Here is a 72089-nt window from a genome sequence, read left to right as displayed (position 1 = left end):
GCATGCTGCCAACCATCGGACTAAGATCATGGACCCCAATGGAGGTGTTAGGGGAAAGACTGAAGGAGCTGAATGGGTTTGCAACCCTATCAGAACAACAGTATCAACTAATTTGACTCCGCAGAGCTCTCAAAGCTAAACCATCAACCAAAGAATACACATGGAGGGACCCATGGCTGCATCTGCATATGTAGTAGAGGATGGTCTTAGATGGCATCAATGGGAGGGGAGCCCCTTGGTCCTGTAGAGGCTCTATGTCCCAGAATAGGGGAATGCTAGGGTGGTGAGGAAGGAGTGGGTGGGTGGTCATTTTCATAGAAGCAGAGAGAGGGGGAAGGGATTAGGGAGTTTGTGTAGGGGAAACTGGAAAGGAGGATAACATTTTTTTCCATTTTTATTAAATCAGGTATTTAATAACATATCAAATGTTATTCCCTTTCCTGGTTTCCTTCTCCTTAGCCCCCTAACCCTTCCCCCTCCTCTTCTATACAGGTGTTCTCCTCCCCATCCAGCCCCCATTACCACCCCTCCCAACATTTTGAAGTAAAAATAAATAAAATAACGAATAAAAAATGAAAAAATGAGTAAATGCTTCCCACCATATCAGATGTAGCCCTTACAACCATCTTCTAGGAAAACCAACTCACAGTCTCACCTCTCATGGTTTCTTCCTCAGATCAGGTCTGTGCCCCAGTCATGATTCCGTAACAGATATCTGTCTAAAGTTTACTTTATTATCAACAATGTGCAGTTATCCACCAGCAGACAGCAGAACATATAGAATAGTCTGGAAAGAAGGAAAAGATAATGAAATTAAGAATAGTTTACATATGAAAAGCAAAAGTACAAATATTAACCTGACATGGTGGTAGCTGTGTTTCTGTAACTTCTTGATTTCTGTTTAGATTATCGATAATTTTTGACTATTTATCCATGTTCCTTCATTTATAGCAAACATCTCTTCACCTAGGTCATGTGCCCCATACCTTTCTTGATGATTCAGAAACTGTCATACGGAATGCAGTGGAAAGGTGCTTTTTGGATATTTTATGTGAGTTAAACCCAAATACCTCAGGTTAGCAAACACATTCTGAATCAGAGATATGTGGGATCTAGCGGATATTAAAATGAACAGCTGTACAGGAAAGGGTGTGAATCCTTACCTTCATTAATCCATTTTTCATTGATCAAAAATATTTTTATATACAAAATTCCATCAGGAATTATCTTTGTTGTTTTAATGACTTCATTCTCATTCTCAAGGACCAACATGACAACGAGGTTCTGTGTGAAAATATATGGCTTGGGAACAGCCTGGTATTGAATTAGCTCTTATTTGCATTATCCTCTGGGCTGTCAGCATCAGGTGACCCAAAGTGACACCTTAACATTCTTCCTTACATCAGATATACAGAGTAATAAAATTTTTAAGTAAGCTTGAAATGTGTATTGATAGAACTGTTATTCAATTTAAGATTATTTTGTATACTTTATTTATTTTATGTTCAGGTATACACACAGATCTCTCTCTCTCTCTCTCTCTCTCTCTGTGTGTGTGTGTGTGTGTGTGTGTGTGTGTGTGTGTGTGTGTGTGTTCATGCCAGGGCATTCATATTGAGGTCAGAAGACAACCTAATGGTGGCAGTTCTCTCACCATGTTGATAAAATAGTATTTACTTTATATAATATAAATGAAGAGAAATTTATATAATGTAAATGAATTTATGTAATATACATGAAAAGAAACAACTTCTTAGAATGGTCTAGTGCGATGAAATAATACTATAACCGCCTTTGATTTATATTTCACAAACACTTAGAGAGTAGAACGTTAACACTCAACCAGCTAGAATTTTTTTGTCTATTGTCTTTGTGGGGCACTGCTTAAATATCTCTTTAAATTATCCATTTAAATTTAATGATATTCCTGTGATATACTACTTCTATACCTATTTAATACCGATGAGAATACTCATGCAAAATAATTTAATGGAAAGCCATATGGCTTCATTTCCAAATGGCATGATAACAATATAGAAGTACAATTAAAATGTATAGACTTCAGATATGGTTAATTTCGATGTGTGATGTATTGTATTTGCAATTGTGTTTTATAATAAAATTCTTTTTTACAAAAAGAGTATGCTCAACATATTTCAAATGTTAATTTTTACCTAAGAAGTCAAAAACATAGATCAAGTACAATATGGAGAATAAACAATATGGTGTATAAAATAAAAATTCAATAAACATGATGGAACATTGGCTAAACTATAAAAATCAGCATTTTTATTGGTTATTTTTTACTTACACTTCAAATGCCATCCCCTTTTCCAGTTTTACTTCCATATACCCTCTATCTTATCCTCCTCCCCTTTCTATGAGTGTTCGCCCTCCCCAACCACCCACCCCTTTTCTCCTCCCTACCCTAACATTCCCCTACGTTGGGGAGTACAACCTTGGCAGGACCAAGCATTTCCCTTCCCTTTTGTGTCTAAAAGGGCCATCCTCTGCTATATATGCAGCTAGAGCCATGGGTCTGTCCATGTGAACTCTTTTGTGTAGTAGTTTATTCCCTGAAAGCTCTGGTTGTTGGTATTATTGTTCTTATGGGAATGCAAGCTTCTTCAGCTCCATCAATCCTTTCTCTAACTCCTCCAATGGAGACCCTGCTCTCAGTTCAATGGTTTGCTGCTAGCATTCGCCTCTATATTTGTCATGCTCTGGCTGAGTCTCTCAGGAGACTGCTATATCAGGCTCCTGTCAGCATGCACTTATTGGTAGCAGCAATATTATCTCGGTTGGTGACTATATGTATATGGGTTGGATCTCAATGTGGGGCATTCTCTGGATTGCCATTCCTTCAGTCTCTGCTTCAAACTTTGACTCCATATCTCCTCCTAACAAGCATCTGCTCTTTGGTCGTCCTTGTTCTTGAGCTTCATGTAGCCTGTGAACTGGGTAATTCGAGCATTTGGGCTAATATCCACTTATCAATGAGTGTATACCATGTGTGTTTTTCTGTGATTGGGTTACCTCACTCAAGATGATATTTTGTAGTTCAATCCATTTGCCTATGAATTTCATGAAGTCATTGTTTTTGATAGCTGAGTAGTATTGCATTGTGTAGATGTACCACATTTTCTGTATCCATTCCTCTGTTGAAGGATGTCTCGGTTCTTTCCCACTTCTGGCTATTATAAATATGGTTGCTATGAACAAAGTAGAGTACGTATTCTTGTTAAATGTTGGAAATTTTTTTTAGATATATGTCCATGAGCGGTATAACTCAGTCCCCAATCCCCATCAAAATTCCAACTCAATTCTTCCTAGAGTTCAAAAGACAAATTTGCAAATTCATTTGTAATAACAAAAAACCCACAATAGCAAAAACTATTCTCAGCTAAGAGAACTTCTGGGAGAATCACCATCTCTAACCTCAAGCTGTATTGCAGAACAATAGTGATAAAAGCTGTGTGATATTGGTACAGAGACAGGCAGGTAGATAAATGGAATAGAATAGAAACCCAGAAATGAACCCACACACCTATGGTCATTTGATCTTTGACAAAGACTAAAACCATCCTGTGGAAAAAAAGATTGCATTTTCAACAAATTTTGCTGGTTCAACTGTAGGTCAGCATGTAGAAGAATTCAAATTGATCCATTCTTATCTCCCTGTACAAAGCTCAAGTCCAACTGGATCAGGGACCTCCACATAAAACCAGATACACTCAAACTAAGAGTGGGCAAGAATCTTGAACACATGTACACTGGGGAAAATTTCCTGAACAGAACACTGATGTTTATGTTCTAAAATCAAGAATCGACAAATGGGATCTCATAAAATTGCAAAGCTTCTGTAAGGCAAAGGACACTGTCATTGGGACAAAATGGCAACCAACAGATTGGCAGAAGATTTTTATCAATTCTACATCTGACAGAGGGCTAATATCCAATATGTACAACGAATTCAAGAAGTTAGAGTACAGAGCTAAACAAAGAATTCTCAGGCGAGGAACATCAAATGGCTGAGGAGCACCTACAGAAATGTTCAACATCTTTAGTCATCAGGGAAATGCAAATCAAAACAAATCTGAGATTGCACCTCACACCAGTCAGAATGGCTAAGATCAAACCCTCAGGTTACAACACATGCTGGCAAGGATGTGGAGAAAGAGTAACACTGCTCCATTGTTGTTGGTATTGCAAACTGGTACAATCACTCTGGAAATCAGTCTGGATGCTCCTCAGAAAGTTGGAAAATCAGCTTTTTTAGAACTCTGGATTTCTAAAAGGATTTCAGCAAATTATACAATTTATTTTCAAGATAAAAAGTGATAGAATGTTGCCAGGGTAGTATGATTCTTCTTACTTATCTGGTTCATTCTTATAGCTCCATGATTCTGTACCTAAGAGGTACTTATTTTTAGTAATGCTGAATTTAAATCCTAAGGAAAATTCTTCCAACATGAGCAAGAACAAACATAGATAAATAAAGTGCTAAGAAGCAGAGTCAAAGACTGAGTTCTACTCTTGAAGATTCACGAGACACCAATGTCTTTACAAAGCAAATAGAAACAAGGGAGCCTGAAAAGATTCTCCAGATGTTTAGGAGAAATCTTGCAGGATCATGTGTAATATTTTCATTTAGAACTCTCTTACCATAAATCACCCTTGATTTAAAAGCCACTATTATGGTAGGAGGATTTCAGGGAAATTAAAACAAGATCTAATAAACAGGCTTTGAAAGCATGAAGCAAACTGTGATGGTTTGTATATGCTCAGCCCAGGGACAGTGTGGCCCTATTGGAGTAGGTATGGTCTGGTTGGAGTAGGTGTGTCACCATGTGTTTGGGCGTAATACACTAGACCTATCTGAATAGAAGTGAATATTTTGCTAGCAGCCATCAGATGGAGATGTAGAACTCTCAGCTTCTTCTGTACTATCCCTGCCTAGATGCTACCCTGTTCCCTCCTTAATGTTACTAGACTGAACCTCTGAATCTCTAAGCCAGCCCCAATTAAATGTTATCCTTATAAGACCATTTTTGGTCATGGTATCTGTTCACAGCAGTAAAATCCTAACTAAGACACAAACCTACCAAACAAAATTGGCAATCCAATATTTATAAGGCTCTTTATTAAGGTTTTCATTGAAAGCAGAGGTCTAAAAGTACTACAAAGTAACCAGTGCCAAATCAGCTATAAATGGTACCAATGGAACACCAAAAAATCCAAACAACCCAATCAAAAAGTGGGATATCTAATTAAACTGAGAATTCACAATAGAGGGATCTTAAATGGCTGAGAAGCACCTAAAGAAATGTTCAAAGACCTTAGTGATCAGAGAAATGCAAATCAAAATGACTCGGAGAATCCAACTTAGGCTAGTCAGAATGGCTAAGATGAACATCAGGTGACAACACATGTTGGAGAGGATGTGGAGAAAGAGGAACATTCCTCCATTGCTGGTGGGATTGCAAACTGGTACAACCACTCTGGAAATCAATTTGGAGGTTCCTCAGTAAATTAGAAAAAGACCTACCTAAAGACCAAGAAATATCACTCTTGGGAATATACTCCAAAAATGCCCCACCCATCCTCAGGGGCACCTGTTCCACTATGTTCATAGTGGCCTTATTTGTGATAGACAAATGCTGGAAACAACCCAGATGTCCCAGAATAATGGTTACAGAAAATGTGGTTCATTTACACAATGGAATACAACTCAGTTATTAAGAACAAGGACATCCTGAGTTTTGCACGTGAATGGATGGAACTAGAAAATATCATTCTTAGTGAGATACCTCCAACCCAAAAGGATATGCATGGTATGTTCTCACTAATAAATAGATATTAGCCAAAAATATGCAGAAGACCCAAGATACAGTCCACAGAACTCAAAAATGTCAAAAAGCTGAAGGACTGAAGTGAAGACACCTCAGTCCTACTTGGGAGGGAGAAGAAAGCAACCACAAGAGGGGAGAAAGGGAAGGTCAGAAAAGGGAAAGAGGATGGGTGCGGGGAGAGAGAGGAACTTGATCTGGGATTGGGAGGGGGAAAGTACTAAATCCCTGAGTGCCAGCAGAAAGAATAGAAACAGATGACCTCAGGGGAAGAAGGTTGGGAGGACATTCTAGAATGTACCAGACATGGGAGGTGAGAAACTCTCAGGCCTCAGAGAAAGAGGACCCTTGATGGAATACCCTAAAGTGGAGAGAGGAGCTTGTTGAATCTACCTCCAGCAGAAAGACAGGGCATCAAATGAGTGATGGTGTTGCTATCCTATAGTCAAAGTTCTGACCCATAATTCTTCCTGTCTGACATAAATGCAGGGATGGGAATGGAGACAAGACTGAGGAAAAGAAGTTCCAAGGGCAGGCCCAAAGGGTGATCCAGATCAAAGCTCATACTGAGGCTATGGTGCACTCACAAAAATTGACCTATCATGAGTGCCCTTCAAAAGACCCAACAAGCAGCTGAAAGAGTCAGATGCAGATATGTGTACCCAACTTATGAACAGAAGCTACTGACCCCTCTGGTTGCATTAGGGAAAAGCTGGAGGAAGCTGAGGAGTAGAGCAACCCTGTAGGAGGACCAGCAGTCTCAATTAACCTGGATCCCATAGATTTCTCAGACACTGGATCACCAACCAGTCAGCATACACCAGCTGATATGAGGCCCCCAACACATATGCAGCAGAGAACACCAGTTCTCTGTTCAGTTAGAGAAGATGCACCTAACCCTCAAGGCCCCAGGAAGTTTAGAGGTCTAATGGGGTGGGCTGGGTAGAGACATCCTTGTGGAGACTGGGGTGGAGTGTGGAGATGGGGACAGTGAGGAGGTTTGGGATGTGGAACAGTCAGGGGGTGGACCGGGTGGGGAACAAAATCTGGAGTGTAAAAATAATTTAAAAAAGAGTAAAGGTATATTTCATTTGACCATAAAAATAATACTTACATCAAAGTACTGTTCATTCCTAAAAGCCACCACCCAAAACCTAATCTTTTTCTAATTTAAGAAATATTATGTACTAATTTTTACATATTTTAGTCTATAAAATGGTATTCTGTTCTATAATTGTTTCAACTTTATCTTATAAAGAAAAAGTGAAATTCAAGCATTTTATAAGCTCCTAGTATTAATAAAATTAAGAACCCACAGAACTTTACCCATGAGAGAAGTTAATTTGTGTATGTACACATGCTTACAAAAATGTCATTTAGCAAGTATATTATTATTTATTAAACATAATATAGGATTTTAAAAACTGTTTCCTTCTGAATCTCCTAGTACCACTTCTCTGTTGAACTATCTAGGCAATAATTTAAAAACTTGATTGGTTCTCTATTAAGAATGAATATCTAAGTAAAATACAACTAAACTGTGGAAATAAAGTTGTACATGTGTTAAAGTATCAATCTTAAATTTCAGCAAGAAATTTTTGGAACAGTATCAAAACTCCTCCATATTACTGCTACTGAGCTTCATAAATGTCATAAATACATTTCTCTGCAATTAGGTCAAATTCCTGCTGTCATTTCAGTCTTTAATTTAAGAATAGGTAGAAACTTCTGACAGATAAGTATAAAATAAACTAACTTTTGAAAAGATCAAGATGGTTTGTCTTATGAACATCTATTTATATTCTGTTTATATAACTCAGAAGATTATGATTCATATTAGTGCTTTGCAAATATTTCAAAAGCAGAGTGCTGTTTTTATCAGAAATCTTAACACTCAAATGTAGTCACCTTTTTTTTAAGTTGATAGTGAGACTCCCCAGCCATTTTCTAGTCTCCTGTCCTTTCACAACAGTATAACCAAATTATATACCGAAGATAATGAACCCCAGTTTAAGTAATCTACAATGCCAAAATGCAAGATAACATTATAGCTATGAACTTCCTCCCATAAAGAAGTCTAATACTCTGCCTTCTCTTTATTTTTTTTCTCTCTAAATTTGTTTGGCCAGTGTGGTGGGCAAGATCCTCTACACTGAACTCCAAATTCAATTATGTGTAGATTCCCACTCATACAAATATAATAAACCATGTACTCATTAAACTAAAGCTGTTCAACAATTCGTACTATTTTGAATCATTAATTTTAAGAGCTGCCATTTTTAAGGTGGAGTAAAAGGAAACTTGAAGATAGCTTTTCTCTTATGTAGAATTGTGGAGTTCTGTCTCTCTCAGTGTGAGCAAAACTCTCTGTTTCCAGTAAAACTCCTATGTCTACTGGGCCCGAATAGTGAGATTTTCTCATTTTAAAACCAATTATAGCAAAGAGAAATGTCATTTATTCAAATGATTATTCATTCTTTTGGTATTTACCCTTCCAAGATCACTTGGTTTGGGTCTTTTATTTTAAAATGTCATGATTTTATGACTAAAAGAAAGGTGTTTGGAGATTGGAGGACAAAAGAACATTCAATCAAGTACAGAAAATTGTAATGCCAGCCTCGCATTCCAGTCCAGACATAAGTATTGCCTCTCCAAAACAATGGCAAATCATATGGATTAAATTTGCATTAAAAGAAGTAGAAAAATTCTAAAAATGCTAAATTTTGGTAAACCTTACTATTTAATACCATTAACAAATAATTGAAAACTCTTGAAACACATTATTTATTTAACCAAATAAGAAAATTATGTGAGATAAAGAAAATGAGCATTGCATGAAATCAAAAAAAGAAAAAAAAAGAGGGTTTTTGCTTGCTTTTCGATTATTGTCTTTACCAGGAAATTAAAGAGGTTCTCATGTAGTTTTGCTAGTTCCAAATCCTAAGATATATGTATATAACATAGAGTAAATGCAGACACCGGAAAGGTATAAAAAAGCCAAGTTAGGTAGGAGCAGGTTTGACAGGGGATAGCAAAATACAGTTGACATAAAGGGGGAAATGGAAAGTGGTTCGCTACTTGGGGAGGAAGGAATGTGTTCAACATAGAAGGATAAAAAGTATGACAGACAAATAATACCAAAGTTGTTGGTTAAAGCCTCAAGGATCTAATTAGTTTGTCTTTATCTAAAATTATACATAATAAATACATGAATGGTAACCCACACAATCTCTCAATATCCTTCCCCCCACCACCTCTCTTTCCACTCACCAGCTTAAATGGAGTTATTCTACTCGAGTTGACAATGCTCTGCACAAGAATTAAATCTGAGTAATAGGTATGATTAATGTCTCTTCACGTAGTTAGACAGCATAGACTAAATGTAGGTTATAGCTGTTGCCCTTGCGTATACATAGAGGTTAAAGATGAATTCCTATGGATGAAGAAACCAAAAACTTCAGACACAGGACTCAGAACATTCTATCTGGATCTAGACCCCTTACTGAAGTCTAATTCCCACAGTCCTTTCTAGCACTGTAGAAGCTGCCGTGCAAGGGAAGAAATTGTGAATTGTCATATTCAGTTTTGACACCTAAAAACCACAACCATTACTAGCATGTGAAGATAATTCCTAAAGGTACAATAACAGAACTCACATATTGGTGGTAACAAATTGCTAGGAAATTGGTTATAAGTCCTACTCAATAGAAGGAAAATCATTGTTGAAACTGAAACCTAGAAAACAATCCAGAATGGAGTCATTGCTCTAGAAGAGAATCTACTTCTGACACTTTGCAAGACCAGCATAATCCCTAACTACAGTCTAAATCCTATTCATTTCCTAATAAATAAGAGCAGCTTTCATACCTTAACAATGAAGCTTTTATGTAGCAAAAGGAAACAAATACAGAATACCACAACCGAGCAAGATGCAGAGACAAACAGATCATAGAGAATCTCCTTTCTAAAGAAAATCCAGGGACAAAAGGTGGAGCAGAGACTGAAGGAAATACCGTCCTGAGATTGCCCCACCTAGGGAATCCGTCCCATCTGCAGACATCAAACCCAGACACTATTGCTGAGTCCAAGAAGCACTTACTGACAGGATCCTAGTATAGCTGTCCCCTGAGAGGCTCTGTCAGAGCTTAACCAATACACACACTCAAAGCCAACCATCAAACTGAGCCCAATGACACCAATGGAAGAGCTAGGGGAAGGACTGAAGGAGCTGAGGGGGGTTGCAACCTCATAGGAAGAACAATATAAACTAACTGGACCACTCAGAATTCCCAGGAACTAAACCACCTAAAAGAAAGAGTACACATGGTGGGAGCCATGGCTCCAGCTGCACATGTAGCAGAGGTTGGCCTTATCTGGCATTAATGGGATGGGAGGCTCTTAGTCCTGTGGAGGCTCAATGCCCCAGTGTAGGGGAAGATAGGGTAGCGAGGTGAGAGTGGGTGGAGGAGCACCTTCACAGAAGCAGGGGTAGGGGTGTGTGGTAGCAGGTATTCAGGAGGTAACCTGGGAAGGAGACAACATTTGAAATACAAATAAATAAAATAACCAATAACAATACAAAAGAGACTTAGACATATGTAGTGCAATTCTTGCTTCTATGGACCAGAGAACATCATGTAAGTGTCTGGGTGGGGTTTAAGAAACAGAATACCAGGAATACTGCTGGGAAACTGTTTCTTCTAGAAATGTCTGCATTAAGAAGAGAAACTGAACACTGACAATATCAGCATAGACTCTAACGAATATGCAGGAAAATCTTATAGGTACCCAAGCACTAGAAAATTACCAGTAATCAATGAGTGGCAATAGGGAGAATTCTCCTTCCCCAGGACCCCAGCTAGTCATTTAATAAAAAGTGGTTAGACCAGAAATAATATACTCACAAATAACAAAAACATTCATCAATTCACATTTATATTATGTATTTGTACATCTTTATGTTGGTACTTATGTATTAATGTATTTAAAATAATGATATAATGTGGTGAAACAGATTATATTAAATAGAAAGAATTTTGAACTGGTATGTATAGACAATGAAATAAATTCTTATGAAGTAACATGGGGTAGAATCTAATTGACTGATAAGAAAAAAAGTCACATAGATGAAGTTACATTTGGCAGATGATTTTAGAAAGCAGTGATAAATACAGAATAATATATGTTGTTTAGAAAAAAAATCCAACATCAACACTAATGAGGTAGTGTTGAGAGGAACTTTACTGCCACTGTTGCTTTTGGACAATCAAATATAATATGACTGAAGAATGTGAAAGGTTACTTTAATGATGGTAATTGTCCTCTATTCTTTTTTTCATTTTTTAAATAATTCTGTTATTTTTACATTTCAAATGATATCCCCTTTCTCAATTACACCTCCACAAACCCTCATCGCATCACCTTTTCCTTCCTCCACTTTCCCTCTGTGAGAGTGCTCCTCCACCCACCTACCCACTCGTGCCTCACCACTCTAACATCCCCTCACAATGGAGCATCAAGTCTCCACAGGACCAAGGGTTTCCCCTCCCACTGATGTCAGAGAAGGCAGTCCTCTACTACATATGTATCTGGAGACAAGGCTCCCTCTTTGGTTGGTGGTTTAGTCTCTGGGAGCTCTGAATGGCCTAGTAAGTTGATGTTATTCTTCCTGTGCGGTTCTAATTCCCTTCAGTCCTTCCCCTAACTCTTCCATTGGGCTCTTGAGACTCAGTCTTATGGTTGGCTGTGACTACCTCCATCTGTATTGATCACGTGCTGGTAGACCATTTCAGGGAACAGCCATAGCAGGCTGCTGCTAGCAAGTGCTTCTTGGCATCAGCAATAGTGTTTGGCTTTGGTGTCTGTAGGTGGGATGGTTCCCTAGGTGGATCTCTGATGGTCTTTCCTTCGGTCTCTGTTCTATTTTTTTGTCCCTGGGATTCCTTTGGACTGGAACATTTCTGGGTTAAAAATTTTGAGGTAGGTGGCCCATTCCTCAACTCGGGACCATGCCTATCTATTGGAGGTGGTCTCTAAGGGTTCTATCCCCTCTTCGTTGCATATTTTGGCTAAAGAAATCCCCACTGGGTCCTGGAAACCTTCCCTGAGACCTGGGACTTTCTTGTGGCGACCACCAGCTTCCCATCCCCCATTGCTCCATATTTCTATTCAATTTCCTGGCCCTCAGAACTTCTCTTCTGTTCCTTCAATTAGCTGATCCCCACCCCTTCTCTCCCTCCAAGGTCCCACCCTCCCTTACCTACTATGATTATTTTGTTCCTACATTTATGTAGGTTTGAAGCATCCACATTTTAGTCTTCCTTCTTCTTAATCTCCAAATGGTTTGTGGGTTATATTGTGGATATTCTAAAGGGGAACACATCAAAATAATTATTCACCATTATCAAGTAGGCTTCATCGCAGGATGCAGGGATGGTTCAATATTAGGAAATCTATCAGTGTAATTCACTATATAAACCAACTCAAAGAAAAAGAAAAAAAACATGATCATTTCATTAGATGCTGAAAAATTTTGACAAAATATAATACACCTTCATGTATTGGAGAGATTCAAGGTCCATACCTAAACATAATAAAAGCTATAGATACAGCCTACAAATAGCCAAACTAAATGGGTAGAAACTTAAAGCAATCCCACTAAAATCAGGAACAAGACAAAGCTGTCAGCTTTCTCCTTACCTATATAGTATTGCATTTGAAGTTCTAGTCTCTATTCTTAATATAGGAATACTCCATCTGACAAAATGTCACTATTATAAGTACTATTATACAAAATACTACTATACAAAAAGTACTATTATAAAATTATGGTATAGAGAAAACCCTAGTTTAATTAAGTCCTGTATGAATGTGTGTCATTGACATGAGCTGGTAATGTCAAGGACCCCCAAAGATTCAGATTTCTAGAGTAATGGCCAAGTCTGTTCCCTAGAATTGAGGCTGAGAAGAACATAGCAAAGCGTTTTCTTCTGGTCCAAGTATACATGTGGCCAGTATGTGCAGAAAATATCCACCAAAGCTTTCTAAACTTGGCTGTTTAAAGACTAAAGACTGCTACAATCCAGAGATTGCAACTACCAATATTAACTATACATGTCCTATTAATCTAGTTGTATACCATAAGCAGTCTCTTCTTTATCTGCCCCACCTCTCTATTCAGTTTTATATAATAAACATGCTGATCCAATCCCTATTTTCTGTGTTTCTGTTTTTGGGTTTTTTTTTGTTTTTTTTTTTTTTTTTTTTTTTTTTTTTGTCGGAGCTGGGGACCGAACCCAGGGCTTTGCACTTGCTAGGCAAGCACTCTACCACTGACCTAAATCCCCAACCCCTCTACCTGTGTTTCTGTTTATTTCATTTTATCGGCACCCAAGACAGGCTTGAGCTATGCTGGATGCAGCTGAGAAGAAAGGCCACCACACACCCAATATCTGGACTTTCATAAGTTAAGGAGTGCATTAATTGAAGTATCAAGCTCCTTTAAAATCAGTAGTGGTTAAAGATACATTTTGCAGTTCACCACTAGAGTTACTCAGTAGATGTAAAATATCTTTATTCCTTTTACAATAAATGAAAATTCTCATCTATAAAAAAGAAGGAAACATTTTTAAGTGAAGGGAAGAGAATAATTGGTAGTTAAACAGATTTAGAAGTTACCTTAGTTAAATATCAAATAACTTGAGGAGATATTATTATTCCAAGTGAATGAAGAAATAAGCTCGTCTAGATTAAGACTACAAATGAGATTGTAGAGATTTTTCTCTGGTCATGTTCAGTTGACTCGTGTTAAACATACACCTTCTTTTCTTCATCTACAGAAACTCCTGCCATTATTCCCAAATGTCATATAGGTAAAACAAAAATTTGTAATCATTACTTGCAAATTCATCTTCGCTTTGAATCAGCTTCCCTTCTATATAACTGGGATCATGTTCTTTTGCACACATTGTTAAGATCATGGGACATTAGGACTCTGATCAGAACTGTGTCTGAACCTCAATGCATTTGTTTCTTAACCTTCTACTTGAAGTTCCAACTAGAGTGTGGTCCAATAGATTCCTTTGCCTTGTGTCTTAACATGACTGGAAGCTGTCTCTAGAAATCTATGAAAGCTATTCTGATTCCCAGTTAGATACTTGATGAGCCAAGTATTCTTATTTCTATGAATTTCTAAGACCTTGACTAGTATATATCTTAATCTGTTCATTTATACACATCTTTTAAGTCTCATTTTCTTTTACTAGTCCTTTGGGAACGCCTTCTGTATTGTTTGTCCTTTGTGCATTTGCTATTCCCTGTGGTGTGGATCTGTTCAGAGATAGCTGCTTCCATAAAATATTTCCCCCCTTTGGCAGTTGCTGTATTGTCTGTTGATTTCTACATCTAATTCCATTTCCATAATACCATTAAATATAAAACCAACTAATACAAGTGTTTCTGCCTTCTTGTTCTCTTTCTGCCGTTCACCACAAAAAATATATATATAAACCAAACTCATAAAGGACAGTTATATTTCTTTCTCCCTTTATACTTTCTTCGAATATCTTCATGCTCTTCCTTTTTTTTTGGTTCTTTTTTTCGGAGCTGGCATGCTCTTCCTTTAATTGCTCTACCTGAAGCACAAAAATCTTATAAATTTGTTTTCAAATATCTGGGGGAAAACTTGTTTTAAAATAATATGTCTCCGTAATTGATTCATAATTTTTAGAAATACCAATGTTTGGCTGTGAGGAATGAGTGGAAGCTGTGAATGGACTAGAGTTCTACAGGAAGACAAACAAACTACTCTGGAATCTTAGGGCTCAGAAAGACTGAGAAACCAACAAAAGACTGTACAGAGGCTGGAACAAGGCCCAGGCACATATGTAACAGATGTACAGCTTAGTCTCCATACAGCTCAGTCTCCATGTGCGTCCTAAAACACCTGGGACGGTCCCTAAAGCTGTTGCCTGTCTGTGGAATCTGATTCTCAACAGAGATTCTTTGTCTAAACTCAGTAAAAAAGGATGGGGAGGGGATCACAAAGATAGGAGGGGAGGGGGAAGGGTTAGGGGGCAGATGGATAGGAAACTGGGAAAGGGAATAACATTTGAAATGTAAATAAGACATACCCAATTTGGTAAAAATGGAAGAAAGAAAAAAAGGATGAACCTACCCTTGCACAAACTGGATATGCCAGGTTGGAGGATGCCATGCAGGGAGCACCCTCTCAAGGAGAGAGAGTGGGCAAAAAAAAAAGTTATGGGAAGGACAGAGATGGGATATAAATAAATATGTACCAAATTTAATTCATTATAGAGAAATTTATTCCTCTAGAAAAATTTTAAGAATTTTTTAATTATTAATTCAGAGGTTTCATCATCTAATCATCATTGAAACTCATAGAACTCAGTTGATATACATACAGCATCAAAGATTTTTACATAAATCTTATTAGGATATGAGGGAAGATAATGTCTTTTGGTAGGAAAAAAAGCAGTTTAACAGTGATCAGTATAACACCATCAATAATAGCATAAGTCAAGAGCGTATGCCCATGCGTTGAACACAGAGAAGGACTTTCCCTCAAGGCCCCTGTCAAAGGTACATAATGGGGTTGTAATCTTGAAACATCAGTACCATAATTGGAATTTAAAAGCCATAAGAAAACTCTATTATTCAAATATAAATTCTTAACAGTTACTGAAAACTATTCCAGAATGAGGAGAATATGACATTGATTTGAGGATAAATTATTTACTATATGTAATATCAGAATTTAAATATCAACTATAAAATTAAGTAAGTACTACAAATAACTCTTTTGAACAGCTTCAAATTTGTAAGTATCCTTTGAACGTGAATTTCTTCCTTCTATTCTCTTAATCAAAGTAATGAAATATTTTGTGTGATTGACACTATAAAGATTAAAATTCATGATTATTAACCTTGAACAGTCTCTGATAGATTTCCAATGTTCTGTATTTTGGAAGAAGTAATAAGTATTCAGATATATTTGCACTAATGAGGGATGTGGGAAATGCCTCAGAGGGTAGACTTTCCAGCTGAACTTTCTAAAGGACGCAGGTAAAAGCCCACCACAAGAGCCCAAATATAAGTTGTTGTTACTGAATGACACAGGGCAGAGACGGGAATCAACAGAAAGTGAACAAATTGTCCCTAAATTGGGATAATCTGTCAGAAAGAAGCTGTCTTTACCAACATAGAAAGGCAAGCATGACATCAACTGACACCTACATATTGTTCTCTGCCCTCCAAATAAAGTGTGTTCATGCACACTCTAAAATATAACATAAAACATACACATCACATATTTTGCATATACACACACATGCACACACACACACTGAGAGACAGAGAGAGAATACATTACTCATTAAATTTATAGTTTAAATAATTTAACATAATTTAATTAAAATTATAATGGTTAAATATTTAACAGCGATTAATAAAAAGCTTTATTTATATCACCCAAGTTTCAAGAAATCTCATCAGGTTAATGTAAATGTATTTTGAAAAATGATATAGAACATGAAATATTTTTAAACATTCTAATTTCATTTTATGTATTTTAGTGTTTTATCTATAGGTATGTTCATGCATGTTAATGCATGATGGATGTTTAGTGAGGCCAGAGGAGAGAGATGTAACCCTGGCCCTGGAGTTACATGTCTTTGTGAGCATCCACATAGATTCTAAAAATTTAACTTGGGTCCTCTGAAAGAGCAACCAGTGTTCTTCCCATCTGAGTCATCTTTACATTTTAGAAACATTTTACAGAATGTAATTTTATTCTACCAGTCAAGTAATTATAAGAAAAGTGTCTTAGAAAGACTAAAGCTTACAGTAGTGGGTTGGCCAGATCCTTGACAACATCTGTTGTCACCTGAGTTTTTGATCTTAGCCATTTTGATTGGTGTTAGGTTGAATCTCAGGGTTGTTTTGATTTGCATTCCTCTGATGTCTAAGGATTTTGAATATTTTTAGGTGCTTCTTGGCCATTTAATAGTCTGTAACCCATTTTTAATAGGGTTATTTGATTCTCTGGAGTCTAACTTCTTGATTTCTTTGCATATATCGGATATTAGCCCTCTATTGGACATAGATTGGTAAAGATCTTTTACCAATTTCTTGGATGTCATTTTGTCCTAATGACAATGTCCTTTGCCTTACAGAAGCTTTGCAATTTTAAGGCATCCCATTTGTCTATTGTTGATCTTAGCGCATAAGCCATCTGTATGGTATTCTGTTCAGGAAATTTATACCTGTGCCCAGGTGTTTGAGGATATTTCCCCACTTTCTCTTCTATTAGTTTTAGTGTATCTGGTTTTATGTGAGTATCCTTGATCCACTTGAACTTGAGCTTTGTACATGGTGATAAGAATGGATTGATAGATTTCTATGACAAGAACTTCGAGTCTCTGAAAGAAGAAATTGAAGATATTAGAAGATGGAAAGATCTCCCATGCTCATGGATTGGCAGGATTAATATAGTAAAAATGGTCATCTTGTAGAAAGCAATCTACAGATTCAGTGTGAACACAATCAATTTTATAACTCAATTTTCACAGAGTTTGAAAGAGCAATTTGAAAATTCATATGGAATAACAACAACAACAACAAAAAGCCAGACTATATCAGATAGCAAAAACTATTCTCAACCTTAAAAGAATTTCTGGGGGAATCACCATCCCTGACCTCAAGCAGTATTACAGAGCAATAGTGATAAAAACTGTATGGTGTTGGTACAGAGACAGGCAGGTAGATCAGTGGAAGAGAATTGAAGACCAAGAAATGAACCCACACACCTATGGTCATTTGATCTTTGACAAAGTAGCTAAAACTATTCAATGGAAAAAAGATAGCATTTTCAACAAATGGTGCTAGTTCAACTGGAGGTCAGTATGTAAAAGTTGCTTGCAATTTTTAAGTTTTATGTTTGTTTTGTATTCATTATACAAACCATTTTCAGCTAATAGTGGAAAAAGCCAGTTTAAGGTTTTGTGATATTTACGTTTCCACAAGCATGCATTTAACATCTAGAAACCACTTTGAATTGCAAATTTTGTTTAAATTTATTTTTTATTTAATTTAAATTATAATTATGTATAGTCTCCTTCTGATCCCTTCTTCCCTCTCATAATTCCTCACTCCCAAGTTCAAATGTTCCTTTTCTCCAACCATGTATGTTGCATGTAGAGATAGAAAAATAACTATAATATACATCTAGTCTATCTGTTCAATTATTTCCTGCCTGTATTTGCTTCTAGGGCTGAATGATTAATATATATTGAATAACCCATCTAAATGCTCATCCCTGTGGAATACTAATTCTCCCCTTTGAAGCGTTTGTTAATTGCTTTAGCTCTTCTACTACAGGTGGAGTCCTGTGCAATTTCTTTTTTTACATCGCTATGTCAACTGGTGAAAGAATGGTTCAGTTCTTGTTTAGGCAGTCACGATATTGAGATTTCAAGACTGTAGCTTCCCTACCCTAGCTGGTATGTAAAATATAACAGCAGACTTACTGGTCATTTTGCTCTTACAATATTTCTGCCTCCTTTACCATGTAGCAACCTGAGACTTGAATGTAGGAATTGTGTTGCTTATGTATCAACTAGACCTAAGTACCCAAGGTCAGTTCTTGGAACTTTGACCTGTTCTGTCTTCCATTATTTGTTCTAGCTTTTCTTAAAGTAGAAAGGTTCATTGAGGAGGAGAGAGTGTAAGGGTGAAGTTGTGACAGCTTCCAAGTAACCAGCCTGTCAACAAGAGTCATGGGAGTTGGTAAGTAAGGTACTTTAAAAAGTAATCTTCAAAGTTCTCTGGTGCCAGTAGATTTTCCATGTAATGTTTTGCATTTTTGCAGACCATCTGCCTAGATTATACCTAACTTTATCTATACAGGAAGCACTTAACACTTTCTTATGAAATTAAAATTATTTTAGACACAACTATATGCTAGTGTATGTTTCTAGGGCATGCTTAATGTAGGTTATGTCTAGATAGTCTGTCCAGCTTTCTAGGCATATTTATTTTTGATGTTTGTTTTTACTACTGATTGACTTACCAGGACATTGCCACAACAGAAATTGTATCAGGGTATATCTATATAAAAATTTGTATATATTTTTGGAGTACAATATAGATGGAATACACTCACATGGTGGAATTACTAAATCAAATTACATAAGAATACAAAGTCCTTGTGCGCACAGAGAAGCACTAGGGAAACCAAGAATGTTAAACATGACAGGTTGTCTCTTCAAAGTAAGAAATGTATAACCTGTTTTCTGCCCAGAAATCTAGGAATGTAAGTAATTATTAGTGTGGGGACCTTTGCGCTATTGGTATGACCAGTGGTTCCCCAGAATCTTAAAAACAGTACTGGAGGTGGATATCAACCTAGATGATCTATGTGCTAATTCTATGACTGACGTTACACCTCAACGAAACCCTTAGGCACATGTATTTTATTTATAGAACTCATATTTAGAACCCATCTTTATGGAGTATGTGACATATTTTTTTTTAAATCTTGAATGTAATTCTGTCTTATTGTGCACAGAAGGTTATTTTAATCAGGATTTTTTCCCCTAATTGTAGTATACTTAAATAAGTCTTCAATAAACTACCCAGGGTCAGACTCTAAACTTTTGGACCAACATAAGCTACTAAGTAATACTTCATTCTTGCCTCCCACAGATCAACATTCTGCTGTCCAAAGAGTTTGCAGAGACCCAAGAAAGTGATGTTTTCAGCACCATATATATTTACACTTACAGCAATTACTCCTTAACAGCATTTGTGTTCTACGACATCTTTATTCATTCTACAAAGCTGAATTAGCACGCCATTTGATTGGTAAATACACATATACTCCACCCTCACACACTGGAAATTGTCATTCTAATTTTTTAAAATATTTTATTGGATTTTTTATTTACATTTCAAATGTTATCTACTTTCCCCCACCCAACCACCCACCCCTTGCCTCATCCCACTACACTGAGGGGTCCAGTCTTGGCAGAAGCAAGGGCTTCTCCTTCTTTTGGTGCACAACAAGGCCATCCTCTGCTACATATGCAGCTGGAGCCATGTTTATACTTTGAGTGTAGTTTACTCCCTGGTAACTATGGTTGGTTGGTATTGTTGATGTTATATGGTTCCAAGATTTGCCAGCTCCTTCAATCCTTTAACTCCACCAATGGGACCCTTTTCTTGATTCAGTGGTTGGCTGGAAGCATTCACCAATCACTTTCTGTTTTTATCACCATTGCTCTGTAATATAGCTGGAGGTTAAGGGTGGTGATTCCCCCAGAATTTCTTTTATAGTTCAGGATAGTTTTCCCTATGCTGTTTTTTTTTCTTTCTTAATTCCAAATGAATGTGGAAATTGTTCTTTCTAACTCGATGAAGAATTGTGTTGGAATTTTAATGGGTGTTTTATAGGCATGATTTTATTTCAATCTTCTTATATTTCTTGTGACCAATTGTATGGTCAATTTTGCAGAAAGTATCATGATATGCTGAGAATAAGGTACATTCTTTTGTTATAGGATGAAATATTTTATATAAAATGTTTATGAAACATTTTATAAATCCATTTGGTTTATAACTTCTGTTAGTTTCTCTGTGTCTCTGTTTAGTTTCTTTTTCCATGATCTGTGCATTGATAAGAGTGGGGTATTTAAGTCTCACACTATTATTGTGTGCGGTGCAATGTGTGCTTTGAGCTTTAGTAAGTTTTCTTTTATGAATGTAGGTGCCCCTGCAGTTGCAACATAGATATTCAGGATTGAGAATTAATATTGGTGGATTTTACTTTGATAAATATGAAGTGTCCTTCCTTATCTGTTTTAATAATTTTTGGTTGAAGGTGATTTTATTTGATATTAGAATGGCTAGTCCAGTTTTTTTTTTTTATTAACTTGAGTATTTCTTATATACATTTCGAGTGTTATTCCCTTTCCCGGTTTCCGGGCAAACATCCCCTCCCCCCACCCCTTCCTTATAGGTGTTCCCCTCCCAACCCTCCCCCCATTGCCGCCCTCTCCCCCATAGTCTAGTTCACTGGGGGTTCAGTCTTAGCAGGACCCAGGGCTTCCCCTTCCACTGGTGTTCTTACTAGGATATTCATTGCTACCTATGGGGTCAGAGTCCAGGGTCAGTCCATGTATAGTCTTTAGGTAGTGGCTTAGTCCCTGGAAGCTCTGGTTGCTTGACATTGTTGTACATATGGGGTCTCGAGCCCCTTCAAGTTCTTCCAGTTCTTTCTCTGATTCCTTCAACGGGGGACCTATTCTCAGTTCAGTGGTTTGCTGCTGGCATTCGCCTCTGTATTTGCTGTATTCTGGCTGTATCTCTCAGGAGCGATCTACATCCGGCTCCTGTCGGTCTGCACTTTTTGCTTCATCCATCTTGTCTAATTGGGTGGCTGTATATGTATGGGCCACATGTGGGGCAGGCTCTGAATGGGTGTTCCTTCAGTCTCTGTTTTAATCTTTCCCTCTCCCTTCCCTGCCAAGGGTATTCTTTTTCCTCATTTAAAGAAGGAGTGAAGCATTCACATTTTGATCATCCGTCTTGAGTTTCGTTTGTTCTAGGGATCTAGGGTAATTCAAGCATTTGGGCTAATAGCCACTTATCAATGAGTGCATACCATGTATGTCTTTCTGTGATTGGGTTAGCTCACTCAGGATGATATTTTCCAGTTCCAACCATTTGCCTACGAATTTCATAAACTCGTTGTTTTTGATAGCTGAGTAATATTCCATTGTGTAGATGTACCACATTTTCTGGATCCATTCCTCTGTTGAAGGGCATCTGGGTTCTTTCCAGCTTCTGGCTATTATAAATAAGGCTGTGATGAACATAGTGGAGCACGTGTCTCTTTTATATGTTGAGGCATCTTTTGGGTATATGCCCAAGAGAGGTATAGCTGGATCCTCAGGCAGTTCAATGTCCAATTTTCTGAGGAACCTCCAGACTGATTTCCAGAATGGTTTTACCAGTCTGCAATCCCACCAACAATGGAGGAGTGTTCCTCTTTCTCCACATCCTCGCCAGCATCTGCTGTCACCTGAGTTTTTGATCTTAGCCATTCTCACTGGTGTGAGGTGAAATCTCAGGGTTGTTTTGATTTGCATTTCCCTTATGACTAAAGATGTTGAACATTTCTTTAGGTGTTTCTCAGCCATTCGGCATTCCTCAGCTGTGAATTCTTTGTTTAGCTCTGAACCCCATTTTTTAATAGGGTTATTTGTTTCCCTGCGGTCTAACTTCTTGAGTTCTTTGTATATTTTGGATATAAGGCCTCTATCTGTTGTAGGATTGGTAAAGATCTTTTCCCAATCTGTTGGTTGCCGTTTTGTCCTAACCACAGTGTCCTTTGCCTTACAGAAGCTTTGCAGTTTTATGAGATCCCATTTGTCGATTCTTGATCTTAGAGCATAAGCCATTGGTGTTTTGTTCAGGAATTTTTTTTCCAGTGCCCATGTGTTCCAGATGCTTCCCTAGTTTTTCTTCTATTAGTTTGAGTGTGTCTGGTTTGATGTGGAGGTCCTTGATCAACTTGGACTTAAGCATTGTACAGGGTGATAAGCATGGATCGATCTGCATTCTTCTACATGTTGCCCTCCAGTTGAACCAGCACCATTTGCTGAAAATGCTATCTTTTTTCCATTGGATGGTTTTGGCTCCTTTGTCAAAAATCAAGTGACCATAGGTGTGTGGGTTCATTTCTGGGTCTTCAATTCTATTCCATTGTTCTATCTGTCTGTCTCTGTACCAATACCATGCAGTTTTTATCACTATTGCTCTGTAATACTGCTTGAGTTCAGGGATAGTGATTCCCCCTGAAGTCCTTTTATTGTTGAGGATAGCTTTAGCTATCCTGGGTTTTTTGTTATTCCAGATGAATTTGCAAATTGTTCTGTCTAACTCTTTGAAGAATTGGATTGGTATTTTGATGGGGATTGCATTGAATCTGTAGATTGCTTTTGGTAAAATGGCCATTTTTACTATATTAATCCTGCCAATCCATGAGCATGGGAGATCTTTCCATCTTCTGAGGTCTTCTTCAATTTCTTTCCTCAGTGTCTTGAAGTTCTTATTGTACAGATCTTTTACTTGCTTGGTTAAAGTCACACCGAGGTACTTTATATTATTTGGGTCTATTATGGAGGATGTCGTTTCCCTAATTTCTTTCTCGGCTTGTTTCTCTTTTGTATAGAGGAAGGCAACAGATTTATTTGAGTTAATTTTATACCCAGCCACTTTCCTGCAGTTGTTTATCAGCTTTAGTAGTTCTCTGGTGGAACTTTTGGGATCACTTAAATATACTATCATGTCATCTGCAAATAGTGATATTTTGACCTCTTCTTTTCCGAACTCTATCCCCTTGATCTCCTTTTGTTGTCTGATTGCTCTGGCTAGAACTTCAAGAATTATATTGAATAAGTAGGGAGAGAGTGGGCAGCCTTGTCTAGTCCCTGATTTTAGTGGGATTGCTTCAAGTTTCTCTCCATTTAGTTCAATGTTAGCAACTGGTTTGCTGTATATGGCTTTTACTATGTGTAGGTATGGGCCTTGAATTCCTATTCTTTCCAGGACTTTTATCATGAAGGGGTGTTGACTTTTGTCAAATGCTTTCTCAGCATCTAATGAAATGATCATGTGGTTCTGTTCTTTCAGTTTGTTTATATAATGGATCACGTTGATGGTTTTCCGTATATTAAACCATCCCTGCATGCCTGGGATGAAGCCTACTTGATCATGGTGGATGATTGTTTTGATGTGCTCTTGAATTCGGTTTGCCAGAATTATATTGAGTATTTTTGCGTCGATATTCATAAGGGAAATTGGTCTGAAGTTCTCTTTCTTTGTTGTGTCTTTGTGTGGTTTAGGTATAAGAGTAATTGTGGCTTCGTAGAAGGAATTCGGTAGGGCTCCATCTGTTTCAATTTTGTGGAATAGTTTGGATAATATTGGTATGAGGTCTTCTATGAAGGTTTGATAGAATTCTGCACTAAACCCGTCTGGACCTGGGTTCTTTTTGGTTGGGAGACCTTTAATGACTGCTTCTATTTCCTTAGGAGTTATGGGGTTGTTTAACTGGTTTATCTGTTCCTGATTTAACTTCGATACCTGGTATCTGTCTAGGAAATTGTCCATTTCCTGAAGATTTTCAAGTTTTGTTGAATATAGGTTTTTATAGTAAGATCTGATGATTTTTTGAATTTCCTCTGAATCTGTAGTTATGTCTCCCTTTTCATTTCTGATTTTGTTAATTTGGACGCACTCTCTGTGTCCTCTCGTTAGTCTGGCTAAGGGTTTATCTATCTTGTTGATTTTCTCAAAGAACCAACTTTTGGTTCTGTTGATTCTTTCTATGGTCCTTTTTGTTTCTACTTGGTTGATTTCAGCTCTGAGTTTGATTATTTCCTGCCTTCTACTCCTCCTGTGTGTATTTGCTTCTTTTTGTTCTAGAGCTTTTAGGTGTGCTGTCAAGCTGCTGGCATATGCTCTTTCCTGTTTCTTTCTGCAGGCACTCAGCGCTATGAGATTTCCTCTTAGCACAGCTTTCATTGTGTCCCATAAGTTTGAGTATGTTGTATCTTCATTTTCATTAAATTCTAAAAAGTTTTTAATTTCTTTCTTTATTTCTTCCTTGACCAGGTTATCATTGAGTAGAGCATTGTTCAATTTCCACGTATATGTGGTCATTCTTCCCTTATTGTTATTGAAGACCAGTTTTAGGCCGTGGTGGTCCGATAGCACGCATGGGATTATTTCTATCTTTCTGTACCTGTTGAGGCCCTTTTTTGACCAATTATATGGTCAATTTTGGAGAAAGTACCATGAGGAGCTGAGAAGAAGGTATATCCTTTTGCTTTAGGATAGAATGTTCTATAAATATCAGTTAGGTCCATTTGGCTCATGACTTCTCTTAGTCTGTCGACATCACTGTTTAATTTCTGTTTCCATGATCTGTCCATTGATGAGAGTGGGGTGTTGAAATCTCCCACTATTATTGTGTGAGGTGCAATGTGTGTTTTGAGCTTTAGTAAGGTTTTTTTTACGTATGTAGGTGCCCTTGTATTTGGGGCATAGATAATTAGGATTGAGAGTTCATCTTGGTGGATTTTTCCTTTGATGAATATGCAGTGTCCTTCCTTATCTTTTTTGATGACTTTTAGTTGGAAATTGATTTTATTTGATATTAGAATGGCTACTCCAGCTTGCTTCTTCTGACCATTTGCTTGGAAAGTTTTTTTCCAGCCTTTCACTCTGAGGTAGTGTCTGTCTTTGTCTCTGAGGTGTGTTTCCTGTAGGCAGCAGAATGCAGGGTCCTCGTTGCATATCCAGTTTGTTAATCTATGTCTTTTTATTGGAGAGTTGAGGCCATTGATGTTGAGAGATATTAAGGAATAGTGATTATTGCTTCCCGTTATATTCATATTTGGATGTGAGGTTATGTTTGTGTGCTTTCATTCTCTTTGTTTCGTTGCCAAGACGATTAGTTTCTTGCTTCTTCTAGGGTATAGCTTGCCTCCTTATGTTGGGCTTTACCATTTATTATCCTTTGTAGTGCTGGATTTGTAGAAAGATATTGTGTAAATTTGGTTTTGTCATGGAATATCTTGGTTTCTCCATCAATGTTAATTGAGAGTTTTGCTGGATACAGTAACCTGGGCTGGCATTTGTGTTCTCTTCGGGTCTGTATGACATCAGTCCAGGATCTTCTGGCCTTCATAGTTTCTGGCGAGAAGTCTGGTGTGATTCTGATAGGTCTGCCTTTATATGTTACTTGAACTTTTCCCTTACTGCTTTTAATATACTTTCTTTATTTTGTGTGTTTGGTGTTTTGACAATTATGTGACGGGAGGTGTTTTTTCTGGTCCAATCTATTTGGAGTTCTGTAGGCTTCTTGTATGTCTATGGGTATCTCTTTTTTTAGGTTAGGGAAGTTTTCTTCTATGATTTTGTTGAAGATATTTACTGGTCCTTTGAGCTGGGAGTCTTCACTCTCTTCTATACCTATTATCCTTAGGTTTGATCTTCTCATTGAGTCCTGGATTTCCTGTATGTTTTGGACCAGTAGCTTTTTCCTCTTTACATTATCTTTGACAGTTGAGTCAATGATTTCTATGGAATCTTCTGCTCCTGAGATTCTCTCTTCCATCTCTTGTATTCTGTTCGTGAAGCTTGTATCTACAGCTCCTTGTCTCTTCTTTTGGTTTTCTATATCCAGGGTTGTTTCCATGTGTTCTTTCTTGATTGCTTCTATTTCCATTTTTAATTCCTTCAACTGTTTGATTGTGTTTTCCTGGAATTCTTTCAGGGATTTTTGTGTCTCCTCTCTATGGGCTTCTACTTGTTTATTTATGTTTTCCTGGAATTCTTTCAGGGATTTTTGTGTCTCCTCTCTATGGGCTTCTACTTGTATATTTATGTTTTCCTGGAATTCTTTCAGGCATTTTTGCGATTCCTCTCTGTAGGCTTCTACTTGTTCTCTAAGGGAGTTCTTCACGTCTTTCTTGAAGTCCTCCAGCATCATGATCAAAAATTATTTTGAAACTAGATCTTGCTTTTCTGGTGTGTTTGGATATTCCATGTTTGTTTTGATGGGAGAATTGGGCTCCGATGGTGCCATGTAGTCTTGGTTTCTGTTGCTTGGGTTCCTGCGCTTGCCTCTCACCATCAGATTATCTCTAGTGTTACTTTGTTCTGCTATTTCTGACAGTGGCCAGACTGTCCTATAAGCCTGTGTGCCAGGAGTGCTGTAGACCTGTTTTCCTCTCTTTCAGTCAGTTATGGGGACAGAGTGTTCTGCTTTCGGGCGTGTAGTTTTTCCTCTCTACAGGTCTTCAGCTGTTCCTGTGGGCCTGTGTCTTGATTTCACCAGGCAGCTTTCTTGCAGCAGAAAAGTTGTTCTTACCTGTGGTCCCGAGGCTCAAGTTCGCTCGTGGGGTGCTGCCCACGGGCTCTCTGCAGTGGCAGCAACCAGGAAGACCTGTGCCACCCCTTCCGGGAGCTTCAGTGCACCAGGGTTCCAGATGGTCTTTGGCTTTTTCCTCTGGTGTCCGAGATGTGTGTGTAGAGAGCCGTCTCTTCTGGTTTCCCAGGCTTGTCTGCCTCTATGAAGGTTTAGCTCTCCCTCCCACGGGATTTGGGTGCAGAGAACTGTTTATCTGGTCTGTTTCCTTCAGGTTCCGGCGGTGTCTTAGGCAGGGGTCCTGCCGCTCCTGGGCCCTCCCCCACGGGAGCCCAGAGGCCTTATACAGTTTCCTCTTGGGCCAGGGATGTGGGCAGGGGTGAACAGTGTTGGTGGTCTCTTCTGCTCTGCAGCCTCAGGAGTGCCCACCTGACCAGGCGGTTGAGTCTCTCTCTCACGGGGTCTGGGCCAGTTTTTTTTTCAGACCATTTGCTTGGAAAATTTTTCCAGGCTTTTTCTCTGAGGTAGTTTCTGTCTTTTTCTCTGAGATGTGTTTCCTGTATGGAGCAAAACACTGGGTCTTCTTTATGTATCCAATCTGTTAGTCATTGTCTTTTTATTGGGGAATTGAGTCCATTGTTGTTATGCGATATTAAGGAATAGTGCTTTATTTTCTGTTATTTTTGTTGTTAGAGGTCAAATTGTGTTTGTGCGTCTCTCTTCTTTTGGTTTGTTGCAAGAAAATTACTTTCTTGCTTTTTCTATGGTGTAGTTTCACTTCCTGTGTTATAGTTTCCCATCTATTATCCTTTGTAAGGCTGAATTTGTGGCAAGTTATTGTGTAAATTTGTTTTTGTCATCGCATATCTTGCTTTCTCTTGCTTTCTCCATCTATGTTAACTGTGAGTTTTAGTGGATATAGTAGCCTGGGCTGGCATTTGTGTTCTCTTAGCATCTGTATGATATCTTCCCAGGATCTTCTGGCTTTCACAGTCTCATTCTAAATTATACACCCCCCTTATAGCCCATCTATATTCCCCTGTACTGGGGGTCCAACCTTGTTAGGACCAAGGGCTTCCCATTCCACTGGTGCCCCAACAAGGCTATTCTCAGCTACATGTGCAATTGGAACCCTGAGTGAGTCCATGTATAGTTTTTGGTAGTGATTTAGTCCTTGGAAGCTCTGGTTGGTTGGCATTGTTTTCTTTATGGGGTTTCAAGCTCCTTCAACTCTTTCAATACTTCCTCTCATTCCCACCAGCGGTACCTATTCTCAGTTCGGTGGTTTGCTACTAGCATTGACCTCTCTATTGGACATGCTCTGGATGTGTATCTCAGGAAAGATTTATACCCAGTCCCTTTCAGCATATGTATGTCTAAACCTTGCTTCCATATCCCCTCCTATGGATATTTTTCCCCATTTTAAGAAGGAGTGGGAGCATGCACATTTTGGTTATCCTTCTTCTTGAGCTTCTTGTGTCTATGGATTGCATCATGAGTAATTCGAGTTTTTTGGCTAATATCCACTTATCAATGAATGCATACCCAGTGTGTTTTTCTGTGATTGAGTAACCTCACTCAGAATGATATTTTCTAGTTCATTCCATTTGCCTATGAATTTCATGAAGTCATTGTTTTTGATAGCTGAATAGTACTCCATTGTGTAGATGTGCCACATTTTTTGAATCCATTCCTCTGTTGAAAGACATCTCGGTTCTTTCCAGCTTCTGGCTATTATAAATAAGGCTGCTATGAACATAGTGGAGCATGTGTCTTTGTTGTTTGTTGGAGCATCTTTTGGATAGATTCCCAAGAGAGATATAGCTGGGTCCTCAGGTAGTGGAATGTCCAATTTTCTGAGGAACCTCCAGACTGATTTTCAGAGTGGCTGTACCAGTTTACAATCCCACCAACAATGAAGGATTGTTCCTCTTTCTCCCCATCCTAGCCAGCATCTGCTGTCATCTGAGTTTTTTATCTTAGCCTTTCTGAAGGGTGTGAGGTGGAATCAAGGGTTGTTTTGATTTACATTTCCCTGATGACTAAGGATGTTGAACATTTCTTTAGGTGATTTTGACCATTCAATTGTCCTCAGCTGAGAATGTTTTGTTTAGCTCCGTATCCCATTTTTTAATAGGGTTATTTGGTTCTCTGGAGTCTAACTTCTTGAGTTCTTTGTATATTTTCGATATTAGCGCTCTGTCAGATGTAGGATTGGTAAAGATCTTTTCCGAATCTGTTGGTTGCTGTTTTGCCCTAATGACAGTGTCTTTTGCTTTACAAAAGCTTTGTAGTTTTATGAGGTCCCATTTGTTGATTCTTGATCTTAGAGCATGAGCCATTGGTGTTTTGTTCTGGAAATTTTCTCCAGTGCCCATGTGTTCGAGATGCTTCCCCACTTTTTCTTCTATTAGTTTGAGTATATCTGGTTTGATGTGGAGGTCCTTGATCCACTTCAGCTTAAGCTTTGTACATGGTAACAAGAATGGATTGATTTGCATTCTTCTACATGCTGACCTCCAGTTGAACCAGAACCACTTGTTGAAAATGCTATCTTTCTTCCATTGGATGGTTTTAGCTCCTTTGTCCAAGATCAAGTGACTATAGGTGTGTGGCTTCATTTCTGGGTCTTCAATTCTGTTCCACTGATCTATCTGCCTGACTCTGTTCAAATACCATACAGTTTTTATAACTATTGCTCTGTAATACTGCTTGAAGTCAGGGATGAGTATAATTTTCGCTGTCCTGGGTTTTTTGTTATTCCATATGAACTTGCAAATTGCTCTTTCTATCTCTATAAATAATTGAGTAGGAATTTTGATGGGTATTGCATTGAATCTGTATATTGCTTTTGGCAAAATGGCCATCTTTACTATATTAATCCTGCCAATCCATGAGCATGGAAGATCTTTCCATCTTCTAAGATCTTCCTCAATTTCTTTCTTCAGAGATTTGAAGTTCTTGTCATAGAGATCTTTTACTTGCTTGGTTAAAGTCACACCGAGATATTTTATATTATTTGGAACTATTGTGAAGGGTTTCATTTCCTTAATTTCTATCTCAGCCTGTTTATACTTTGAATAGAGGAAGGCTACTGATCTGTTTGAGTTAATTTTGTACCCTGACACTTTGCTGAATTTGTTTATGAGGTTAAGTAGTTCTCTGGTTGAACTTTTGAAGTCACTTAAGTATACTATCATGTCATCTGCAAATAGTGGTATTTTGATTTCTTCCCTTCCAATTTGTATCCTTTTGACCTCTGTTAGCTGTCTGATTGGTCTGGCTAGGACTTTGAGTACTATATTGAATAAGTAGGGAGAGAGTGTATAGCCTTGTGTAGTCCCTGATTTTAGTGGGATTGCTTCAAGTTTCTCTCCATTTAGTTTGATGTTAGTTATTTTGCTCCTTTTTCTCTAATCCTTTTCAACACACTTGGCTCTCTTAGAGAATCCCAATAGGAGTAAATTCAAAGTAATATCTTGTGTTTGATTTGCCAGTAACTGATAGATTCTAATTTTTGAATACTTCAAGTGACTTTTGGCATTGCTATTTGTATGAGTTATTTCTATTTTGTTTTTTAATTTGAGAGAAATTTCCCTTCAAGTTATTTGTCCATTGTTCAGTCTTAATGTCTTTTTCCTTAATACAGTTTGAGTTGTTTTATTAAATTGTATGAGTTACTTACTTCTAAATACATATGCTATGGTAGTGTTTTTTCTCATACCGTAAGATATTTGTATGATAACTCTTTCTTTTGCTGTCAAGTGGTATTACAATATTCTAAAATTATTACATTTATTTAGTGTGTGCGCATTTCTGTGTGTGTGCACATGAGTTCTGCTGACAGAAATCAGACAGTCACTATTGATATTTCCAACTAAGAATCTATGTTATAATAATCTTACTATCATAATTTCTAATGTTTTAGTTTATTGTTTTTGCTTTGGTGTGCATAGCTTATGAAACTATGAATATTTAGAGGAGAAACCTGAACAGAATTGTTTTGGAATATGTCTTCTCTGTTTTTCAGTATTTTTAGAGCATCAAATGATAACCTTAATCCTTTTTAAATCAAGGATTGTTTGTATTCTCTTTTGATAGTGTTTGTATTTCTTCTGTATGTACTTGATATAAATTAGTAATTTGCTAATTGTCTAAAAGGCAGAGCATCTGTGGGCTGCCTGCTGTACTTGATACTAGTATACAGCGGCATGAAACACCTGGTGAACATTTACTATTCAATCTAAATTGAGGCAGCTTTTCCTCATTTTAGAAATATTTTTTAATTAAGAATAAAAGACTGCTCTTAATATGTGGACTTAAACTAGAATTTTAAATTTAAATTTATGGCAGATTTCTTTATTTTCAAACTAAATTTAGATTGAGTTCATCTTATCATATGAGAAAGAATTTGTTTTATCATATATAATTTTCAAGTTATTTAAGTGATGTTTGGATTTAAAACTACTTGAATACTAAAGTATGGGTTCCACAAAGTAAACATTCTTTTCTGACATGTTACAATGATGGCTATAACTTTTATAAGTGAAACAATAACTGTCTTTTTAAAATGTGTTTGAGGCTTGAAGAATGATTGAACCATTCAGATTTGTTTCTTTTCAGAGGCCTAGTAAACAGCTCCAAGAACCCACATCTAAGTTCCCAACCTCTTGGAATAATACTCTAGTGGATCTAATGCCCTCCTTTGTGCTCCACAGTCACTTCATGCTCATGGTACACATACGTACACCTAGACATACATATATACATGTAGAGAAGTTAAAAATATCTTCAAAAATACATAAACATAAATAATCTTGCTTCTTTTGAATATCACTATAAGAGCTAGTTATATTTATTGGAATTATTTATTGCTATGATTCAAATATGCTATTTCTCATCTACTCTAGATAAGTATTAACTATGATTTATTCCATTTTTTGTTGTTCTGTGCTTGTGAAGTAACTGAAGGACAGTAACGACTCTATTATACACCATTTATTCAGTTATAAAGTATGCTTTCTGGTATTTTTCAATCAATAATTTCCATGGAGTTCCTATACTCTTCAATAACACTCTGGCTGGTCATTATCAGGTAATGGTTTAGAATGTTGTCTTTACATGTCTTCCTCTAGCATTTTAATTGATGTTTGCTTTACTTCTGCATATATTTTATATACAAAGCTCAAGATATCTTTGTTGCCTTTAGTCAGAAATTAATTTCCTTAAGTTACTAAGTATTACAATCTTGTTTAAATTGTATATTTAAATTCAATTACATTAAATCTAGTGATGTCCAATACTAATAGGGCAGTATATGTCAATACTTTGTGTTTAAAACTAACAATTTATTGCCAGAACTTTAATTTTTAATTTCTTGGAATGTCAGCAGTCCTCCAAACCTTATTTTTCTGAAAATATTCAATATATTCTCATATGTGTGTGTATATGTGTGTGTGTGTGTGTGTGTGTGTTTGTGTAGGTTTGTGTGTCATCTTTGAGTGTGTGTGTTTGAATTGATATTTTCCTTTACATACACATTTTCTGTATATCTTTCTCTGTATATGAATGTGTGTTTGGGTGTGAAGGTGTTCATGTATGTGGTTTGTGTGGTGTGGGTGTTTGTGCTTATGTATGTTGTTTGGTGTGTGAGTGCATGCATGTGTATGTGTCTTTGTGTGTGGTGTGGGTATGCGTGTGAGTGCATGTATGTGTCTTTGTGAGTCTTTGTGTATATGTGTGTGTGTGTTGTGTGTTTTGGGTGTGTGTTGTGTGTGTGTGTGTATGCATGTTACCTCAAGGACTGTGGTATCTAAACTTAGTGGTTCATACTTGAAATATTAGGTCTCTGAGAGAGGACAGTCAATTATAAGTTTGAAGCCAATATTAGCAACATAGTGAGAGAGTTATTTTCTAAGTGAATAATCATTACATGATAATTTTCAATTTTAATTTCTATTTTTAACATTTTATCCCTAAATAAAATATTCAGATTTTCATAGAGTTTCATAAGTTGAAACTTTAGTTGCAATATCTGTTTAAAAGTATTTACTTGAGTGATATTAGTCACCATGTTATTTTTTTCTCCCCTTAGTCAAGAGTTGTATTGTTTTCTACTTCTTTAACTTTCTATAGCAAAGCAATAGGCAGTAAATTTATTTTTTGAGTCATGGACTTTTGGTGAGTAAGTACAGAGTTGAGGTTCTTTAATAGAACTTTAAATTATATAGGAATATTTCATTTTTTATATTATTTTTTGTGCTTCCTTTTTAAATATGTTAAAATTATAGCTCAGTATAGCATTCAACAAAAAACAACAACATATATAGTTCCAAGTATCCAATGAGCTATACAGCTTAAAATATGGGTGGAGGCAATAAAAAAATATTCCTGACATTGCATGCTCAGTTTTATGATAGTTCTGATGACTTGTTTTAGCCTACTTTTTTGAAGTTTACTTACATGTTATTCCGCGAATATTCTTTACATAACTCCGTAGCTTTTTCTATAGTACCATGCACCTGCTTGGACTCAGCATACCTGCATCACCGAAGTCATTCCTCAATCTGGGGAGATTATGGGCTCTCTGAAATTTAAGACACAAGCATAACAATGACTTTTACATAGGTCAAGAAGGACATGAGTAGGTAATTGAAACTATTTTGGTCTCATGATATGAGAATGAAAGAGCCTGAGAAGGTTACTTGCCATTCTCCTTACTGTAATTTCAGTGACAACTATATTTTTTTAGTTTCTTTTAGCATAAATATTTAAGGATGAAAATTAGTCATCTGTGTAACTAAAAAATTAAGTGAAAACATATGTTCAGGAAAACTACAGCCTTTTTTATTATTTTAGCTTTAATGCTAACAATATTTTTAGACATTAAACTTTTTCCTGAGGTGGCTAAAAACAAAGAAATCTTATTTATTGCACATGCACAGCTCCCAGATTTATGCTGTGCTACAGCACTATAATAAGGCTTCTCATGGACCACAGAGATTTCTTTGTAGAGTTACCTATGGTGCACCAGGAATAAAGAACTCCATGATACCATTAAAATAAAAAAATAGTTCTGTGTTTTGCCTCATTAACAGTATTAGCACTCTGGCTTATTAATAAATTTGGTGTTGAGAGTTTATTGATAATATCTACATTCACATTTCACAGATTTATTAATGATAATTTTATATTCCTTGAAAAAATCTATGTTAACAGCCATATATTAATATTTATATTGTGTCTAAATAGGAAAAGGAAAGCATCCTATGAGGTAATAAAAAATTACAATTAAGTAGTAATTAGTAGGAATCCTTGTGCTTGTTTCATGCTTTGTTGTTAATTTTTTAACCAATTAGCAAAACAAAACTTCCATGTTTCTTCATTGCTAATGAATACAGTGGAAGATTTAATTTTTTCTTCAAGGTAACAGAATGAGTATAGCTTTGTGTGTAACTTAAATGTACATCCTTAGTACATTATGATAATGTTTGAAATGTTTTCCTTCTTCTGTTTACTTGTCGCACGCCCAACGTCTCACCAGCAAGAACGACGCGCGGACACCAGGATCCTTCTGCAGCAAAGCGTTTATTGCATCTTTAAGAGGAGAGAGCTGGGGCCCAGAAAGGCGCTGCTTATATACACCATAGTGCGGCTCGTCCACACCTGATTGGTCGCTTACCCATGATCTCATTGGCACTCCCCGGGGTGGGCAAAGACTTGGCGCTAACACACTCTTGCACATGTGCACACAGCTAGCTTCCTGAAAAGAAGTCGGGCTGGCACAGCGGAAGTCAGCGCCATCTTCTAATGGCGAATGCTATCCCGGCTTTCCACGTGGGGCGCAGTGGAAGCCAGCGCCATCTTGTGATAGTGAATGTTATTGCGGCTTTCCACATCTCCCCCTTTTTGTTTTACTAGAATGAGTTTGGTCTAGGCCTCTGCAGTTAAGTCCATCTGCTGTGGCTCCTGTCTTAGGTCATTCCTCTAATGTCACAGTCTTATCCGTCGTAGGGTAACCCTATCACCACTGGGCCCCATGATTGGTCTGTGCATGAAGAAAGTTGCCCGTCTCTGGATACCGCAGTGCTGTGTGACAGTAACTGCTAAATGATCTAGGGCGAACTCTACAAAAGAGGCCAGCCAGAAAATGAGTTAGTGGGGAAATCATGATCACCCTATCACGTGCAATGAGGAAACCTCAGCGATGTAGAAGGGCTGATCAAAGAATCATTGAGTCTCTCTCATCCCAGTGCAATGGATCCACAAATCCATGGGGTGCAAGAGCAGAGAACTCAGATGTTGACTAATTCCTGAGCATAGATAACCAATTTCCAGGGGAGGCCCCTTGTTCAATGGCCACAAGTGCTTGAGTGACAACGACTTTGTCACGTTTCTGTTGAGATCTGAGTTTGCAAACCAACCATAGCATGAACACTAATCCACAGCATAGGGCTGTACCAAACAGAGCCACTCCCGATAAGTAGTGGGCACCTCATCTGGTTCTCCTCAGCTGCTACCACCAAGGGCCATAGTCAAGCCACTCCTATAATACAATTTAGAATTCCCAATTCTTAGTAACTACTCCAGAAAGTTCACCCACTCTGTTTGCCTAACAATAGATTGGGGGAGGGTAACTCTAGACACTGCAGACACAATGGCTGCAGCAATAATCGCTGCTACAATAGCAGCGAAAGTAACAAGGTCTTTCCCAGGACAGTTTAGGATCAGTCATTCTTCTCTGGAACAACCAGCAGGCAATGGAACCATGTCTGAGATCTTTACAACCAGGGCAGAGTTCCCCAATCCACAGCAGCTTCACGCAGATGGCATTCCTGTGAAGCTACAGACTGCAAGATGACAACACCAGTTAAGACTGCAAGAGTCACCAGGGGAATGAGGGTGGCAGGGGTAACAGCTGGAGTCCAGCTTCTCCAGCAAGCAGCAGTGCACAGAGGGTCTGAGCGTAGGTCACAGTGGGACGGGACACAGGCAGTGGTAATACTGACTGTAGCAACGCCAAAATCTCTGTGATGACAAAAGATGAGGGGGAATCTTCCATCTTCCTCTCAGGGCAGAGGAATGACTTCAGGGACCCAAACCACAAAAGCTGAATCTTCATGCAACCAGGATCAGCAAGTCTTACCAACCACTCAGGCAGCTGGCATACTCTTGTAGCATCCTGTAGAAAAAACACAAAGATTCCCTCTTCCCCATATAAAATATCTGAACAGGATCATGTCAATATGTGAATCTTTCTATTTTACCTAGGTAGAAGTATGCCTAGTTGTAGGGTGCCATAAACACTCAAGGGTTCCTTGGCATCCAAATTTTAAAATTGAAATAAAAGGAGCATTATTTAGCATACAGGGATAACTCCCCCTTTTATTTATTAAGATATAAACTGTCTAGTATCATTGTCCTCCCTCGTTAAGGGGTCTAGGCAATCCAGTTTGAGTTCTTAAATGGCCTCTAAAGGAACAGTATTTAGTGTTCTTAACCACTAAGCCATCTCTCTAGCACCTCACAAACTTTACTTCCAATGAGGATAGCAACGACCTAAGTCCTCTGGTAAGGTGAGGTACTTAGCCAACTAACATATCCTTAGAAGTTAAAAATTAGTTTCAAATATTCTTTTCTGGAGTAGTGTAACAGCTATTCCCCAAATATTAAAGCTCATTTTGAGAGCAAAGGTTTGTAGTAAAATTTTCCATATACACTGAAAGATTGAAAGTTCTAACTTCTTACATTGAAGAAGCAACAAAATTACATAATACAAGGCTGTTTCCCTAAGATACATTTAGCAATCCTCTAAATGTATCTTGAAATGGCAGTTGAAGTAAGCAAACAAGCTGTAATGCTCTCACAAGTTCTAAAACCTCATCAATCCTTCATAAATCGTATAACAATCTCTACCTGTTTGATTTTTTCTCAATAATAAATAAGTTTGAGTTAGTCAATGAAACACTGGCAATCCTTAATCACAATCCTTAAATTCTCCTTGTAACACCAGAGCACAACCACAAGATCACCTGAGTTCTGAGTACTGTCCTTGGGGCAGTAGAATTAGCATTAAAATACAGATAACTTCAGGGCAAACCACAACTTTGGAAAGCAAAACTCAACCTCTAACAACCTAGTCTCTAAAATCCAGTCTGTCCTTCATGGTACAAAGTTTGACTGTCAATTCCTACATATGAACGCACGATGGTGCGGTCTCCGATACCTCAAAGAGACATTGCCCTAAATTCTTTTAGAAGCCTGGTTTCTAGAGTAAGAATTCCATAAAAATATTATCTCAATTTAGACCTGTTTCCCTAGGTTGGCTCATGTCACATTTGTCTAGATGACTTCATCCAAATTACCAGCTTTATGTCAACTTTCTGTTACCAATATTATACCTTTTTAACCTTATCCAATAACTTAAAAGCCAATAGTCCATAACCAAGGCATGTAGAGCATATTTATATATTTAAAACCAATCAGAAACAAAATTGAAGTGGCTACACATGCCTTTAATATTTACACCAAGCATCATTTTTAGTTTTCTAGCTGTGATTTTAAGAGAAGCACCTTGTTACCTGTTGAGTCTAATAATAAGTCAGGGATTTTTTTCTAAGAGAAACAGCCATCAGCTCTTGTACCAAAGAAGCTGAGGAGCTGCTGGTGCCTTTAAGATCAGCTCGTGCAGATGCTCAGCCTCCCCGGGCAGCTTCTCCAGCTGACCTAGACTCCTGGCTACAGGTACAGGGCTCCAAGGACTGCTTGAAACTGCTTTTTATTCATTTGTTCCTTTTTTGAAACAAGTTAAAACCAAATCAAGGTGTGAACGACTGGCAGATAAAGTTTTTACCATTTTTTCTTTTGAACATGAAACATAAAACATTTAAGCAACAAGAAACAAAAACCACAGACATAAACTGACAGACATGGACAGCTTGGTGCACCAAGGACAGACAATAGACAGAGGGGAAAAAACTAGATGGTGTCCCACCAAAGGGACCCACATTCCAATAGGAGTCAGGAGAGAGGTAGGATTTCCCCTTTTCCACCACTTCCACGGTGACCATCCACTCGAGTGGAGTTGATATGGACTATGGATTGTCTCAGTTCCTGGACTAGTCCATCAACGTGTTGAAACCAAATTCCTATAAGATACTGAGATATATTACGGGATATCTGAGCAGCACGACTGGCATTCACAAATGGTATGGAAGTGAAACACAGTCCTGAATATCCAAGTGGGCACACTCTGTAAAATACAACTCGGAAGACAAAAGTTCAGAATTGAGATATCCTTTTGTTTGATTCTCCTGAATAAATTTTTCAGGCAGTCTACCTCTATCAAATCTGATCAGATTGACTCTGTGAAGTTTCCAGAGCCTATTCACAACTTTTACAAGCACAAAGACAAAATTTTTCTCCCAAAATACTGTGTTCCTTTTATCTCCTTTTCTTTTCTTTTTTTCTTTAGAGACCTTTTCTCCCTCCGACATACTTTCATGTTGCTCTGTAAGGATCCTCTGACCTGTCCTAATGGCTGTAACGGCTTCCCACACAAAGAAAAAAAATAAACAAAATTACCGGCCTTGCCCACAAAGGATCCATAACTTTCGGTTTCTTCACAGTGGCTCTCCACCTAGGCCCATATCTTTCTTCTTCATAGCAAGCTGCCTCATCTTCTAAATCCTCTTCCTCAGAGGGGCTAAGCTCGTCTGTTTCTGAACTATCAAGCCCCAAAGCCTCTAACTCCTCTACCAGATAAAGGCTTTTTTTCGGGGTTTTCTTCTCCTTCCTCTGTTTCTCTCCCAGGGCGTCCTTTCCCTTATCTCTTACTTCCTCGGATCCAAGGTCTTTGGAAGGGTCTTTTTTCTTAGGTGCACCTTTCCTTCTTAAAGCTTTCACCTCGCTCTGTTTCTGACATGCTGTATCAAGACCAAACATGCCTCTCAGAGCTTACCTGCAGTTCTGGACCCTCTCCGCGAACGGAGGCTCTCCTCGGTGCCGGCAATGGTGAGGCGTTTTTTCCCTGGATTTCGGCACCAAATGTGGCACGCCCAACGTCTCGCCAGCAAGAACGACGCGCGGACACCAGGATCCTTCTGCAGCAAAGTGTTTATTGCATCTTGAAGAGGAGAGAGCTGGGCCCAGAAAGGTGCTGCTTATATACACCCTAGCGCGGCACATCCACACCTGATTGGTCGCTTACCCATGATCTCATTGGCACGCCCTGGGGTGGGCAAAGACTTGGCGCGAACACACTCTTGCACATGCGTACACAGCTAGCTTCCTGAAAGGAAGTCGGGCTGGTGCAGCAGAAGCCAGTGCCATCTTGTAATGGCAAATGTTATTGCGGCTTTCCACATTTACTCTTCCTTCTGCCACAATGGAATCAATTTTAAAAGCTTCCTCTTAAGACATGAGACCCAATGGTCGCTTACCCATCTCAGTGCTGGGAACCCATCATCTTTGAAACTGTGCAGGCTTTAAACATGATGCTAACCTTCATGAATTCATATGCATAATAGTCTTGCTATATCTATGAGACAATCTTTTCTTCCAATCATTGGTCACCTCTTTTCTTTAAAATGTTTCTGCTTCCTTCTCTACACTATTCCTGATACTTGAGGAAAGGAACTTCATAAATAAATCCTTTTTAAGACAGCATATTCTAAAGTCTCTGAATCTAGGTATATTATTCAATTGTAGGGAGTTGTATTAAGTCCCACCTACTGCAAGAAGAGGTTCTCTTATGAGAGCTGAGTGAGGCCTTGATATGGGTATAACTTTATGTCATTGGGAATCATTCATTTTATTGCTATGTTCTCCTAGCAGAACATGATATTAGGTTGCCCCCTCCCGCAGAAACATGTCCTATATAATCTCAGGTTGAAGGCTTCATTAGCAGTGTCAGGTATGGAATCCATCTCAAAGAGTAAGCCTAAAAGTCATGAAAAATTGGATGATCAAGTTACTTTTATAACATCTGTGCCATTATTCCTCGGAACAAATTTCTGTTGCAGATCATATGAATTGCAGCTGGGTTATCGTGTTGATAATCTTCCTCTTTAAGGCCATGCATAGTATTTTCGAGCAGTGTGAATCATAGTCAGTGGGGGGACATCTTCTCTTTGGTCACTAATTAATGTGTCCTTGTCTCATGACCTGAGTAATTATTGTTCTTAGCAATAGGGCATTAAATACCGTTGGCAACAGGCAGCGGTGTTTGGGGAACATCCTTTGGACTTCCTATTTAATGACTAAAAAAAAAAAAAAAAGAAAAAAAAGCAAGTCATTCTTTATACTGAAGGCTACACTTGGTGACATAAAATATCTAGTTGGGCACTTTCTCCATTAGTGACTCCATTTGGGTTTTAGTATGTATTTTGTGAAGTTTTACACTAGTAAGTTTCTGTATGATTTGCTAGTTTGTTCTACCTTTGTTTCCCTTTTATCCTTTTTCTCCCATTTGCCTCTCTAACAAATGATAGCATCTGATGACAAGGACATGGTGCAAAGAGGAACATTTGTACAGTCACTGTGAAAATCCATGTGAAAGTTCCTCTGGGAGATGGACATTGATAAACTTCAAGATCTGGCTATACCACTCTTAGGCATATATTCAAAAGATGCTTCATCCTTTAAAGAAAAGCTTATTCAACCATGTGATCATTGCTCTCGTACTCATAATAGGCAAAAAATGAAATAAAAAACAGAATGTATATCCCTCAAAGATGAATGAATGAAAGAATATGTAGTACATTGGTACAATGGATTTTTACTCAGCTGTTAGAAAAAATAAGGTATTATTAAACTTTTAGGTAAGTGGATGGAACTAGAAAACAGTCATCATGAGTGAAATAGCCCAGTCTAAGTAAAACAAATATGTTATGTATTTTCTTACACGTGGTTGTTTCTTTTGAAGTCAGTGTTAATCAAGGTACAATCTGTAAAGAGGTTTGGTAGAGAGTAATTGACTAGGGAGGGACATATAGATCTCCCTATGAAGGGGAGACATAATATTCAGTTATAGGAGGAGCAGGAGGAGGGCTATATAGGTAGGTTCAAGAGGAAGGAATAAAGATGGGGATGAGGGAGGAAAAATGTAAAGAAACAGCTAAAATCAAAGCCCTCATTTCACATAGTATTGATAGAAACTCTTTTTTTAAAAAATGAATATTTTCTTTATTTACATTTCAAATGATATCCCCTTTTCCGGTTTCACCCCTGAAATCCCCTAACTCATCCTCTCTCTCCTGCTTCTAAGAGGTTGCTCCCCTTCCTCACCTACTCCTTCTTCCCTCCCCATCCTGGCATTCCTCCCATTAATGCTAGACAAGGCCATCCCCTGCTACTTACATGGTAGGAGCCATGGCTTGTTTCATGTATATACTCTTTGGTTGGTAGTTTAGTCCCCGGGCACTCTGGAGGATACCCGATTGGTTGATAGTGTTGTACTTCCTATGTTCTTCCTCTTCACATATTTCATTCTTTTCTCTTACTCCTCCATTAGGGATCCCATTCTCAGTTCAATGGTTGGCTACAACCATCTGCCTCTGTATTTGTCATGATCTGGGAGAGTCTCTCAGGAGACAGTTATATCAGGCTCCTGTCAGCATGCACTTCTTGGCTTCTGCAACAGTGTCTGGGTTTGGTGACTCTGCAATGGCTAAGATTTATACATATGCAAGAGCAACATAAATGAAACCATAAATAATGAGGAGAAAAGTCCACAAATGGACACTCTTTTCACCAAATTAACCTTCTAATACTGGGAAAGGATAACATATAATTGAGTTGTTGGCCAAGTGAGTCCCGTGGGCACACTGAAACAATTCATATTGTTTCTAAGACTACAGTTTACTCTCCACACACTGAAAGTAAGGCCCTATTGCTGAAGACAGTTTCTACACAACTCATCTAAGATCAACAATCCAATGCCCACATAAAGCCACCACCACTATGTGCTAGGGACTGTACAGCAAGATATTCTGTATTCTACCACAGGAGAAACATAAACACCAACCCAGCCACAAACCATTTGGTCTACAAGAGTGATGGTTTTTGTTTTGCCTTTTTATAATTTTTTAATTACAATTTTATTATTATACATTTGAAGCTGGCTTTTTTTATAACTAGATAAAGAAAGGGGGCAGATTCCTATGGAAAGTGATGTAGAGAGGAACTTGGGGAAAAAAGAGAACCGAGAATGTAGCATGCATATATTATGTGAGAAACAAATTTATTTTCAATAAAAGCACAAAGTAAGAATTGTAAATAGAGACTGAAAGGATGGCTCAAAAATTATACATGTTAACTACTCTTGTAGAAGTTCAAGTTTCAATTTGCAGAATGAGCAAGACAGCTCACAATCATTTATATCTCCAATCCCAGGGGATGTGATGCCTTCTCCTGTGGTCCCTAGCCCCAGCATGCATGCCATCTAAATATAAATTCATGTGAAATACCGAAATACACAGACAATAAATATAAATTTAATTGCAAAGAATTCAAAGATCTTTCACTCTTTTTTATATTTTTATTATATACTTCTTTACTTACATTTCAAAGGTCTTTTAGAATATACTAATGCACGTTCCTAAAGTTAAGTTAAACAAAACTGTGTGAAAGGTCCAAATATATGGAGTGAAATATATTTGTATATCCTATTAAGGATAAAGTGAAAATATATAGGTTTATTGTTTTGAGACATTATAGGTTAATGGACAAAGGCAAAGCAAATAAAGTGACCTACTTAGGCTCGATAAAAGAATATACATGCACAGAAACCTTCTTTAAAGATTTATATATTTTTCTGCAAATAGTGTAAAAGTATAATTAGATTAATGACTTCATCTAACTTGCATAAATGAAGCCAAGTGGGACATCATTTTGAAGTAGAATCATTTGCGGGACAATACAGAATGATCACTTTGTTGTTAACTATATATTTTAGCTTTTTCCAAAGCAGAGCTGTATTTTGAGTCACCTCCCAGGGATCTCAGCTGTAAGCAGCATCTCTTCTGATAGGTTTCCCAAGATAGAGTAAGATAATATAGAGGATGAATGTAAAGTAATGCAAAAGAGTTTGGCACATCTATTATGAAACATAAAATTGAAATGATATTTCTCATTTAAATTACAAACCTTCAGAGTTTGCATGATTTATCAGTGCATAATGGTGCTGCTCAAAAACACTTAGGAAATGTCTCTGCAGAAACTGCACTTGAGAATATACGAAGATCGTTATCAGGAGATGTTTTTGAAAAGTGCCAACTATTTAAAATATGGTTTTGTTGTTCTTTTAATTTATATATTATTTAAATTAAAGAAACTAACATTTACTTAATATGTTGGCTTTTTAAGTTGTGTGGTGTTATAATATTTATATCACTAAAATAAATGTCATAATGGCAAAAAAGCAATAAAACAAGCAAACAAAATGGAAAGATACAGACAGTAACCTGAAGATAATTACAAAAGGGAAGCACATTTTTAAAAAAAAAATTCACAGTATATTTTTAAAAGAAGCTTTTTCATCATATATCTTTTGAAAGATTGCATTCTAAAGTCTTTTGTCTCCACAAAGAGTTCCTTGTCATACCCTCATCATTTCTCAATCCCAACAAACTTCATAACAAACACATTTTTTGTTTAAATTTTCATAGGTTATAACTAAAATGGAATTATATCATTTCCCCTTTTTATTTTTTCTAGTTCTTTTAAGTATCCTTTATCTGATGACCTCTATAACTTCTCCCTATTTAATTGATAGTTTTTATTACTTTAGTTGGTATCATTATATTAAACATACAGAGAGAGAGAGAAAGAGAGAGAGAGAGAGAGAGAGAGAGAGAGAGAGAGAGAGAGAGACTGCTGACTTCTCTCTTATCGCTTATATCTACATGGTTTCAGAGGTGACCATTTCCTATTGAGTGACTAATAGAAGGGATCATGCTATGCAAAGGAAGACCTCCCTCTCCCAGAAGTCAAAAGATGCCTGGAATTCTTCGTAAACACTTGGGAAACTGTGACATTCTAGCACTTCTACATGTTCATGTTATTATTTAGAACTCTTTTTATTTAATATTTTATTTACATTTCATATATTATACCTCTTTCTGGATTCCCACCCACAAACCCCCTATCCCACCCCCAACCCCCTTGCTTCTATGAGGGTGTCTCCAGACCCACCCATCCATCCCTTCCCATCCCCCTCCCCTGACATTCCCCTACACTGGGGCATCGAGCCTTGGCAGGACAAAGGGATCCTACTCCCACTGGTCCCCAATAAGGCAATCATCTGCTACATATGCAGCTGGAGCTATGGTCTGTCTATGTGTACACTTTGGAGGGTGGTTTAGTCCTTGGGAGCTCTGGTTGGTTGATATTGTTCTTATGGGGTTGCAAGCCCCATCAGCTTCTTCAGTCCTTTTTCCAACTCCTCTAATGGAGACCTTGTTCTCAGTCCAATGACTGGCTGCCTGCATCTACCTCTATATTTGTCATGCTCTGGCAGAGCCTCTCAGGCTATATCAGGCTCCTGTCTGCATGCACTTCTTGACATCAGCAATATTGTCTGGGTTTGGTGGCTGTATGTATATGGGCTGGATGTCCAGGTGGGGCAGGCTCTGGATGACCCTTTCTTCTGCCTCTGCTGCAAAATTTGTCTCTGTATGTAATTCTATTAATATATTCTTCCTTCTTAGAAGGAGTGAGGCATCTACACTTTGGTCTTCCTTCTTCTTGAGCTTCATGTGGTTTGTGGATGGTGTCTTTGGTAATCTGAGCTTTTGGGCTTATATCCACTTATCAGTGAGTGCGTACCATGTGTGCTTTTTGTGTGATTGGGCTACCTCACTCATGATATTTTCTAGTTGCATCCATTTGCCTAAGACTTTCATGAAGTCGTAGTTTTTAATAGCTGAATAGTACTCCATTGCTCTGTATAGAACTCCAAATGTTCTGTATCCATTCCTCTGTTGAAGGGCATCTGGATCTTTACCAGCTTCTGGCTATTATAAATAAGGCAGGTATGAACATAGTGGAGCATGTGTCCTTGTTATATATTGGAGCATCATCTGGACATATGCCCAAAGTGGTTTAGCTGGATTCTTAGGTAGTACTATGTCCAATTTTCTGAGGAATCTCCAGACTGTTTTCCAGAGTGCTTGAACCAGATTGTCATCCCACCAACAATGGAGGAGTGTTCCTCTTTCTCCACATCATCACCAGCATCTGTTGTCACCTGAGTTTTTGATCTTAGCCATTCTGACTGGTGTGAAGTGGAATCTCAGGGTTGTTTTGATTTGCATTTCCTTGATGACTAAGGATGTTGAACATTTCTTTGGATACTTCTTAGCCATCTAATATTCTTCAGCTGAGAATTGTTTAGCTCTGTACCACATTTTTAAAATATTGTTATTTGTTTCTCTGTAGTCTAACTTCGTGAGTTCTTGTACATATTGGCTATTAGCCCTTTATCTGATGTAGGATTGGTAAAGATCATTTCCCAATCTGTTGGTTGTCATTTGGTCCTTTTGACAGTGTCCTTTGCTTTATGAATGCTTTGCAATTTAATGAGCTCCCCTTTGTCGATTCTTGATCTTACATCATAAGCCATTGGTTTAGAACTTCTTTATCTAATTGGATTTAAGGCCCACTCAAGATAGGCATTGTGTGTCCTAGAAACTGTGTTACGGGTACTATGAACCTAGCCAACATCCTGTGAATAAGGAGGTGATAGATCTAATTAGAGAATCTTCAATTGCTACTTTCCTGGAACAGCTTAATTCTTTATCATATCCTTATTTCATAGGTTAGTGTAGTTACCAGTATTATCAAAGAAACACTTATTAAATCCATCAATAAGAATATTCTTTAAGGTAGTTTATTATTCCACATCACTATAACCTTCTCATGCCCAGCAAAATTTCATTATCCTCTAGATAGGGTGCTCCCTAAAAGTATATGGACAAGTTTTGCTAACAGGCATCAGTGCATTACGATGTAGTGGAGTTAATTCAAGTTGTTTGTTTTTAGAGTTCTCTTTTTGGCAAAAATGCCTCCCCATATATAACTAACCCCTAACTAAGTCAAGGCCTTAAATATAATACTAGTTTATCATGGTGCAATCATACTTAATGTTTTTCAGTGTTGAGCACAATGTACTAATTAATATATCTGGAATCATTACGTATCATACTCTTCTTATAAAATTTGGATAAAAATAAAAAGTACAGAATAACATTCTATAAATGAACCTAATTACTTTTGGTTGAATAATATCTGGGTTGCTTACAGTTTCTGGCTAAGAGAAATAAGACTGCTATGAACTTAGTGGAACAAGTGTCCTTGTGATATGGTGGGGCATATTTTGGTTATATGCCCAGGAGCAGTATAGGTGGGTCTATAGGTTAAACTCTTTCCCAATTTTCTGGAGAAACTCCAGATTAATTTCCAGAGTTGATGTATCAGTTTGCAAGGCTTCCACCTCTGGAGGAGTATTCCCCCTTTTCCACATCCTCACCAGCATGTGCTGCCACTTGAGTTTTTGATCTTAGCCATTTTGGTTGGTTTAAGGGTGAATTTCAGGCTCATTTTGATTTGAATTTCCCTGATGACTATGGATATCGAACAGTTCTTAAATGTATCTTGGTCATTTCAGATTCCTTTGTAGTGAATTTGCTGTGTATCTCCAAATTTTTAATTGGGTTATTTGGTTCTTTGAAGTCTAACTTTTGAGTTCTTCATATATTTGGGATATTAGTCCTCCAGTGGATCTAAGCTTTAGGTTGCCGTTTTGCAGGCAAATGGATGGAACTAGAAAAGTATCATCCTGAGTGAGGTAATCCAGACTCAAAAAGACAAGCATAGTATACCATAGTCACTGGTAAGTGGATAATAGTTAACAAGTATAGAGCACCTATGAAACAACCCACAGACCCTAAGAATTTAAACAAGAAGGAGGGGTCAAGTGAGAATGTTTAGATTCCACTTATAAGTGATCTTATGCAAAGTAGTCATTGGGGGTAGAAGGAGGGAGGCACATTAGGAGAAGATGGGGGAAGATCGGAGCAGGATCAGGTATAGGTTGAGACAGGAGAGAAGTCTACAGGGCCAGAGGAATGGAATGGAAATTTGTAGCTGCCAGGGGTGAGGTTAGGGGAACCTCTAGAAAGTTCCAGAGACTCGGGTATAGAGAGTCTTCCAGGACTGAATGTGGGTAACTTTAGGAGAAATGCCTAACAACAGGGATATAAAACCTGAAGATACTACATTCAAGAGATAGACAGGGACCCTCAGTAGAGCGATGGGGACATTACACATCTTCAACATCTTTGGCCCCAAACTATTCTAGCCTAAAAGTAATGAAGGGACAAAAATGGAGCAAAGAAAGGTCATCCAGAGACTGGCTGAACTTGGGATCTATCCTATTGGTAGGTACCAAACTCTTATACTATCTCTGATGCTGTGTTGTGCTTGTAGACAGGAGCCTAGCATGGTGGTTCTCTGAGAAGCTCTACCAGCAACTGACTGAGACATTTACAGATAGTTACAGCCAAGTACTGGTTGAAGGATCCCTGTGTAAGCCTGAGGGGAAGGGGTGAAGGAACTGAAGGAGATGATAACCCCAGAGGAAGACCAACTAACCTGGATGCCTGGAGGCTGCCAGAGACTAAGCCATAAACCAAAGAAAGTACAAGGGCTGATCTGAGGCCCCATGCCCATTTGTAACATATAACAGCCTTGTCTGCCTTGTCATTAGGAAAGGATGTACCCAACCTGTAGAGACTTGATTCTCCAGGTAAGCAGGATGCTGGAGAGGGCTGGGAGCTGTGGACATTCCCAGAGGAGAAGGGGAGGGGATATGGGGGAAGAAATCTTGGAGGTGGGACCAAGAGAGAGGCAATATTTGGCATGTAAATAAATAAAATAATAAATAAAAATAAATAATAAAGATACACACACATGTTTAGATTAGAAATGGAACACATGATTTAAAAACTGTCATTAAAAATTAATTTCTTCTAAAACAAGTAAGATAAAAAATATCGTACAATGTAGATAATTATGCATGATGGTATCAGATATTAAATATTCCATACTAATAGCATCATTGACAGAATGATGTAAACATTACTAATGGTGAAATATCAAATAAAATAAAGAATTCTAATAAAATTTCCCATTTTCTACTAGAAAAAAAACTAAAACTGTGTCAGTGAATTTTTGTTAAAAATTATGTCGAATTAAAATTAATTAGAATATACTTTTTCACTCTCTCTCTCTCTCTCTTTTTTTTTTTTTTTTGATAGGGAACTGCCATTGGAAGTGAATATGGGAGTAAAAAAAAGTGCTCTTTTTATAAATTAGGTAACTTTCCTGTCACATAAACATGTATCAAGGAAACAGGCCATTTTAACAGAACAATTTTTGAGACTACTAGCCAGCACATATAAGGTTCAGTCCCAGGCACTAAGTAAGTGGGTTGTCATGCACACCTATAATCCTAGAACTTTTGTGACAGAAGGATAAGGATAAGAAGTTCAAAGACATTCTGCCACAGATGTTTACAAAGTGCTATATAAAGTCTTCTTTCCCGATAATAACATTTTTTAAAAATAATATGAAATTTTGGGTTCACATTTTCACAAATTTGTGTTGAGCAAACGAAGGGTATGTTTAACATCAATAAAAATCCCCCAGGCACACAGAGGAATATCAGTGAGGTAGAAATACCTATTTTTCTAGGTTTTGATTTAGAATATAAATATTGATGTTCTCTTTTTCATGCAAAGGGAAAGCCTCCTTTCAGTCACATATTTCTACCAGTGCCAGCTGGCCACTGCTAGGCATGTTGCTTCTTTACTCTGTCTACTGTGTCAATATAAACATATCCACAAATATTCTGAATCTTTCTATGAGAAGCTAAATATCATACTCCTCTTAGTCTCTTTCTTTCTTTAATGGCAGTTTTTCAGAGAAGACAGGAGACTTTGAAGTGACAACCACTCTGTGGAATTTTCCTGGATGATACTGGGTCCTAATCTTGCTTATTTTTCTATTTAAAGTCCAAATTTGTTTATGACTAATTTTGTCAAAAAGAATGAAGGCCTCATTCACTTTTAAACACACCTTGCTGTTAGCCCTGTGAATCCTAAATGGCTCATTAGGATAATATTTTTCTAAAATACATTTAATTTTTCAAAAACATAAATGTTTTCATCCAAATGAAGGAATAGGACAGATGATAATAGAAGATTTTCTTTGTTTAACTTAAGAACATGTTATTACTAAGTATAATTGTTTTCTATTTCAATTTTATTTATTTACTTACTTTCACATTTATCTAATTTTACATGTGTGCACAAATACTTGAACATGTGTTTTTATATGTATGTGCGAGTGTGTGTGTGTGTGTGTGTGTATGTGTGTGTGTGTGTGTGTGTGTGCTTGGTAAAGGTAGACACTGTGTGTCATGCTTGGTTGACACCCAAACTTTTTTTATGAGGTAGTCTCTTTTATTGAACCTTGAGTTTACTTAGCTATCTACACATGCTGTCTAAAGATTTTTAGCAATCATTTATTTCTGTATACTATATATAAATATATATAAGGCTCTCACTCTGTTAGTTACATTTTTACTGATGTGAAATATAAATATATCATGACCAAGGAAAATAACATATTTAATTGGGTCTTGCTTATGATTACAGAGAGTAAGATTATGATCATTATGGTAGAATGTGGTGGCACACAAGCAGGCATGGCATTTGATCATTTAGTTGAAAGTTTATTTCCAATCTAAAATGATCCAGAGCGACAAAGCTAGAAGGAGGTGGGAGGGAAGGGAAAGGGAGAGAGAGAGACAGACTGGGAGACTGGAAGATTGGCAGATGACTGGGAGACCTAGAGACTGAACCTCATGTGGCCTTTTGAAACATTAAAATCCACTACTGGTGACATATTTCCTATAACAAGACAATGCCTCTTGATCCTTCCTAACCAATCACTAACTGGGAACCATTTATTCAAATAGATGAACGTTTGGGGCCATTCTCCCTCAACTACCAAACATGGTCTCTCACTGAGCCTGGAGTATGTTGATTTGTCTACATGGGTAGAAAATGAGCTTTAGCAATCATTTATCTTGGCGTTCTTATCTCTGGCAATACAGTCAGTTATCAGAATGTCTGGATTTTAATAGGAGTACTAGGAATACAAACTCAATTTCTTATGCACATGTAACAGAAACTTTACCAATGTCATCTTACAACATCATATGCTTCATATCTTCCATTTCATTTCATTTATTTATTTTTCTTGCTTGTGCTGGACTCAAACTAATATGTCCACTATAGCCTGGGTGAATATCTCTGTTAGCTCCTGACACTCATTTTAACATTTGGCGATCTCCTAGTTAATTATTCCTAATTAGTTATTTAGACATATGCTATTATTAAGTCTTTTTACCTCAACATCACACACAGGCAAAGGCTATAAAAACCAAATGATTTTATATTCATTCTCTTCAAACTGACCTTTAGATTAACATAAGCAAAAATAATTAAACCATTATAAACCATATTTTTTCTAATTTGTCTCCCCAAGGTTTACATTTATGTCCTTTACAATGAAAAACTAGTTGATTTTTTTCTGTAAGATTCCTAGTCTCAATTTGAACAACTAACATTAAAAAGTACATATCTAAAATCTCTTCTGAACCATAAAATATATTTTAAAGTAATATATGATCTCATGATCTCTCTCTCTCTCTCTCTTTCTCTCTCTCTCTCTCTCTCTCTCTCTCTCTCTGTGTGTGTGTGTGTGTGTGTGTGTGTGTGTGTGTGTGTGTGTGTAAGAGATAAAGAAACCAAAAGAAATAGGGAGATACAGAAAAAGATAAAGCTGCTAGTATAGAATATGCCTAGACATATGTGTGGGTATGGGTATGAAAGAGAATAAAACTTACATGTGATGTGTGTACACTTGTGTCTGTGTTTCTGCATGCCTTTTTGTGCAAAAGACTGAAAAGAAGCTAGCTTTCCTGGTTTATCACTATTTGTCTCCTTCCCTTGAATCTCATCTCTTTTGAACAATGAGTTCTTTTGGCAACTGCAATCCACTGAAATCTACCTATTTCTGTTCCCTAAACAGCTGGATTCCATGTGTGTAGTCATGCCCAACCATGTTTTACATGAACTCTAGAGTCCAAAGTCAAGTCTTTATATTCAGTAAATGAGTGATTTTATGCACTCAGTATTCTCTCCATCCTAAATTACTTATTTATATGATATAGTAACAAGAAAGGCTTGGAATAAATATGTTTATTCTAAAAGGTACACATATTGAAGCCTCTTTCTAGCCTTATTGTATGCCTTCCTCTGCTCCACTGTCAATACATCCATTTCTTTACCCCAGAACATATTCCTGTCTTCTATTTGACAAAGGGAGAATGATTTGATTCCTTTTTCTAGTTTTCAAGCCAAATGACCTATCTCTACTGAAAAAATCTAGAAAAACAAAGAAGACAGGGGGATGACTTCTCACCCAGCTTTCCTCCAAACAGATTTGCCTCCAATCCAGAAGACATAGTAGCTCTTTATTTTCCATGGTAGATAGAATATGGAGAAGAGTTTTAGAAGGTCTGCATGAGAGGGCAGTACCTTAGTACCTTGTGGACTACTGATGATTTAGCAATAATTGATCCTAAAACAAATGTAACACTACAGGTTATACAATACATCTTTAATATTGATGCCCAAGAAACCCTTGAAAACTGTGCTGAGGTTTGCACTTCTATAGTCTTGGGAAGCATTGTTTCTATAGATTTGCATAGTTATTATATCAGGATGGTTTTTTAACACTCCTTGTAGCTTTGAAAAACTACTGTTTGTTTAACATTTCTTAGGTCTCGGTTGGAAATCCTCTTCTACAGCTCTATCAGGAAACTTGCTAATAGAGATTTCCTCAATGAAAACATACTTTCCCTGACTCTAAAGCTATTGCATTCTAAATGTGTGCAGAACCAGAAACCTATGGTTACCAGAAAGGTTTCCTGCTAGAACAAGCAGGTTCCTGAGCAAAGTTGAGCCCTAGCTGGAGTAGACACAAAGAATGGAGAAGAATCTCCAAGTGAGAATGAGCAAAACCAAAGTCGATAGACACATACTCTTAGGGTACCCACTCTAAGAAGATGAATGACCTATGTGCCTGTTATTGGATCCTTCATGACCATCAGTAATTATCATTCATAATTTATATTATGTGCATTTTCTCTTCCATTTCCAACAAAATCTTCAAATCTTGTTTTGTTACCTAATTGCAAAACCTCTTGATATTTGTAGGTACAAAAGAACTCTGCCACTCTTCATTTAGTCATAGAAGATATCTGTGACTTCAACAAATCAATTCATAAGAGCTTATGGTCTTTCAACATATTATATATAAACTTGAAGTTTAGTTGTCAACTCATAGTCTATGTTATGTGCTATGCTAAATAAAACTATGATCATGAGTCCCAAGGCAAACAGGCTTAAGAACATGCATTTCACACTCTCGAAGATAGATAATTTGTGAATTATATTGTGTATAATGTACCAACAATTCAGTATTAAGCATTGAGATGACAAATAGATGTACACGATACAAAGAATTTAATGAAATGATAACTCAAGTTTTTCTTTATTAAGTCTTAGAAAAGCAAAAGATGCAGAAAACATTATGAGATTATTTGCATTTGCACTTTTCCATATGTATGTTTGACAAACAGGCATGTAAGTAATATATTACCAACTGCCTTGGAGTTAATTTCAGAAGACAGCCTCCAGAAGATTGGGCAGGAGCACTGAGCTCCATCTTTCAAAAAGACCTATAAAGGATAACACACATTTGATTGACTTCTTAGCTATGCCCTTGCCAGTCTTTACCAAGATGCCATTGCAGTGGTTTGTACATGGATTATTTCTATATTTCTAATCGTCAAAAAATCTTAATGCACATAATTGTTTTCCTAATATTAAAATTATGGGATTAAAATAATTTTAAAAAATCCTTGAGTTATAAACAAGCTAAACATTCACCTACCAAGGGCAAACTGGTACATTTATACAGCTCTTATCCTTCAGGGATGAAAGACCACAAGAGTAAATGTGGTCCTCATAATGAATTTACCACTAATGTGAATACTAATCTTTTTCTCCCAGGAGAATATTTCTATTGCAGGTATTATCATTGAAAAAAGAACTTTAATTCAGACATGCCTAATTACACGATAGGTTAATTCTATTAACTACAAAATCTCTAAGGGATTTTAACATTTTTGACTATTAAATAAGTTTAAGTGGTCTAACTAAATTGCTAATGATTGCCTTTCATTTCAAAGCAAAAACTATTTGATAAATCTGCTCTTCCTTCTGGAACACTGGGACAAAGTCTTTATTTGAGGACAATCATAATTTATTACAATTACATTTAATGCATGGTGGTGATGCTAATGCTATGTATAGTCTGAGCTTCTCACAATGATTACTTCCTTGCCTATTACAATTCTTGAGAGGAGGCACAAAGAGTCTACTATTAGTAATAAAACAAATAATGGTAGAAAATAAATGGGATTCCTTATTCATAACTGCAAGTAAAGCTTATTCGCAGCACTGATGGTGTCAGAAGAGTTTTCTTTTTTTCAAAGGGTGTTTTAATAATAGACAAACACTAGATTCTCTATACTTAATGTATGATTATTTGAATGTGCTTATTTTTCTTTGTTACTCTGTGTCCATTGGTCTAGACACAGTGAGGCAATTTGAATGGTTGGAGTCATTGAAGCTGCTAATTTTAAGCATACCTGAACACCTAATAACCCTTATTTATAAACAGGAAAGTATTATGTGCAATTATTACCCCTCTCCTCATATTACAGAAATTTCCAATTCATTTTTACTTTAATGTATATCAATTACTACTAATTAGAGAATAAAGCATAGGGAAAATCCTAATGTAAAATATGAATAATAGAGTATTTTATCAATACAATTACATTTTCAAGGTAAGAATTAAGCATGATGGCACGTACCTATAATAGTTTTAGCATGCAGGAGACTAAGGTAGGAAGCAAATACCTTTAAGGCCAAGGGTAAGTTTAATTTTCTAGAAAGACTTTGCAAAGAAAGAGAGAAAGCAAGAAAGCCTCACGTATATAGCTGTGATGTACATACACAGATGTTTGACTATGAGGTTTCATTTCTCCTGGAGTTTAAACTTTCATGAACAGCTCTAGTTCATTAAAGTAAATCTGTCTAATGGAAAAAGTTGTTACTATTACTCACGGTAAAAAGTTAACTGATAATGTTACTAGCAAAACTGATTGGGCACAGAAGGGGGATTTTCATTTAAAAAAATAATGCCTTTGGGCTTTATTCATGACAAAATGATAAAAACTTAAGAAATTGCAAGTAGACCATGGCCAAGTGGAATATCTAAATGTTATGGATTCAATTGGATAGCAGAAGCAAGAAAGAGAATTAAATATCCTGCTAAGTGGACACTTGCAGAGGAAGCAGAAAAGATTCAATATCAGTAATTCACAGTAGGCTAACTTCATTTAAAACAGAAATTCACGGTGATAAATAACAGAGTAATAATGGAACAGAGAAATAAAATACATTCATTATCATAAAAGGAGTTGATATAAGCATTAAATAAATATATTTAGAACTGTAGCCTATGAACTAAACAAATCCCTTCTCTAAAAAGCAGTAATAAGCACAAGGTGGAGAATATGGTAGATGTGAAAATTCAAGATTGTGATCTTATTTTTTGTGTCTCCTGTCTTTTATTTTCTTTTTCTCAGTGTTAGTAAGGACGTGAGTGTCATTCTGTTTCAGCAAAGGTAGCAAAATATCCATGACGGATGAAAGAATGTATGTTGATTTTGAAGTGATGCCCAGCTGTGAGAAGAAAGTGGAAGTCTTTCCCTTAGGATTGCCTCATTTTCCAACAAGAGCTTAAGGTGGTCAGTGAACAACGAAGTGTTAGAGAGAACCAAAATGCAAATATCTTGTTAGCATATAAAGATAATGAGTTTTATAATGAGAAGAAGGGAAAAACAAGAGGTATACATGATAAAATATGCAAGATTTATACTTTAAATATGATTCCTATCATCACATGAGGAGAAATAGTTATGTAATTCACTTACAGCAATCAGCAGCCATCAAATATGAAATCTCTTTCTTCATGAGGTATCATGTCTTGCATATACCTATGCCTGACATCCTCTTAAGAAACCATTACTTCAGTATCTATCTATCTATTCTAAGTATTTTCTAATAGCTTACAATTTGGTTGCTTGTCTCCTTTATGCTACTATTTATGCAAAAATAACAGTGAGTAATTAAAATTTCAAATTTTTACATTTTTTAAATTCAAAGTTTGGAGGTAAAACCAGATAGATACATGCATCTAGACAAAGTTGCTATAGATTTTCATTCTTTTAAGTGACTAACTTTCAGTTATAAACATTCCACTATATGGGGGTTCATGAAAATATCTCCTATATGCTTCCATATTGGGGCACTTGTTCTCCAAATGGTGGCACTATTTGGGGAGGGTCTGGACCATGGAGGAGCTGGAGCCTTGAAAGAGAAAATCCACCACTAGAGATAGGCTTAGAAAATTTATCTCATTCTACTTCTCTATCTCCTTTTCTCTCTTTCTCTGCCTCTTCATCTCTGTCTCTTTTCTTTCAGTCTTCTTGTCACTCTGTCCCTCTTATTCGGTCTGTTTCTATTTCTATGCCTCTCTGTATATCTGTCTCTGTCTATATCTCTTGTTCTCCCTCAGCTTCCTATGTATGTATGAAAGGTAATAATCTGGATTCTTGCTCTAGCCAAATACTATCATGTCTTTTGTGTAATTATAGATTCTACAGCCCTGTCTGGAACCATGAATCAAAATAAATACTTTGGTTTACTTTCACCTGAGGATTTTAACACAATGGAAATAACAAATAAGGAGAATGATTTTTGCTATTGTTACTGTTACGAAAAATTTGACACTGTTGTATTGAAATATGTGGAAGACTCTGGTACTTTGAACTAGAAAACAATCCTTTTATTTCTGTAAGCAAAATTTAATGATCTGCCATACTAGTATGTAGGGTTATAGAGTAAAACAGATTGTTTAGGTCAACTCATGAGATTTCTGAACAGAACAATTATCTTGCTAGGAAGAGGACTAGAGGCTCTTTATGTCATATTCCATTAAAAATCTTGATGTATTTTACTTTCAAAGGATGAATTAAAAAATAATGGACTAAATAATTTGGCAGAGGAAAATATTAAATAGCATAATAAGGAGTGTATGTGATGTTGTTATCAGTTACTCTCAGCAAATGTACACTAAAAGAAGAGAAGCAAGAAAGGGGAAAAAAGGAAAATTTGCAGTTTTCCAGAGGAAAAGAACACAAAAAAGCTTAAAGTGGTTTTCAAGTCATGAGCTAAAACACAGAATAATTGTTAATGAAACTGATGAAGAAAAGTCTAAAGCCTGCACCTAAACAACAGGTAGTGTTCCTTGAAGGCAAGATGCCACGTAGGGAAGCTTCTTCTTCTTCTTCTTCTTCTTCTTCTTCTTCTTCTTCTTCTTCTTCTTCTTCTTCTTCTTCTTCTTCTTCTTCTTCTTCTTCTTCTTCTTCTTCTTCTTTTCACAACTGTTTTATATACTCTGTACCATGCACACAGTAGGTGTGCAGTATATACTGGATGCTTTGATCACAAAAATGAAGTATTCTTTTACTCTGATGTTTTGTATTAACAAGGCTAAAATTGATGTTATTGTTATTTCAATCAATGTTCATAAAATATGACTTGTGCTGAGTCTGTTTTGTTTTGTGTTTACACTAGAGTAGGAAGGGCTATGAAAGTCAAGTCTCTAAATCCCTCAAATGATTTAATTAAAGCATGACCTAAGCCAGCAGTGTCCTAAATAGGCAGTCAGGTATTCTGTTGTTGCTTTCATTCTTTTTTAAAAAGTTGAGTATTTTTATTTACATTTCAAATATTATCCCCTTTCCTGGTTTCCTGTCCAAAAACCACCTACCTCCTACCCCCTCCGCTTTTTCTATGAGCATGTTCTCCCACCCAACCACTCACCCCTTCCTGCCTCCCCACTCTGATCTTCATCTACACTGAGGGGTCCAGCTTGGCAGTATACAAAGGGCTTCTCCTCCCTTTGGTGCCTAACCTCTGGCCATCCTCTGCTACATATGCAGCTGGAGCCATGGGTCTGTCTATGTGTACTCTTTGGATGGTGGTTTAGTCCCTGTGAGCTCTGCTTGGTTGGTATTGGTGTTCTTATGTGGTTGCAAACCCCTTCAGCTCCTTCAATCCTTTAACTCCTCCATTGGGGACCCCATTATCAGTTCAATGGTTGGTTGCTAGCACCCACCTCTGTATTTGTCATGTTCTGGCACAGCCTCTCAGGAGACAGGTATATCAGGCTCCTGGCAGCATGCACTTCTTGGCTTCATCAATATAGTCTAGTTTTAGTGGTTGTATGTATATGGGTTAGATCCCCAGTGGTTTAGGCTCTGAATGGCCATTCCTTCAGTCTTTGCTCCAAAGTTTGTCTCTATATCTCATTCTATGAATATTTTTGCTCCCCCTTTTAAAAAGGACCAAAACATCTTCACTTTGGTCATCCTTCTTCTTGAGCTTCATGTGGTCAATGGATTGTATCTTGGGTAATCTGAGCTTTTGGTCTAATATGCACTTATCAGTGAGTACATACCATGTGTGTATTTTATGATTGAGTTACCTCACTCAGGATGATATTTTCTAGTTCAATACATTTCCCTATGAATTTCATGAAGTCATTGTTTTTAATAGATGAGTAGTAAACCATTGGGTAAATGTCTCACATTTTCTGTATCCATTCCTCTTTGTGGGATATCTGGGTTCTTTACAGCTTCTGGATAGTATAAATAAGTCTATGAACATAGTGGATCATGTGTCCTTGTTATATGTTGGAGCATCTTTTGGGTATGTGCCCAGGAGTTGTATAGCTGGGTCCTCAGGTAGTACTATGTCAAAAATTTTCTGAGGAACCTCCAGACAGATTTTCAGAGTGGTTGTACCAGCTTGGAATCCCATCAACAATGGAGGAGTGTTCCTCTTTCTCCACATCCTCTCCCCCATCTGTTGTCACCTGAGTTTTTATCTTAGGCATTTTGACAGGTTTGAAGTAGATTCTCAGTGTTGTTTTTATTTGCATAATTTGAAAGGGTTGATTGACTCTATAGAAAGCAATTATTTCAACCCATATGACTTGTTCCATTTTTGTCTTTGGACATTGGGCTGATCCTTTCCAACCTGAGAGCTGAACTTGGCACTGTCATTAATGTGGTACAAGTTTTGGAGACAAGGAATGTAAAATATTGACAGGGTGGTAGATACCTCTTCCATGGCTTTAGAAAGCTACATAAGGCAGAGGGAGTACAGTAGGATTGAAGTCACTGCAAGAAGTCTCTGAGAGGTCATTGCAAAAGCTGTGAAAGTGGAGCCTTGGTTGTAGTGTTGAGTATTACAGAGCTATGAGATATCAACCAAGGCAAACTGAATAAAAGAGTGGAACCAGCCAGAGAGATGTATGCCATAGGCAGCAAAGTCAAAGGCATCATTTAAGATTTGTAAACTAAAACCCTCTCAGGACTCAAAGGGTGGGGGCGGGCTAGATGAAATTTTTGAGCCCACCTCTAGCAGAAAGACAAGGCATCAAGTGAGGGATGGGGCTGCTATCCCACCACCAAAACTCTGACCCATAATTGCTTCTGTCTGAAAGAAATGCAGGGATGGAAATGGAGAAGAGCCTGAGGAAAAGAAGGTCCAGCGACAGGCCCAATGGGAATCCAGTTCAAGGGAAGGAGCCAAGAACTGACACCATTACTCAGGCTATGGGCCACTCATAGAAAGGGATCTATTCTGACTGCCCTCCAGAAGATCCAACAAGCAGCTGAAATAGTCAGATGCAGATATAAGTGCACCCAGCCAATTAACAGAAGCCACCACCTGTCTAATTGAATTAGGGAAAAACTGGAGGAAGCTGAGAAGCAGAGCAACCCTGTAGGGGAACCATCAGTCTTAATTAACCTGGACTCCCCAGATCTCTCAGACAATGGTTCACCAACCAGGCAACATACACCAGCTGAGATGAGGCCCACAACATTTATACAGCAGAGTACTTTTGGGTCTATGTTCAGAGAAGGTGCACCTAATCCTGAAGAGACTGGAGTCCCCGGCAAGATTTGAGGACAAGTAAGGTGGGTGGGATGGGTGGGCTGGAAAGATCCTCGTGCAGACTGAGGTGGGAGGTAGGGTGGGGCGAGGTATGGGATTTGGAACATTCGGAGGGTGGACCAGGAGGGGATTGGAGTGAGAAAATAAATGAAAAGAAGGAAAGGAAGAAAGAAAGAAAGAAAGAAAGAAGGAAGGAAGGAAGGAAGGAAGGAAGGAAAGAAAGAAAGAAAGAAAGAAAGAAAGAAAGAAAGAAAGAAAGAAAGAAAAAGGAAAACATCCTAAAACCATATACAGCAGACTTGGCCTTTCAAGGTTTTATAATTGCCCTGCTTCCTGGGGCCTTCCTTGTCCAATATTTTCTACGAGCCTATTTTACCCTACTAGAAAATGTGCCTATTACCCTTCCCTAATGTAAATTCCAAGACATTTTATTTAGTAAACGTATAATATATTAATTTACAGAGGCATTGTTAAGAGTTTGAATTGAAATTCCATCCAGGGACACAGGTAAGTTAGTTGTACAACTTCACCTCTCTTCTCTCTCATATCCAATTCCCTACTCTCATCCCCAGATGTGCAGTGGATAACTTGCTAAAGCAAAGCATCTTCTCAAACCTTATTTCCTGTGGTCACATAAATCTTCCCCCTTTAAAATCTGCCACCCTACTCTCTGGTTTAACCCAGCCCCTGATTCAAATAAACCATCCTCTGAGAACCAGAAGAGCTGCTGGGCTCTAGTAGAAGCATGTTTTCCTGGCTGTTACTAATTTGCTTTTACATGTGGATCTAGGCATCTGGGTTTGGGAAGATTGTAATTGTACATGCAGGTATCTGATCTTGTCCTTGTTCTGTGAGTTTTCTCTCTTGTTTCTGTTTCCCTTTGTGATTCTTAGGAGAGTCTGATGGCTGTGTTTTGCCTGATAAGATCATCTTATATAGAGAAAATGCCTTTGACAAAAATCCAACAGTTCTTCATAATAAAAATCATGGAGGTATTAGGAATACAGGGGCAAATCTAAACACAATTAAAGCAGTTTATAGCAAGCCTAACCAACATCAACTTAAATGGAAAGAAATTTAACTAAAATCAGAAAGACAAAGTTTTCCACTCTTTCCATAGTCTTTGCTAGAGAAAGAAGACTACTGGAGAACAAAAGGAAGAGATTGGAGGGGAAGAAGTCAAAGCATCTTTATTTGCAAATGATATAGTATGCATAAGTGGCACTACAATCCTCACAGGAAACTCCTATAACTGATAAAAACTTTCTGCTGGGTTCAAAATTAAGCAAAAAATCATTATTATGCCTATATACAATTAATGAACTGAATATGAGTTTAGAAGAATAATACATTACACAATAGCATGAAATAATATAATCTCTATTGAGGTAAACAACGAAAGACTTTTGTTATAAAAATTAAGAAACTGAAGAAATCAATTGAAGAAGATACCAAAAGAGGGGATGATCTCTCATCTACATGGATTGGTAGCATTAATATAGTAATAATGATCATTCTACAAAAAGCATCCCCCAGAGTCAATGTAATCCACATCAATAGTACAACACAATTCTTTACAAATATTGAAAAAACAGTTTTCAGCTTCATATGGAAAAACACACATACATATGTAAACTAAAACTATCTACAACAACAACAAAATAAATAAACAATAACAATTACAGTATATCTAAAACAATCCTGAATAATAAAAGAACTGCTAGAGAAGTATCTCTGTCTCTGATTTTGAGTTGAACGCAATTAAAAAAACTGCATTGTATTGTCACAAAACCAGATACGTTTATCAATAGAATTGAGTTGAGGATCCAAACATAAATTCATATACCAATGGATACCTGATTTTTGATAAAATATCTAGAAATTCACACTTTAAAAAAATGCCACATCTTCAACAACGTGCTAGTTAAACTGGATGTCTGTATGCAGAAGAATGAAAAGAGACCCACACTTATCAAGTTGCACAAAACTCAGCTGCAAAGGGATCAGGGTCCTCATCATAAAGTTAAATACACTGGACATCATAGAAGAGGAAGTTGGGAATATCTTAAAAGCATTGGTACTGGAAAAGACTTTCAGAAAAGAGTAGCATCAGCACAGGTACTAAGATTAACAATTTATAAGTGAAACTTCAGGAAACTGAAAAGATAATGTGCTGCATTATAAAGTACTTGTGGCACAGATTGTGATAGGAAAGGGAAAAGTGTGTGTGTGTGTGTGTGTGTGTGTGTGTGTGTGTGTCTGTGTCTGTGTGTGTGTGTGTGTGTGTGTGTGTGTGTGTGTGTGTGTGTCTGGGGTCTAAATTAAATTGTCAAGAGAGACAAGGCTGGACTGAACATGTTTTAGCCAGCCAAGTAAGTAAGTCTGTCTCCAAAACCAGTTGGACCACATCTAAGGAACAACATCCACGGTTCATCTCTGGCATTCACATATGAAAGCTGGTGTGCCTTGTGCATAGACACAGTGAATCCTTGGTTGTCCACAGGACTGCATAAGGGAAAGGTGTTAGCTAAGTGCTTAGCAGAGCGGGCTTCCTAACTGAAGAGCAGTGGCTCTCTTTCTCTATACCTGCTTATTGTTTCTTCTCCTGGGCTCTTTTTCTTTCCCTCTTTTATTACAAACTACTCCAACGTGTTAGGCTTTGGTTTATCTTGTGTTATTTTTAATTATTATCCCTTAGATATTTATTTTCAAGTGAGAGTCAGAAAGGAATTAATCCAAAAATGAGGAGAGGTGAGTGGTTACTAGGAGTAGAGGGAGGAAAAACTTTAATCAGGACATATTATGTAAGGAAAAAACATATTTTTGATAAAATAGAAAGATAGTAAAATAAACAAAGTGAAGGGTTCACTTGAATCTGAAAAAAAACAGTAGTTTTCAGATTTGTTTTTTAAAGTGTTGAGCCTATAAATGTGATGGAGACCTATGAAGTCAGACCAAATGCAATTTTCATTAATATACATATACATATGCACATGAACATGCACACATTACATGCATATGCGCATATATATATACATATATATTCATGAAAGTCATAGTTTGAATGAGAAATGCCATTTATGTGTTTGCCCACTTGTTCCTCATTTTGTAGTGATGTTGATGGAGGTTATGGGGCTTTTAGAATGTGGCAGAATTTCTGGAGGACATCATGAGTGCTATCCTTCCAGAGATTACAGCTTCACACCACTTGTTCCTTTTTGCTCCTTCATATGTGTGAATAACAAGGTTATCAACTACCTTCCTGTCCTGACACTTACAGCCACCACTTCCTCACCTTTATAGAGTCTATCTCTGTTGACTTTGAAGTCAAAATGAGCCCTGTTACCATTTATTTGTTTCTCGGAATATTTTTATCACACTGACAGTGCGATAAATGCTCATAGAGACCCATGTGTATCCTTATTGGTAGGTTGCCGGGAGGGAGAACTCACTAATTTTTAATTCCTTATTCACAATTGAAATATAGATAGCTACTCCAAATGCTTCTACCAGTAATAGAAGAATTACAAATTTTACGTTATCATTGTTCTTAATACTACTACTTAGACTGTAGTTGTGCATAGGACTATTACTAGAACTGTGCTGAAGTCAGTATTTGGCTAAGTATGAGCCTTCAGATAGGAAGAAAACACCAAGGATTACCTGTTTCTTTTGTAGCATTACTGGCATCAATTAGAGGATGGAGGGTAAATGAGAAAAGAAGATGTGTCACTCAAAGTGCTTATGGAACCTAGGATTCGGCATATGTGCATGCAGAGAGGTGTGTGAAGTTATGCTGATGTCAAGGTATGCCTTCTAGACTGCTATACTTACAAGACAGAAGTATAATAAAAGAATATTAAGCATACATTTTTTAATCAAGACTCTTCACCTCTGATCACAAGGAATTCTGATCTAAGTTCATCTTCACAGGTACCAATAATTTTCTGCAACTTTTATTTTATACAGACTGTATAAAACATAGTGAACACAGTATCAAAAATGTCATCATCATTATATTATCTATCATTTATTGTGTATATTTATCCACATACTTATCTGCAATAATATAATATCAATATTTCTACCATGGACTTTTCTCTTTTTAGCAAAGAAATTTAAGGTACAAAGATTATTAGACAGAGATGTAGAGTTAAGTGGAATAATTCTGTATCTTATTTTGTACTGACATTAATTTTGATATGGAGAAATAAAAATTCCTCAAAGACATTGTATTGTAATTATAATCAGGAAGAAATACTATTGAATTTTTGAGATTCGGAAAAATGAAAGAAACAACTATTTTCATACATGTGCTATTATTAGTGAGAAACAGAAGAATGCAGGTCAGATCCTGTATAGCCATCAAGCATCTTAAGAAGAAGCAGAATACAGGCTTCGCAAAATGTACATCTTGTCTGTATACCAAGAAATTTTAGGTTATCAAAATTCCCATCACTTCCTCAGCTTTTGTCTTTCTAGTTCAATTTTATGACATCATCTTGATTTGCATAAACTACACAAGAACTCATCTTTTCTAGCTTCCTATCCATTTCATTCCAAGGCCAACATTTAAAGAATTGTCTTCCATGGCTCTCAGCAAAGGCATTGCAAACATGCAGCCAGGTGCCAAAGTAACAGGAAAGCATTGAAAAGGTCCTGTCTTTAATGCTCACATCTAGATTTTTGGATAGATACCATGTCACAGAGGCAGTATTTATTAAGGGCATTAGAATTTTGAGACATATCATGATGGTTGATCTAAGTGAGTCCCTATCTTATCCAGAATAATACATCTAAGAAACTTTACTTCAAACTATAATCAGAATTCTCAGGTATTACTCTCTGTGTTAAATTCTTTGCAGTATCATGTAGGGCCCAGGCTTCAATTTTCATCTAGTTCTTAGTATCAATTTTCTTTTTTATTAGTATGTTATTTATTTACATGGCAAATGATATCCCATTTGCTGGTTTCCCCTCTGGAAACTGCCTCTCCCATCCCCCCAGCTTCTGTGTTACTCCCTCCACCCATCCACCTCACCTCCTTGGCATTCCCATACATTGGAACATTGAGTCACCTTTTCTGAAGTATAGTACACAGTTCCGGTGTTCACTCCCAACCCGTGTGCCTCAGTGGCTACTTAATAACATAACTGGGTATCTCCAAAATATTCAAACATTTTCATTTCAGAATCAAAGCCTTTTATCTCTCTTCAAACTCATTATCTTCTTAAATTAGCAAATGAGTTATATAAAAATAAAACTCAGTTATTTTTTTAAATAAATCTTCTACCATTACATATGTGATATATAATTTCCTTTAATTTAGTCCTTTAATTTGTTACAGTAGTAACAAATTTACTTGATTTACTTACACTTAATAAATTATTTTTGGTCACTAGAAAGGAGTGCTATTATTTTGTTTATAAGGTTGCACACAGAGAAAAAAAGATTTATTAATTTTCCCAAATTCTCAGATATTAAGGATGATACTTGAACTCCTGAGGTCTGGTTCCAGGCTCTCTTTGTTCAGTACATCCCACGGGCTAACTGCAAAGAGTAGTAGCTAGAATCAACTATCTCTCTCTTCATGATATTCTCTGAACTGTGTGCCAGAAATATATAATTTACTGTTAATACCTGATGGCAATACAATATTAAGGGCAGTTCTACCCAGCAGTTACAATTACACAGATAAAAACCTATCATTTACCTCCCAAATGTAATGATCTTTACAACCAGTAGTAAGTGTGGCCACTTAAAAAGGCTTACAATCACACACAAACAAAAAAACGCACACACACGCACACACACACATGTGCACATACATGCACACACACACACACACACACACACACACTTTTCTTCTTTTATCATAGAAAAAATGACTGCAAAGCACAGAAAAGTAGCATCTGTGTGCCAGCAAAGATTGTTTCTCTTAAGTGTTTTACCAAATGTGGAAAAAGAAAATAAACTTTGGATCTTCTCAGCCTATCCTCTAACATTGTTTAACACCAAAGTATTTATAACTTTGGACATTCTCAGCTTTATTCTGAATCATGTGGGCTTTCTCTTGATAGATCTAAATTAAACATGTCAGTATATTCAGTATTACGTTTTTTTCCAAAATTACAAAGATCATTTCTAAGGGATTTGGCTGTTATTGGGTGAACCATTCCTCTGAATTATAGAACATCAACTAAAGCTTTTATGTGGTCCCTTCAATTTATTCTTTAAGAATGCTGTAACTCTCTTCCCAAATCCAAGGCATGAAAAATAAATCACAGGGTGTTTATAACCTTGGAAGCACATTTTATTTGAGTAATGCTCATTTGTTTTAGACAATATATGCCGTCTCCTTTTTAAAATAATTTCAAACAAATCTTAAAAGATTAAAAAAATGTGACTAGTTATTTCTTTCTTATCTGTTTCATTTGCTGCTATTGATTAAAAATATGCATAATCAATTATTGGTTTTTACATTGTAAAAATAATACATATTATTTGGTTACTTCAAAAATACTGATGTCTCATTGGGAGAATTGAAAATTAAATTAAAATAAATACTTTTTAACTATGCTAAGAATTTATATTTACATGAATATACTGTGTTGGACTTAAAATACAGACTACCTTATAAAAACAAGGAGTTATTTTACTTCAACAAAAAGATCAAAATGTTATCTCCTCTAAGATAACTTGCCTGGATTTAACAAATGTTACTAAATCATTTCATAATTGCAATCACATTTGTATTATAAATATGTTTAGACACTTAGACACTTGTATTGTTTAATGGGAAAGTAGCTACATTCTGTATTTGGAATAATCAATCATTTTGTTTTGAAAAGGATACCTAAGAAAAGCAACAGTGAAGGTGGTAATGCTCTACATCCAAATGTATACATAGGCATTTGCCTAGTTATGTCTGTCACAGTGAAAGCTTCAGTGACACATGAAGACCAGCTACTGTGCTGTTGATTGAATGGTTCAGTGGATGACTGGAGATTCTTCACAAACAATCCTGGTGCAAAGTGTCCAGGGCTCTTCATATGCAAAGGGGAGAATGAGATAATAAGGACAAAGTTAAGTGATTTTATTAATTAGTTACCATTAACAGAGCACCCTTTCCTATTTTCACAAGGATTTTTCTGATTAGTAAAATATAAAGGAAGATGTGGTTTGATTCACAAACTCTCCACAAGACCAGATATTAACATGCAATCTTCCAGGAGTTTCTTCCCTGAAGAAATTTGAAGGAGAATGTGCTTATGTGTCCTCATCTAGAACACTGCAGTCAGCTGCCGAGCTCTGGGTCTTTGAGAAAATAATTAATGATCAGCCTTGGAACCATATCCAAGCAAACAATAAAAATGGACTCATCAAGTTCTATTCGTATATTTTTGCCTGCCTCTCTCTCTCTCTCTCTCTCTCTCTCTCTCTCTCTCTCTCTCTCTCACACACACACACACACACACACACACACACACACACACACAGGCACACACAGACAGCAAGAGAGAGAGAGAGAGAGAGAGAGAGAGAGAGAGAGAGAGAGAGAGAGAGAGTCAGACAGAGACAGAGACAGAGAAAGACAGAGAGACAGACAGATTGACTTAGGGTAGGAGGATTATGGGGTAAATCCAAAAAGGTTTAGCTGGAAAATGCTGGACATAGAGAAAAACAAGAAGGGGGAGTGACATAAATGAATTTCAATTAAACACATTTTAAAAATATGATAAAGAGAAAAAGCAGAATTGATCCCATTTCTAACACTTACAGAATTCCTTTCATCATCAGACTGCTTAGCCAACATAAACTCATTAATTAGGTGAAAGCAATTTGTGGGTTAAGAAACACTTGTAAACAACTTCCTGGTTTGGGAAAAATGTCTGTCCTCGTGTGTGTGTGTGTGTGTGTGTGTGTGTGTGTGTGTGTGTGTGTGTGTGTGTTGTTTTTTATTACTAAGCTTATGAGATGCTTTTTAATTTTAATAGCATGACTCAATTTGTAAGGGTCATAGGAACGGAAATACTTCATGATAAATTAGTAATCTCTTCTCTATCTGAAAGCTGACCTAATCTGTCCCATTAGCCCTTTCTTTTTCCCCAAACAACTTAATTCATTACATAAGAGGTATTGGGAATTTGGCTGAAGAACAGAGTAGATTTTCTATTTTTAGAGGTGGACTGGTGAAGGAAAAAACATGACCAAAATGTATAGCATAAAATCCTGTTATCTTTACTGAGGTTTTTATTCTCAATATTTTACAGAATAAACACACTAAACACAGGTTCTCTATTAATTTTATCAGGGCCATTAAGTTCAGAACTTAGGCTCTGGCTCCCCTAACAATCTATACTGATAGGAACAATAAAGCCCCACTACTAGGGAAGAGGATACAGACTCTTGCCTGGGTGGAGACTTTTCAGTCCATTTAGAAAGGATTAATCACCTAACAAAGAGACCAGCACTAGGAATGCTGGCTTACCTCAAGCCACAACAAGGACATAGGCAAATATGTAGTCATTACTAAGACTACTTTTCCTTCCCAGAATCACTAATCAGTCAGTAATACAGTACCTTAGAGAATGGAGGCACACAGCTCCACTTGTCAGCTTGCTTTTCAGAATCATACCAACCCCCCCCTTTTTAATATTTCTTTGTGAATATTCATTTGAACACCTTGCATTTTCCCCTCTTTATGCTTCCTTGCTCTTTGTCTAAAGACTCCATCTCTGGCGTGTGGCTGCCTGTCTGACTCCCATGCTTTTTCAACTGGAATGTTTGTTTTCCTTCTTTCTTCCTCTCCTACCAAGAGCTACTGAAGTTTCCAGCTTGCCTGCCATGAGGACTTTTTTTTTTCTTTCTTTTTTTTTTTTCGGAGCTGAGAACCGAATCCAGGGCCTTGTGCTTGCTAGGCAAGTGCTCTACCACTGAGCTAAATCCCCAACCCCACCATGAGGACTTTTATTTATAGACTAATCAAATCGTCTCTCAGCTCCCATTCGAGTCATTTCCTAAATTCCTTTATTAAGGACACTAAAATCCTAAAGAGGGACTCTCGATCTCCCATCCATATCTAAGCTTAGTCACCTGTCCTCAGTTGACCAAATAAAGAGACAAAATATAATAAAAAACCAGAGAAAGGAGATTTATTTAACATAATCACATTGGTGAGATGATACTTGATACTCAATCATATTTTCTTATAATGAATTTAATTTTCAAATGAACTGGTAACAAGTTTCTAAATTTGCCTAATAAAACTATCCCATACCACCAAAATATACAGTTCTTGAACCAGTAGAAAGAATAGTTTTTAAATAAGCATTTGTTTTTCAATAGTCATAATGTAAACATAATATATATTTTTAAAACACTTGTTAGTTCAATATGTGCCTACTACTGATCCTGATTCCTTCATTTGCTTGGGCATGAGTAAAGAATCTTGAAAAACACATGTTTAAGACCATGACTGTTAGAGCCTCTGAATTAAGTCTAGCAAGAACCAAATGAGGCTCTGTGGCACTGAAAAAACCCACAGCAGGCTTTCATAGCAATTGTGACCTAATCAAAACTTTAATTTCATCGAGTAGATCACAAGGATTTCTATGAACTTGGTGCTTCATCATGGTGGAAAAGAGTCAGATTAGTGAATTCCATTAGAACAGGAACACTGAAGAGCGTTGGGGGCTGAAAGTGAGATTCATTGACAGAAGTAAGGCTATATGAGACACAATGACCATGGATAATATGATGGTAGCTCTCGCTTTTTATTCATTAAAGCCAATTTCATACCCAGAATTAAGTATGAATTTCATTATAGACGAAGCACTGCCCTTGACCCAGTGGTAGTCATCCAATATAGTCAATGTGACAACAGGTCAATGGCTGGTTACCCTGAGGAATTGTACAATGCTGTACGTTCAATGATAATGACACCTGCTGCCAGGTGTGATAGTCAATACCAGCCATAGCATCATCAGCCTTTCTGAGTGGATTCCATATTGAGGTCATGCATAAATGCCACTTCTGACACATTGGGAACTTTGTTTATGGTCATTGAGCAATAACAGGGATGCTTGGGAAAGCTGCTGACTACATTTCATGGAATGGATCATTATATTTGCTTGATATCATGATGGAATATAACTTTCCTCCTGCCCAGCTGGTAGCATGTTTTAATATTTACATGGACATAGCTATCTTCATATCTTTTCCTCATTAGGGGAAGTCTCTTTCAACAAAGTCTTTTTTATCTACTTTCCCAGGAGATATTTTCCAAATTCCTGACTGTCCAGTCCAATTATTGACTATAGCCCCTCCCCACACACAAACAAAAACAAACACAGCCACACATATGTGTGTGTCTACTGATATATATATATATATATATACACAAATATACTGATATATATACATATATATATATGTATGTATATATTACATACTTTAATGATTGCCTTCATTTTCCAGGTCCTGAAATTAAGGTCGATATGAAAATAAGGCAAGAGATATACACAGCTAAGCATTCCTAATCAAAGCTTTGATCTAGCCCATCACTGACTCATCACTGCCTCAACTTCAACCTTTCCTACAAAATGTTTTAAAAAGTTGATAAATCTATGTGAAATTTCTTCCTGAATAATTTCCTCTAGCTGGCACAAAGCATACATTTTTTCTTTCCTCATCATGAGATTGCTGATTGAACTTCAATCTGTGTTCATTATTTTCAGTGGTCTTAAAGGCAAGGGGAGGAAGACAAGTGTGTATGTTTTGGAATAATTTTGCTTCTTTCAGGATGATTAAAGGAAGACAATACATTTTATTAGTATATATAAAAGAAATATGAACCTTCCAACATCATTGTGTAAAATTCAATAAGTTATAAAGAAGTGTGAGCTTCTTTCATAAGAAAACCATATTTGCACACATAAAACCTTCCCAGTCCTTAAATGTCTTCTTGAAAAATGATGTGGTCACAGCTCTAAATGATATTCCTAACATGCTATATATTTTCAATATTAAAATGTGCATTTACCATTACTGAACCAAAAAAGGATTGGAATGAGGGTAAACCATATCCTTTTCTATCTCAAAGGTCTTCATAGTTTCAAACTTCAATTCCTTTGGGCTGATAGTTTAGGAAACTCCGTCTGTTCCATCCTTTATTGCAGACTCAACTCTCTCTCTTGACCTAATATGTTTCAGAATTGCACACATTCCTTCTAAAATCCAGTTTCTGGGCAATCACCAAATACAGCATCTTTAAACAATTGATCACGTTTCACAGTAATGTAGTAATTGGCTGCCAGCCTTCTTAATATGTCAGGTTGTGGGAAACACTTGTACCTCTATAGAAATAGCATCCTTGAAAACTGAAGCTAAGAAATACAAGTACATGATAATAGCAGCAGTCAGTAACATGCTGAGCGTCAAGGGCTTACAATGATTTCTCGTAATTGCCTGAATATCTTATTTGAGGCTCTATAGGAACCTTTGCATGTGGGTCTGTTCAAATCTGTTTCCCAACTAGGACAACAATGGCTAAGGCAATTATCACACAAACCTCCACACCAGGTACATGAATTACAAAACTTCACCAACTTTTCTCAGAGAAATCAGATGGTTAGATTGTTAGATGTGAATGGGAAGGACACCATTTGACTAGGAATTCAACATGCTTTTATCAATCCCTCTCTGATAGTTTTATGATAGTAAGCATTGTAGCTTATTATTGTCTCCTTTGAATTTTGTAGTGTGTACACCAAGAACTTCACTGGCACCATCAAATATAAATAAAATTATCCCAGCAAACAAAACTGTAGGGGGTGTTTAAATTTGTTTGTCTTATCTCTACATGAAACCACAGAAGTATTTAATTTATATTCTTCTCTTATGCTCATTTTTCTTTTCCCCTATGACATTCAATCCAGAAAACACCTGCAATTAACTCATGTTGTTCAAGAAATGCGTGCCTCTCTACCTCAAATATATCATTTTAAGTTAACTTAACTAACGTGTTATGTTCCATAAATGTGCATGGAAGACTTTAGCCACATTAATTTCTAAAGAACTTTCTATGTTCTTTAGAGACAAATGTCCCATTCAGAAAATACACATCATATAACTATGTTAACAATGTCATTTTAAAATACCATATATATATCAGGTTATTTCAATAGTAACCATGGTAACAATTAGAATCCAGTAACACTTTTACAGTTTGTGTTGCTTTTACTCTGCTGAGGGCTACAGATACAGATATTAAAAATAGAAACTTCTACTCAAATTTTTCTTTCCAACTTAGGAAATCTAATAGAAATCGCTGACCATGTGTCTGATATTTATTGGATCACTATTTGGATTTTGAGAATTTCTCACCCACTCTGGAGATGTTACTATAGTCTTCCATTTTAGAGATGATACTAACGGATTTTATGGTGACTAAAAATTTTGTCTGGTCTCATGGCACTACAAAACAGTAAAATCAAGGCACAAATTACCAATTCTTAGGATTCATGCTCTATCTACAATACCCAAATGAATCTTATTGGGACTGAGTCATTGCTTTATCATGTTAGAAATTGGGATTTATGTATTAGGTCCTTAGGAAAAATGTCCCTTTCCTTCAGTCTCTGCTCCACACTTTGACTCCGTATTTCCTTCTGTGGGTATTTTTGTTCCACCTTCTAAGAAGTCCTGAAGTATTCACATTTTGGTCTTCTTTCTTCTTGAGCTTCATGTGGTTTGTGAATGGTATCTTGGGTTATCTGAGTTGTTTGGGTTAATAGCCACTTATCAGTGAGTGTATACCATGTGTGTTCTTTTGTGATTTGGTCACCTCACTCAGGATGGTATTTTCCAGTTCCATCCATATCTAAGAATTTCACAAAGTTATTGTTTTTAATAACTGAGTAGTATTTCATTGTATAGATGTACCACATTTTCTGTATCCATTCTCTGTTGAAGGACATCTGG

This window comes from Rattus norvegicus, chromosome 11, assembly GCF_021556685.1.
Source record: "Rattus norvegicus strain SHRSP/BbbUtx chromosome 11, alternate assembly SHRSP_T2T, whole genome shotgun sequence".
NCBI lineage: Eukaryota > Metazoa > Chordata > Mammalia > Rodentia > Muridae > Rattus > Rattus norvegicus.
The sequence above is the reverse complement of the archived record's forward strand: the minus strand, read 5'-3'. Positions refer to the sequence as shown.